The following is a 60948-nucleotide window of genomic DNA, read 5'->3' as shown; positions in this document are numbered from 1 at the left end:
GTAAAATTTTAAAAATAAGAGAGGAAGAGCAGAGGGTAAAAGTGCCTCTTACTCCAGGAAGCCCTCCCTGATCACCTTCAAAGGGACCAGGGCTCACCTACTTCTGTTAGAGTCCCGAGCACTTAATTTTTAAATATATTTTATTCTAAAGGCAGTCCATGCCTGTTGTAACTAACCACAAGAATCAGAAACAAACTGAATGTTTGTGTACCTGCTGGTGCAGCTGTATTTTCTTCTTGATGACACACAGTGCCTCTTTTGGGCCCTGAGCACCTGTCCACTGGGGGACCTCTCCTCAGGGACTGTGAGCACGGGGCCCACCCCCTTCGAGCACAGGAACCCCTGCAATTGCTGTGAGTAGGCTTCCAGCCAGCCCCTCCCAGAAGCAGCTGTGTCCCCCTTGGCCCTTCCTGTCTGGGCCACGGGCTATTTTTAGCACTGAAGCCGGAACCCACACAGCAGCAGCTGCTTGTGGCCGGAGCGCAAGAACAACAAACCATCCAGGTGGGTTGTGTCAGGCTGCAGAGGGAGCGGCCTGGGCCTGGCCCTCTGAACCTGGTAGCAGAATCTGGACTTTCCAGGAATAAGCTGGTCTCTGGGTGGGATGGGGAGGGAGGAAGCAGAATGGGGCAGAGGATGGGTTGCACTAACCAGGCCAGGATAGGGGAAGGGCCTGTGCAAAGGCCCTGAGATAGCTGGGGGAGAGGAAGAGAGCAGAGGAGAGAAGGTGAAGGAGGCAATGAAGAAGAGTTGCTTGTGATGGGAGGGAGGAGCGGGGCCAGGCCAGGCAGAGGTGTGTCGCCTGTGGTTTCTGTCCTAATCAGATGAGCAGGGGAGGAGAGTAGTGGCCTGCAGTGGCTCGCATTAACAGCGAGGGAGCGGGAGGGTCAGGATGGCTGAAGCCACAGGCCTCAGTGAATGCTCAGTAGTGGGGGTGAAGGTAGGAGGGCTCCTGGCCTGCCCCGCGTGGGGGACAGTGAGCCCCCACCGGGCGGAGACACGGGTGAATGGCCAGTAAGGGAGGGAGACCACTCATTGAATTGGGCAGGTGAACTTGGGGTGCTGTGGGGTGAAGCCTTCCCTGTCCTCCACCCCGTCCTCCCAGCTCCTTCCCCTCCGTGGCCCTGGTCATTCCTGCTTCACGCAGAGGGGCTTCTGTTGTCCACATAACAGCCCTTCTACCCCTGGTTTCTGCTGTGGAGCTGGCACAGGCAGGGCCTTGGTAAACAGGGAACCCTGTGAAGACAGACCTGGACTCCAGGGCTGGAGCTGCAGCCTCGGGGCTGGCATTGTGGCCTGGCCACTCCCTTCCCTCTCTGGTTCTCAGTGTCCCTGTCTGTGAGGTGGGGGTCAGAAGGGTCCACGTGTAGAGTCTCTTTCAGCTCCGAGGTTGTACTCTGATCTAGAATGAGGCTATCAGAGATTTCTGGGAGGAAGCCCCTTCCTGTAACAAACACAGCTGGCCTCCGCATCCAAGGCCCATCTCTGCTATGAATGAGTGAATGCGTGTGAGCAAGAATGCACCAACAGAGGAAGCTGGAGGGCCCCGCCAGTCCTCTCTGCCTGATCTGTTCCTCGCTGTCTCCTCTCAGCCAGGAGCTCTCATGGGCCTATGGTCAGGAACAGCCACAGAAGCCTGCAGGGCTGGGGAGGGAGTCGCTGTGGGTACCTGCAGGAGCTCAGCTTCTGGCCGGGGGAGGAGACACTGAATCCCATACCAGGCAGGGAGTGGAAACACACTGGTGAGTGGTCAAGGGCAGCCGTGGGGCAGGAGAGCTCCTGAAGAGGACAGTAGGAGGAGGGGATGTGCTAGGCAGGGAGAAAGGCTTGAGCAAAAGTGGGGAGGCAGGAATGGGCCCGTGTGCTGCTCATGGACTAGGCAAGGACCCGTGAAGGGCAGGAGATCATAGCCTCTCAGTGATCTATAGCCAGACTACACCATGGCTTTTACTAAGCTCACTGAGGCCTCATCACCACCTGATGAAGTAGGTTACTATTCCAGATGAGAAAATAGGCTCAGAGAGGTTAAGTAACCTGCCTGAGGACACACAACTAAAGAGGCACAAAATCAGCAGTCCTGGCCTTGACACCATGACGGGTGATGGAAGGGATCCATGCGGAGGAAGTGAGTTATCCCTGACCCCATTGCTGGGGCACAGGGGCGTGGGGGTGTCACCAACCAGCTAACACTGTGCAGTCTCAGACCCTTTTCCAGCTCTGGTTTGGAGGTGAGACCTTCTTGCAGCCTCTGGGCTCCCAGGGAGTATCTCCACTCATGAGTTGCTTCCCTGCTGTCTGGGCCTCGTTTTACTGTCTCTGACCCTTCATGGCTGATGAAACCGTCCCCATTCAGCCCCCAGCTGCCGGACCTGCCCGAGCCTGTGTCCTGACTGTCATGACCTAGAGCAATTGCCAGGAATTCCCACTTCCTGCTGTGGCCGCTGCCAGAATGTCAAAGCCACCTCCGGCCAAGCACCCCAGAGCTCCAGAGCATCTGGTGGGGGCCTCCCCCACCCCCGCCTCAGCTATTTTCAGGCTCAGCGCTGTGGGCGGTGTTTGGGGAGAAGAAGATTATCTGTTTGGCAGAGTCAGCCATCTGGCAGGGTCAGGGATGTGAGTTTACAGAGATAGAACCTGAGACAGCTCTGTCTTGGACTTCGAAAAAGCTGGGCGGAGTGGCGTGTGGCTGTAGTCCCAGCAGAGGCAAGAGGATTGCTTTAGCCCTGGAGTTCCAGGCCAGCCTGGGCAACAGCGTGACACTCCATCTCTACAAAAGGAAACTAATCTTTAGGGACTGGGGCCACCACTCTGGAAGGCCCTGCCCAGGACTAGTGACTCAGAGCCATGGTCTGGTGGAAGGAGAGGTTCAGAAAGGCCTGGGTTCAGCTGGGCGCGGTGGCTCCCACCTGTAATCCCAGCACTTTGGGAGGTTGAGGCTGACAGATCACCTGAGGTAGGGAGTTCAAGACCAGCCTGACCAACATGGAGAAAACCCGTCTCTACTGAAAATACAAAATTAGCTGGGCGTGGTGGCACATGCCTGTAATCCCAGCTACTTGGGAGGCTGAGGCAGGAGAAGCGCTTGAACCCGGGAGGCAGAGGTTGCGGTGAGCTGAGATTGTGCCACTGCACTCCAGCCTGGGTAAAAAGAGCAAAACTCCATTTCAAAAAGAAAAAAAAAAAAAAAGCAAGGCCTAGGTTCACCACACCTCCCACCTGGCTTGCATCCACTGATAGCCCCAACAAGCATCCAGGCCCTGCTCCCACCAGAGGCATGCCCCCCCATGCCAGGTGATTGTCCAGCCGCTGGGATGGGAGGCTCCTAACAGTGGGCTGAGATGAGAACCCAGGTGACCCATCCTCTCACAGTGACACTACCAGAGCCTCTGCCTCCACGTCCTCCTCCAAACACTCACCCAACCCTCCAATGCCCTTTACCTTCATAAGATTAGGAGGGCCTCTTTAAGAAAATGAATGCTCACACCTGTAATCCCAGCACTTTGGGAGGCCAAGGTGGGCAGATCACCTGAGGTCAGGAGTTCAAGAGCAGCCTGACCAACATGGCGAAACCCTGTCTCTACTAAAAACACCAAAATTAGTCAGGTGTGGTGGTACATGCCTGTAATCCCAGCTACTCGGGAGGCTGAGGCAGGAGAATTGCTTGAACCCAGGAAGCGGAGGTTGCAGTGAACCGAGATCGCACCATTGCATTGCAGCCTGGGCAACAAGAATGAAACTCCGTCTCAAAAAAAGAAAAAAAAAAAAAAAGGAAAGGAAAGAAAAAAAGAATAATGCAAAACAAATACAAGATTAGGTTGCAAAGTGAGTATTTGAAATGCAAACAAATGACAAATTTGGTTGCCCCTTTGGAGAGAAGAGAAAACCGAGGCTGCCACACGGCATGGGGAGGGCTTTCTTGAAGTGGTGAGGGCAGACGCAGGAAGGCACACCTGTTCCACTGCCTGCACATCCCAAACCTGCGGAAGGTGGTCTAGCCACAGCAGACTGGCTGCTTTGGTGTCTCCCCACCCCCTTCCAAGGGGTCCTGCTTAGAGGCCCCCCCCTTTCGCCCCAAGGAATGCAGGCGTCAGTGCTTCAGACTCTGGCCTAACCACCGTCCCCACCTCCCAGGCCCCCACCCTTTCCCTCCAGATGTGGGCACAGCTGTATTTTTAGAACAGCCGACCACGAGGACATTCTTTCCTTCTAATTAAGATGGCTTCAAATCTCTCATCCGCAATCAGCCCCATTGTTCGGTCCTCAAACATCAAAGGGTGACCAGGAGGGGCCGCCTCAGCTGGTTGTGGGGTTAGGGTTTGTTTTCTTTCTTTCTTTGTCTTTGAACTATTAACGCTGGAAATGAGACCCAGAACCGGAGTAGATGCCAGTTCTGAGGAGGAGGATGAAGCAGGGCTTTGGGTAGTTTGCAGGACCTGCCTCTCTGCACCCCTGCACCCCAGTCAACCCCAACATTGACTGGGGTTGTCCAGCTAGGCTGCAGCCCTCCAGCACACTCGTCTGAGGTTAGGGTCTGTCTGGGACAACTAGGGGATCAAAAAAGGCCCTGTGTTGGCTGGGGGTGGCGGCTCTCGCATGTAATCGCAGTGCTTTGGGAGGCCAAGGCAAGCAGATCACCTGAGGTCAGGAGTTCAAGACTAGCCTGGCCAACATGGTGAAACCTCATCTCTACTAAAAATACAAAAATTAGCTGAGCATTGTGGCTCACGCCTGTTAATCCCAGATACTCGGGAGGCTGAGGCAGGAGAATCGCTTGAATCCCGGAGTCAGAGGCTTCAGTGATCATCAGGACTCCTGACCTCTGCCCCCTGCCCCGCAGGAGGCTCCTGGTGTGGGACAGAGATGCCCACCCACGTGGGGGGAATAGGAAAGGCTGCAGGAAGGAATGGCCTCTGGGTAGCCTTGAACTGCGTTGCAGTCCTCCGTGCTACAGCGCTCTCAAGCCCACTGACAGATGAGGAAACCGAGGCTCAGAGAGGCCAACAGGCTGGCCTAGAGCTGCTCAGCCCACTAGTAGTGAGGTGCTCAGGAACGCTAGGTCCCGGCTGTCAGCCATGCCCCGCCCCCCTCACTCACCCCCAGGGATGGACCGGGCCAGCTGCTGCCTGAATCTTGGGTTCAGGTAGGAGGCACCTGTCCCACCCCGCAAGGAGCAGAGACGAGAGCCACGCAGGCGGTCCGACGCCGGCGGGAACTGGCATCGGGTTTCTCAGCTCCCCGGGGTCCTGGCCCACCTGGTCCCGCGCGGCTAGATGTGAGGACAGGGGAAGTGAAATCGCACCGGGGCGGGTGGCGCAGGACCGGAGGCTGCAACCAGGTACAACGGCCAGGACTTGAGCGCCCAAGGGCTGAGGGGCAGGCAGGGCAAGGCAGAAAGAGGAGGCTCCCCAGATGAAGTGCCCCCTACCCAGCGGCGCTTGGGTGCAGGCCTCCGTTTCACCGCCAGCACTGAACCTTCGCGAGTCTTCGGCGATCGCTGGTGCCGGGTTCCTCAGAGCCCGGGCTCTGTCGCCCCCTCGCGGCCGGAGCCGGTCTAGGCGGCATCGGGGAAATCCCGAAAAGCCTGCGGGGAAGAAGCTGAACGCCAGCGGGACCCGGGCGCGGTGAGCCCATTCATTCCCCCACGGCTGGGAAAGTCTCCATCAGGAGGTGGAATCCCTGGGAGGCCCCCAAGCCGGGCCCCGCCTCCCTAGGCCCGGGTAATGGGCATTTTATAAGACACTTCGGGGACACGGAGGCACCCCGCTAGAAGAGCCGGTGGGCTCCAGGGTGGGGTGCGGACCGAGTGGGAGTCAGTATCACCAGCGGGCTGCGCTGGATTGATTGTTTTTGTTTATTTATTTCTTAATATTTATTTATTTATTTTTGAGAGGGAGTTTCGCTCTGTTGCCCACGCTGGAGTTCAGTGGCACCATCTTGGCTCACTGCAATTTCTGCATCCCCTGCTCAAGTGATTCTCCTGCCTCAGCCTCCGGGGTAGCTGAGATTACAGGCACCCACCACACACCCGGCTAGTCTTTGTGTTTTTAGTAGAGATGAGGTTTCACCATATTGGCTAGGCTGGTTTCGAACTCCTGACCTCTGGTGATCCGCCTGCCTCAGCCTCCCGCAGTGCTGCGATAACAGGCATGAGCCACCGCGCCTGGCCTGCGTTGATTGTTTTTAGTTTGAGCTGCACTCCTCCCTGTTTCCTGCTTGTGCCAGGGCAGATCTCTGCTGGCTCTAGGCCTCAGTTTTCCCATCCTTGGAGTAAGAGGCCCTAGCATGTAGGAAGGTGTGTGAGCAGCTGGTGGTTGTGGGCAGTTCACCTCCATCTCCACCTTCTCACCTGGGAAACAGACTCGATGAGAATCAATGCAGAAAGCCAAGGGCTGGAAGAGTCAGGGGGTGTTCTTTTGACCCCTTCCCCAGTGCCTTCCACTCATGAGGTTTGGCCCCCGCTGTTGGGGTGAGGCCAGCGGGGAGCCCCAGCCTGAGGGTCAGCGGGCTGACCCTGGCAATGTGAGGAAGACCAGCTCTGCCAGCCGGGCTGTAGGGCTGGTGTGGGCACAGGCTTGGCCTCGCAGAGCCTCAGGGACTCCCCCTGTAAATGAGGTTGACATCCACATGCAGGTAGTTGCACCTAGCACTGCACAGGGCGGATGTGAGCACCAGGCTGCTACAAATACAGCTATGACTTTCACATGCTCAAGGTTAAACTCCCAGTCAATTTGCTGAGGTGAAACCCAGAGCTTCCTGGCCAAAGGATAATAATGGCTGGGGAGCCCGCACATGGGGACCTGCCTCCAACGAGATGGGGGTGGCTTTAGGGCATCCAAGAGGCATTTCAGGGAGAATCAAGGGACAGCCAGGTATCGTTAATGGTGGCCAGATCAGGGTCCAGTCTGGCAGGGTCTTGGATTCAAGGTTAAACCCAGTTCTAAATTTGGAACTTATCCCCAGGCTCGCCCCCAGGCTTTTACTATGTAGACATGTATTCCCACACACATCAGGTACAGTTTTGTATATTTCCAAACAATATATAGGCATAATAATGTATGCGTCTTTCTTTCTTTTTTTTTTTTTTTTGAGACCAAGTCTCGCTCTGTCGCCCAGGTTGGAGTGTAGTGGTGCCACCTCGGCCCGCTGAAAACTCTGTCTCCCAGGTTCACACCGTTCTTCTGCCTCAGCCTCCTGAGTAGCTGGGACTACAGGCTCCCGCCACGACGCCCGGCTTTTTTTTTTGTATTTTTAGTAGAGACAGGGTTTCACCGTGTTAGCCAGGATGGTCTCGATCTCCTCACCTCGTGATCCGCTCGCCTTGGTCTCCCAAAGTGCTGGGATTACAGGCGTGGGCCACTGTGCCTGGCGCGTATGCGTCTTTCTGCAACTTTGTTCCTGCAGCGTTGTGATTCATACATGTTGATATCGTTCGTCTAGTCTAGTCCACTGATTTTCACTGATGAGTGGTATTCTATCATATTCCACAGCTTATTTCCCCTTTTTTCGGAGGATTGACATTTGGGCTGTTTCCAGTTTTCCTATAGTACAAACGATGCTGCATTTGTGAACAGTTCTTGAACGTGGGATTAAGAGTTTCTCCAAGGTAAACCTAGGAGTGGAATTGCTGGGTGGGAGACGTAGGTGAATCAACTTCCTTGATCTGCCCAAATTGCACTGATTTACATTTTCCCTCCCTCCCTCTCTCTCTCTCTCTCTCTTTTCTTTGTTTTTTTTTGAGATAGTGTCTTATTCTGTCACTCAGGCTGGAGTGCAGTGGTGTGAACATGGCTCACTGCAGCCTTGACCTCCTGGACTCAAGCCATTTTTCCCACCTCAACCTCCTAAGTAACTGGGACCACAGCTGTGTGGTGTGCCACTGTGCCCAGATAATTTTTAAAAATAAATTATAGAGATAGGGTCTCACCACATTGCGCAGGCTGGTCTGAAACTTCAGCCTCAAATGATCCTCCTATTTTGGCCTCCTAAAGTGCTGGGATTACAGGCATGAGCCACCACACCTGGTTCCAACTGACATTTTCATCAATAGTACATGCGTGTTCCAGCTGATCGCCAGCACCACTTGGTATTGCCAGAATTAAGCTGTTACTCTGTTGAGTGGGAACCAGTATGCTGATGTGGATTTAATTTGCATCTCCTGATTACTAATGCAGCTATCTTTTAATTAGTTTTTTGGTCACTTCAGTTTCTCTTCTGTAAATTCCTTGTTCACATCTTTTTTTTTTTTTTTTTTTTGAGACAGAGTCTCACTCTGTAGCCCAGTGGCACAATCTCGGCTCACTGCAACCTCCGCCTCCTGGGCTCAAGTGATCCTCATGCCTCAGCCTCCCGAGTAGTTGGGACTACAGGCTAAGCCACCATGCCAAGCTAATTTTTTGTATTTTTTTGGTAGAGATGGGGCTTAATTTTTTGTATTTTTTGGTAGAGATGGGGTTTAATTTTTTGCATTTTTTGGTAGAGATGGGGTTTAATTTTTTGTATTTTTTGGTAAAGATGGGGTTTAATTTTTTGTATTTTTGGTAGAGACAGGGTTTTACCATGTTGCCCAGGCTGGTCTCGAACTCCTGAGCTCAAGCGATCCGCCCCACCTTGGCCTCCCAAAGTGCTGGGATTATAGGCGTGAGCCACTGCGCCAAGCCTGTTTGCCCATTTTCTTTTCCTTATTGGTATGTGGGTATTCTATATACATTCTGAATACTAATACTTTGTTGGTCATATGTTGTAGATACCTTCTACTTGGTGGCTTTAGGTTTCACCTTTTAAAAAAAATATATATATATTTTATTTATATATTTATATATTTTTAAAAATATATATTTTTAAAATATATTTTTTAAATATATATTTATATATTTAAAATATATATTTATATATTTATATATTTTAAAATATATGTAATTTAAAATATTTATATATTTTAAAATATATATTATTTTAAATTTAGATGTGGTCTCACCACATTGCCAGGGCTGGTCTTGAACTCTTGAACTCAAGTGGTCCTCCCACTTTGGCCTCCCAAAGTGCTAGGACTACAGGCTGGAGCCACCGCACCTGGCCAGGTTTCACCTTTTCATGGCGTCTTTTGTTCATTTGAGACAGGGTCTTGCTCTGTTGCCCCGGTTGGAGTGCAGTGGTGTGATCACCAATTACTGCAGCCTCCCAAAGTACTTGGATTACAGGCATAAACCACTGTGCCCGGTCCATTAATGGTATTTTTTGACACACAGATTTTTAATTTTAATGAAGTTAAATCCTCGTAAGAAATCGGCATGGTTTATCCTTGTTTATCCTGAGGTTATAAAAGTATTATATATTTTCTTTTTTTTTTTTTTTTTGAGATGGAGTTTCACTCTGTCGTCCAGGCTGGAGTGCAGTGCCATGATCTTGGCTCACTGCAACCTCTGTCTCCTGGGTTCAAGTGACTCTCCTGCCTCAGCCTCCTGAGTAGCTGGGACTACAGGCGTGTGCCACCACACCCAGCTAATTTTTGTATTTTTAGTAGAGATGGGGTTTCGTCATGTTGACCAGGCTGGTCTGGAACTCCTGACCTCAGATGATCCACCCACCTTGGCCTCCCAAAGTGCTGGGATTACAGGTATGAGCCACCAGGCCCAGCCTCCTAATTTTTTTTTTTTTTTTAATAGAATCTTGCTCTATCACTCAGACTTGAGGGCAGTGGCACAATAATGGGTCACTGCAACCTCAACCTCCCTCACTGCAATCCTACTACCTCAGCCTCTGAAGTAGCTGTGACCACAGGTGTGCGCTATCACACCCAGCTATTATTATTTTTTTTTGAGATGGAATCTCGCACTGTGGCTGAGCTGCAGTGCAGTGGTGCGATCTTGGCTTACTGCAACCTCCGCCTCTGGGGTTCAAATGGTTCTCCTGCCTCAGTCTCCCAAGTAGCTAGGATTACAGGCGCCCACCACCATGCCCACCTAATTTTTTGTATTTTTAGTAGAGATGGGGTTTTACTGTGTTGGCCAGGCTGGTCTCAAACTCCTGACCTCGTGATCCGCCCGCCTCAGCCTCCCAAAGTGTTGGGATTACAGGCGTGAGCCGCCTCGCCAGGCCTTTACTTTTTTTTTTTTTTTTAATAGAGATGAGGGTCTGCCCGTGTTGCCCAGGCTCATCTTGAACTCATGGGCTCAAGTGATCCACCTACCTCAGCCTCCGACAGTGCTGGGATTACGGGTGGGAGCTACTGCATCCAGCCTAAAATGTTTAAAGTTAGGTTTTTGCATTAGGTTTGTGTGCACCTGGAATGACTTTTGTATATGAAGTGAGACAGAGGTCCAGTTTTCATTTTTCCCCATATAATCAATTGTCCTAGAGCCATTTATTAGCCCGTCACTTCCCGCTTTTTTTTTTTTTTTTTTTTTTTTTTTTTTGAGATGGGGTCTTGCTCTATCGCCCAGGCTGGAGTGCAGTGGCGCCATCTCGGCTCACTGCAAGCTCCGCCTTCTGGGTTCACGCCATTCTGCTGCCTCCGCCTCGTAGCTGGGACTACAGGCGCTTGCCTCCACGCCTGGCTAATTTTTTGTATTTTTAATAGAGATGGGGTTTCACCATATTAGCCAGGATGGTCTCGATCTCCTGACCTCGTGATCCGCCCGCCTTAGCCTCCCAAAGTGCTGGGATTACAGGCGTGGGCCACCGCACCCGGCCACTTCCCACTTATTTTTTAAGGGGGAAAAGACAATGGTTGTTTTGAAAAAAATTAACCTATCTAAATAAAGTATCAGCAGTTGAAACTAACGATGTATATTACAACAGTATTATGACCAAGTTGCCTCTACCCCAAGAATTCAAGAATGGTTTACCATTAGAAAGTTTATTGATGTAACTGATCTCATTAACAGATTTAAAGAATACCCATATGATCATCTTAATAGATGCAGGAAAATCATGCAATAAAATACCTATTTATGATAACTGCTGATATGTTATTTGTGCTTTTCCTTAAAAATGCAGTGTTTTTAGGAATTAAAGTTCAGAGCAGCAAAAGTCAAACAAAAACCAAGTCTGAGCAATAGAGCTACTACAATGCCCATCACAGTCTTTGCTCAGATGACTACCTAAGGTCATGTTCAGCTCTATGTTTCTGTGACCACAAATAGCATCTTTGGCAAATCTGGTTTCAGTTGGTCTTTGTCCAGCTCCTGGATTCCATGCAGGGCCTGAGAAGCCCTCAAGGATAAGAGATTAATCCGGTCCAGTGGACTCCGTGGTTCCTCAACTCCAAGTGCCCCCACCATAGGTGGGACCTGCCTCTCTCGCAAAGGATCCCTGGCGGCAACCCGAGACCGGTTCAGACCGGTTCTCCTACCCGCATTCCGCCGAGTCTCTCGCTCTGCCCAGGACGCACAGATGAGAGCGCTCAGCAGACTGGTGGGTCTGTCTTTCGGTCCTTCCTAATTTCCCCCTCCTCTGGGGAAAGGTCAAGGATACCTGAACCAAAGTGTCTGGCGGGGTGTAGGTGGCGGGGGGGTGCATCTGTGCACAATCAACGGCTTGGCCCTCCCGAGAGCGCCCAGGGGCAGGGGCCTCCTAGGTTCTGGCGGCCGACAGGGGCGACCGGCGCAGGGGGTCGCGCAGGATTGCGGCTGAGGTCCCACCAGCGAGAGACAGAGACCCTCAGACATTTAGTCCAGAGACTGCAGCAAGGAAGGGGGACGAGGGGCCAGGGCCGGAATTTCGGGGGAGGGAGCGCAGCGACCAGAGTCGTTTGCTGGCACCTGTAGGGGCGAATGCAGGGGCTGGGCCGAGATGACCTTGGACCAGAGCTCCCTTCCGGCCTGCAGAGATGAGCTTGGGGTTTAGCTTAGTGAGGAGTGAGCAGCTTTTCAGCCGCAGTGCTGCGGCAGAGGCGGATGGAGGATGGAGGATGAACTGGAGCCGTCCTTACGACCTCGGACGCAGGTGAGCCCCCAGCGGTGGCGACCCCCCACCGCACGGTGGCGACAAACTCCGCGGCGGCAACCCCCTCCCCCCACCGCGGCGGCGACGCCCTCCCCCCACTGCGGCGGCCAGCTCCCCAGCACCGGCAGCAACTCTTAACACGCTGCCGGTCCGCGCTTGCGCCTCAGGCGCCCTCCGCGACAGTCTAACGGCTCTGCCCTCCACTGCGCCTGCGCTTGTCTCAGGCCCCATTCCCGGCCACTGGTTAGCGTTGTGCGAACCTTCAGCTTGTGCGGCCGCTGTGAATACCCACTGCGCTTGCGCCACCGCTTCGTCTCGACTGGTTGGCGCCTCTCAAACGCTTACTGCGCGTGCGCTAGCCCCTCTTTCACAGCTGGGTACCGCGCGCTGACCTTCCCTCCGCGCGCATGCGCCCGGTTAACCGCTTGGTAATGGCAGCTGGGGTCTCCCTGGGACAGCAAGACCTCCGCTCAGGCCCCTCTTCCGAATGCTCCATGCCCTCCTGCGATCTGGAATGGTCTGAATTCTCATACCTGCCCAGACCAGGCATTTCAAATGAGGGATTGAGGACCTAAGTGAACTGCGCATGTGTAGCCACCTTGGAGGCTTAACTAAGTCGTCAAATGTTCAAAAACATCGTGCTTGTATGTACAGTGGCGCTAGGTGCTAGGCTCAGATGTCCATAGGCAGGTGTTTACGTCCAGGGTCGGCCTGTGGGCCAGAGCAAGGTTGCTGGACCCTGGCATCCCAGCCCCCAGAGATGCTAAATCCTCTGCCGATCAGCCCTGACCTCAGAGGCAGTGAGCCCTCCGAGCACGGCAGTCCTGACCGCTCACTCCTTCCCGTGACTGTTTCCCACCCTCGCCTCTTTCCTCCTCATGATGCCCTCAGCTCTGACCTGGCGTCCTGCCTCACAGAGGGAAAGGGCGCAGCCAGAGGAGAGCGCCTGCACTGCCCACCGCTTCTATGGTTTCCTCCCCAATCTGGACTGATTTCTTTATGTATTTGCATGGCACATTTCCTCACCTCCTTTGTCTTCATTTGCACTTGTATTCCTTGACAGCCCTATTTAAAATAGCACCAGCTGAGGTGGGAGGATCGCTGGAGCCCAGGAGTTTGAAGCTGCAGAGATCTAATAGGATCTCACCACTGCACTCCAGCGTGGGCGACCTAGGGAGACCTTGTCTGTAAGAAATAAAAATAAAATAGCACCACCTGGTCCTAACACTTCCTACGCCCCTTCCCTGCTTTAAGTCTCTGTAGCACCAGCTGATGTACTATATATTTTGCTCATTCATTTTGCGATTGCTTGTCTTTCCCTGCTCTGATAGCTCATTGATTTTGTCTGTCGTTCACTGCTGTATCCCAACACCCAAAACAGTAGGATTATTGACCATAATAGGGAGGCAGTAAATCTTTGTTTGCCTAATTAATGGTCCGTATCATAGCTAATGTCTGAATGCTTACCATGACCAGGCACGGTATAGGCAATCTCCATGCATGATCTCATTGAATTAAACAATTTCCTGTAGTCTTGGAGACCTGTCAACATCTGCTACATGAATTCAGCTGCTATCAAGCACTGTGTTCGCTGCTTCCTTCAGATCTGCTGTCTTAAGGGAACTCTCACTTCCATGAAGCCCCCGTGGAGCTGTAATGTGGCCCCATTGGGACCAGACTCCAGGTTTCTCACCTGGCTTCTTCCTAAGGCTTCCAGCCTAAGAGAAAGTTACTTAGGCCTTATGGGAACTATGGGCAGCTAGGGCCCCTGTCACCAACCTGTCTCCAGACCTATGGCAAAGCCTTCAGCAGGATTCTGCCCTCCAGAGTCACTTCCTGTGCTCCCCCACCTTCCAGTGCAGTATCTCACTGAATGGTGAAAGCACAACTGGCTCTTTCCCAGCTATATCTTGCCCCCCCAGCACACTTCCTGGCTGAGATAAACACTCAGTTTTTTTTTTTGTGATACAGTCTCACTCTATTGCCCAGGCAGGAGTGCAGTGGCGCAATCTGGGCTCACTGCAACCTCCGCCTCCCAGATTCAAGCAATTCTCCTGCCTCAGCCTTCCGAGTAGCTGGGATTACAGGTGCCTGCCACCACGCCTGGCTAATTTTTGTATTTTTAGTAGAGACGGGGTTTTACCATGTTGGCCAGGCTGGTCTTGAACTCCTGACCTCAAGTGATCTGCCCACCTCGGCCTCCCAAACTGCTGGGATTACAGGCGTGGGCCATCGCATCTGGCCAACACCCAGTATTTGACTAATGAATGAATAAATAGTCCATAGGTTCTCGAAACTTCAGAAAACCTTAGCCAAACATCCTTCTGTCGTGAAAATTGTATCAAAGTTTTCAAAAATAATACCTTTAATTTTACAGAACAATTTGCCAGAACAAGAAAGGCAGTAATTTTTGGGGGAAGATATCAACGATTCAATTTTTGTAAAGTCAACTACTTTGCAAATATCTTAAAAAATACCTGAGGGAAGGAGTTCATTGTTGTGCCTTTGGAGGAGTGGAGAACTTTCAGTATATACTGAATTTTCAAAAATCTTAACAAACGTGTCATTTTGTAATTAAAAATCACAAAAGAGTAGACCAGGTATGGTGGCTCACGCCTGTAATCCTAACACTTTGGGAGGCCAAGGCGAGTGGACCACTTGAGCTCAGGAGTTTGAAACCAGCCTGGGCAACAAGGTGAAACCCCGTCTCTACCAAAAAATACAAAAAAATTAGCCCAGCGTGATGGTGTATGCCTGTAGTCCCAGCTACTTGGGGGGCTGAGGTGGACGGATCGCTTGAGCCCAGGAGGTTGAGGCTGCAGTGAGCCAAGATCGCGACACTGCACTCCAACCTGGGTGGCAAAATGAGACCCTGTCTCAAAAAAACAAAACAAAAAATCACAAAAGGAGAAAGATAAACAATTTTGTGAATCCCTCAGAAGACCTCAACTATAGGTCAGGTGCAGTGCCTCATGTCTGTAATCTCAGCACTTTGGAGGCCGAGGTGGGCAGATCACTTGAGGTCAGGAGTCTCTACTAAAAATACAAAAATTAGCTGGGCATGATGGTGCATGCCTGCAATCCCAGCTACTCGGGAGGCTGAGGCGGGAGAATCACTTGAACTGGGAGGCCGAGATTGCAGTGAGCCAAGATTGCGCCTGGGCGGCAGAGCAAGACTCCGTCTCTATCTCTTTTTTTTTTTTTTTTTTTTTTTTTGAGACGGAGTCTCGCTTTGTCGCCCAGGTTGGAGTGCAGTGGCCGGATCTCAGCTCACTGCAAGCTCCGCCTCCCGGGTTTACGCCATTCTCCTGCCTCAGCCTCCCGAGTAGCTGGGACTACAGGCGCCCACCACCTCGCCCGGCTAGTTTTTTGTATTTTTAGTAGAGACAGGGTTTCACCATATTAGCCAGGATGGTCTCGATCTCCTGACCTCGTGATCCGCCCATCTCGGCCTCCCAAAGTGCTGGGATTACAGGCTTGAGCCACCGCGCCCGGCCTCCGTCTCTCTTTTTTTCTTTTTTTTTTTTTGAGACGGAGTCTCACTCTGCGCCCATGCTGGAGTGCAGTGGTGTGATCTTGGCTTGCTGCAACCTCCACCTCCCTGGTTCAAGCAGTTCTCTGCCTCAGCCTCCTGAGTAGATGGGATTACAGGTATCTGCCAACAAGCCCGGCTAATTTTTTTTATTTTTTTATTTTTATTTATTTTTTTGAGACGGAGTCTTGCTATGTCGCCCAGGCTGGAGTGCAGTGGCACAATCTCGGCTCACTGTTTGCCTCCCAGGGTCACGCCATTCTCCTGTCTCAGTCTCCCAAGTAGCTGGGACTACAGGTACCCGCCACCAGGCCCAGCTAATTTTTCGTATTTTTAGTAGAGACGGGGTTTCACCGTGTTAGCCAGGGTGGTCTCGATCTCCTGACCTGGTGATCCGCCCACCTCGGCCTCCCAAATTGCGGGGATTACAGGCTTGAGCCACCGCACCTGGGCAATTTCTGTAGTTTTAGTAGAGATGGGGTTTCACTATCTTGGCCAAGCTGGTCTTAAACTTCTGACCTCGCGATCCACCCGCCTCGGCCTCCCAAAGTGCTGGAATTAGAGGTGTGAGCCACTGCGCCTGGCCAAGACTCCTCAAAAAAAAAAAAAAAAAAAGAGAAAATCCCAACTACAAATGATGAGGCATTGGCGATGCCTTTGGGAATTCTCCCTCCATCTCTAAGAGTGTTTCACTGTCCTTTTGTGTACCAAGTGTGCATGACTCATGTGTGCCCAGCCTAGAAGTAGGCTTCATTATCTCCAGGTCCAGGTAAGGAAGTGACTTAGGATGAGGAAGTAAGGGGAGAGCTGGGATAGGGACCAGGCACCTTGGCCATCTATGCTGCCTCTCTGCTTCTCCTATGTCCCCAAGTCCTTGCACCTGCAGGTCCATGTGGCCTCTTTTCTTAGCCTAGTTGCAGAACATGCTGGTGGGAGGTAAGAGAAGGAGGCTCAGCCCAGATTCCTGGAGCCTGGCCACTCTGTTGGAGAACGTTTTCCTGGGGCAAGTCAGGGGCTCCTGTCCTGCTGGAGGCAGAGCTTTACTCTGCTGGGGCCCCAACTCAGGCGACTGTCTTTCCCAAACACAGCAGACATGCTCGGGGCAGCCCAACAAGGAGGGATGGGAACTGCTCTCCAGCTCAGGGAAACTTTGGGGCTATGGGTGGCGTGAGGGTAAAGTGGGGTCCTGGACTCAGAGCAGGAGGCCTGGATTCCTCTGCTACCTGCCAGCCATGTGACCCAGGTAACTCCTCTCTGAGCCTCACTTTCCTCATCTGCAAAGTGGAGACATCACTGCTTGATTCAAATAAATTGCAATGCTGTGATTGGCAGCTCTGGTCCAGGGAGAGGGGTGGTGGCTGTTGTTGGTCACTCTGTGTTCTCCCCTCTCTCCTCAGATTCAGGGCAGGATCCTGCTCCTGACCATCTGTGCTGCTGGCATTGGTGGGACTTTTCAGTTTGGCTATAACCTGTCTATCATCAATGCCCCGACCTCGGTACGTATCCTCTCTGTGTCGACTGCCCCTTTCTGAGTGGGTACTGGCTAACAGCTGCCCACTGAGGGGCTTCAGCCAGGCATCCACTTGGTGGCGCTTTCTGCCACAAGTTTGTCTCCATTGGGTTGGCCCACAGGTTCCTGCAGGTTCAAACTGAGCATACATCTTCCCCAAACCTGCATGTCCTCCTGAGTCCCTAATCTCAGCGGATGACTCCATCTTCCACCTAGTGATGGGGGAGTCAGCGTTGACTTCTTTTCGTCTCTTGGACACCAAGTCCTTCCTAACTATCTCTAGAATCCAGCCACTTCTCCCCATGTCTCCACCACATTCCCAGTTCTGGCCCAGCCTCCTCACTGGCCTCCTTGCCTTCAGCCTCTCCCCATCTTGATCTCTTCAAGTCACTCTCCTGCTCAGAATTGTTTTTTTTTTTTTTTTGAGACGGAGTTTTGCTCTTGTTGCCCAGATTGGTTTGTAGTGGCGTGATCTCAGCTCACTGCAACCTCTGCCTCTCGGGTTCAAGCGATTCTCCTGCCTCAGCCTCCTGAGTAGCTGGGATTACAGGCATGTGCCACCACGTCCAGCTAATTTTGTAGTTTTAGTAGACATGGGATTTCTCCATGTTAGTCAGGCTGGTCTCGAACTCCCAACCTCAGGTAATCTGCCTGCCTCAGCCTCCCAAAGTACTGGGATAACAGGCATGAGCCACTGCTCCTGGTCTCATGAAGGTTATTTATAAAGTAGCCAGTGGAGGTTAAGTTTACATGTTCAGTGGTGAGGCCTGGAGCTACCAGGGCCTCAGCTTCATGGAAAAAGGAAGAAGAAATTTTAAAAAACCAACTGACCAAAAGCAAGCAGGGCAGGCAGATCTGACCAAATGAACCCCTCGGTTTCACTGTCTCACACCTTCGCTCCCCCAACCCTGATACCAAAGCAAGTTAAGTATAGTTCCTCAAATGCCTATGACACAGCCCTTCCTCTAAGCCTCCTTCCATGGAGGGGCCCTCTCTGTTCCACCTGTAGAAGCCCACCCCAGATACCACCACCTTCTTGAAACCTTCTTCCCTCTCCAGCCCGTGGTGCAGGCTGTCCTCACTCAGGCTGTGTGAGGGCTGTTTTGTGTCCATCTCCTTTCTCCTGCTGATTCGCTCTCAGCATCTGAGTCATCTTTGAATCTCCAGCACTTGGTCGTAGCCTGGCCCGAGCCGATGTTCTGTGAGTGTCTGTGGAAAGGATGGGTCTTTCAGCCCCAGTGATAGAAGCCTACCTCTAACTTGCTTAAGTAAGAAGGGCAAGTACCTAGTCACATAACTGGGAGTGATGGGATATGGGGCTTCACACAGCACTGGGGGAGAGCTGCAGGAACCAGGCCCCAGGACAGAACTGTGGCTGCTGTCCTGCCCCTGATTTTCCTCTCTCGGTTTTTTTTTTTTTTTTTTTTTTTTTTTTTTTTAAGACAGAGTCTTGCTCTGTCACCCAGGCTGGAGTACAGTCACGCAATCTCGGCTCACTGCAACCTCCGCTCCGCCCCAAGCTCAGGTGCTCAAGCGATCCTCACACCTCAGCCTCCCAAGTAATTGGGACCACAGGTGTGTACCACAAAGCCCAGCTATTTTATTTGTATTTTTTAGTAGAGACAGGGTCTCATCATGTTGCCCAGGCTGGTCTCGAACTCCTGAGCTCAAGTGGTCCGGCCACCTTGGCCTCTTGAAGTTCTAGGATTACAGGCATGAGCCACCGTGCCTGCCTTGGCCTTGTTTTCATACCCAGTTGGGGAGCTGCTGTCACCAGATTCACTTCCTGCCAGCTGAGAACTCCCCCCACCAACAAAAGTCTTCCAGATTAGCTCATGTAGAAAGGCAGGGAAGAGCCCGAGGGGCTGGTTTGGTTTACGTGTCCACTCCCAGACCAGTAATGTGGTCAGGAGGCTGGGATGCTCGGATTGGCCAGATCTGGGCCAGATGATCACCTTTATGGGGGAACCAAGAGCTGTACTTGACTATGGAGAGAACTTCCTCCAAAGTAATATTTGTTAGCAGAAGATAGAGATGGGGATAGAAAGAATGATAGCAGCCCAGCCTCTTAAAGCAAGGATGAGAATTTAGAAAGGGGGGTCTGAGCTGGCTACATTGGTTTGTTTGTTTGTTTGTTTGTTTATTTATTTATTTATTGAGATGGAGTTTTGCTCTTGTTGAGCAAGCTGGAGTGCAATGGCGTGATCTTGGCTCCCTCTGTCACCCAGGCTGGAGCACGGTGGCGAGATCTCAGGTCACTGCAACCTCTGCCTCCCAGGATCAAGTGATTCTCCTGTCTTAGCCTCCTGAGTAGCTGGGATTATAGGCGCCTGTCACCATGCCTGGCTAATTTTTTTGTATTTGTAGTAGAAGTGGACTTTCCTCATGTTAGCCAGGCTGGTCTCAAACTCCTGACCTCAGGTAATCTGCCTGCCTTGGACTCCCAAAGTACTGGGATTACAGGCATGAGGCATTGGTTTATTTATTCATTCATTCATCAAGCATTTGAGCACCCACTTCAGTGCACACTCAGACTAGAGAGGGGTCCATCCCGGGCTGGGCAGGTCACTCAGACCTTACCTCCCACGGCCATCACCAGCCCTCACAAAGGAGACTTTCCTAGGCTCAGAGGCTTCCCCTACCCTGCTGAATAGTGTTAAGTTCTAATTGTTAAAGAAAAAGTTATTCAGGCTGGACATGGTGGCTCATGCCTATAATCCCAGCACTTTGAGAGGCTGAGGCAGGCGGATCATTTGAGGTCAGGAGTTTGAGACCAGCCTGGCCAACATGATTAAACCCTGTCTCTACTAAAAGTAGAAATATTATCTGGGCATGGTGGTGCATGTCTGTGACCTCAGCTCCTCCAGAGGCTGAGGCAGGAGAATCGCTTGAACCCAGGAAGCGGAGGTTGCAGTGACCTGAGATCTCGCCACCGTGCTCCAGCCTGGGTGACAGAGGGAGACTCCCTCTCAAAAAAAAAAAAAAAAAAAAAGGCTGGGCACAGTGGCTCACGCCTGTAAACCCCAACACTTTGGGAGTCTGAGGCAGGTGGATCACCTGAAGTTGGGAGTTCCAGACCAGCCTGACCAACATGGAAAAACTGCATCTCTACTAAAAATACAAAATTAGCCAGGCATGGTGGCACGTGCCTGTAATCCCAGCTACTTGGGAGGCTGAGGCAGGAGAATTGTTCGAACCCGGGAAGCGGAGGTTGCAGTGAGCCGAGATCGCGCCATTGCACTCCAGCCTGGGCAACAAGAACAAAACTCCATCACAAAAACAAAAACAAAAACTATTCAATGACACTTGTCAAAGCACAGTAATGAAGACTTTATTCAAGAGGTGGCAAGCACTAGTTGGAGGGACCATGGCAATGGGGTCCTGCCCTGAGGCAGAAAGATTGGATTCAACTTCAAATACAGCATGGGCAAGCGAGAACTGATAGCCGAGGAGTAGAGCAGGGTCAGTGGGTGCACAATGACTGAGAGGATCATCAGGCGTTTGTGGGGGATTCTGGTTAAATTGACCCAACAGGATTCTTATTGAGGGCAGGCCAGGGTAACCAGACATCATGGAGGATGGCAGAGGATAAGGAGGCCAATTAGATTTTGAAAGTGATCAGATGTGGAGGATGAGGATTCTAGCTAAATCAACTTAGCAGGACACTTGCTAAAACTGAACAAGGCAGAGATGAACACGGAAGTCCAAAAGTTGAGACCTAGTTGAAAAAGAGCTCAGAATACCAGGCGCAGTGGCTCACCCTTCTAATCTGAACACTTTGAGAGGCTGAGGTGGGAGGATTGCTTGAGCCCCGGAGTTTGAGATCAGCCTAAGCAACACGCAAGATCCAGTATCTACAAAGAAGTAAAAAAATATTCAACAGGGCACAGTGGTATGAGCCTGTATTTGCAGGTACTTGTGAGGCTGAGGTGGGAGGATGGCTTGAGCCCAGGAGTTCGAGGCTGCAGTAAGCTACGATCATGCCACTGCACTCCAGCCTGAACAACAGAGGGAGACCCTATCTTTATTTATTTTTTTTTTTTTTTGAGACGGAGTCTCGCTCTGTCGCCCAGGCTGGAGTGCAGTGGCCGGATCTCAGCTCACTGCAAGCTCCGCCTCCCGGGTTTACGCCATTCTCCTGCCTCAGCCTCCTGAGTAGCTGGGACTACAGGTGCCCGCCACCTCGTCCGGCTAGTTTTTTTGTATTTTTTAGTAGAGATGGGGTTTCACCATGTTAGCCAGGATGGTCTCGATCTCCTGACCTTGTGATCCTCCCGTCTCGGCCTCTCAAAGTGCTGGGAGGGAGACCCTATCTTTAAAAAAAAAAAAAGAGCTTAGAAAACTCTGAGGAGAATCTTTGTCAATGGTCACTCTTGAGGAGTTCCAGCCAATGTCAGGGGAAGCTGGCCCTGGTCCCAGCTCCTGTGGACAGTTCCTCCCCCGAGAGGCAGCTGGTGGTCACTAGGCTGCCAGTCATTGCCCTGAGCTGGGCAGGGGAGAACTGGCCCAGCACCTGAACCCACTGCCCTCTCTTGTGTTCTGTTCTGTCGGGAGACCTGCAAATGACATTTCATCTCTAACCAAGAGAAGGGTGTCCATGTCTTCCCCACTTCTTTCCTAACCATGTGACTTCCCTTCACTCACCTGAGGTTTGGAGTCTGGGGAGTCCAAACTACCTGGTACAACCCTGACCCATGGCTAAAGCTGTGAGCAAGTCACTTCACCTCTCCCAGAGCCTAATCCCCAGTCTTGACAGTGACCAAGCCTGAGCATGGTTGCTCATGTCTGTAATCCCAGTGCTTTGGGAGGCTGCCTCCCAAAAGTAGTGAAACCCCGTCTCTACTAAAAAAATACAAAAAAATTAGCCGGGTGTGGTGGCGGGCGCCTGTAGTCCCAGCTACTCGGGAGGCTGAAGCAAGAGGATTACTTGCCAAGATTGGCACAATCTTGGCTCACTGCAACCTCCACCTCCCGGATTCAAGCAATTCTTCTGCCTCAGCCTCGCAAGTAGCTGGGATTGCAGGTGCCTGCCACCACACCTGGCTAATTTTTTTTTTTTTTGTATTTTTAGTAGAGATGGGGTTCACCATGTTGGCCAGGCTGGTCTTGAACTCTTGACCCCAGGTGATCCACCCGTGTCTGCCTCCCAAAGTGCTCTGATTACAGGTGTGAGCCACCGTGCCTGGCCATGGAATTTCTTGAGTGATAGGAGCATCTTTTGTTATTTGCAATGAGCCCCATTTCATCATACCTGCGTGTATGCTAATGAGGTGACAGGGTAGGGCCATTAGACTGCCTCAGGATGGAGCTGGTCACCAAAAAGACCAAGAGATTAGAGGGTCAGAATGTTCAGCCCCACTCACAGAACTCTGAAAAAGGGAGAGGAGCTGAAGATTAAGGTCTATAAAAGCTCTTGAACAAGATTTGATGAGCTTCCAGGTTTGTGAACACATTGAGGTGCTGGGAAGGTGGTGCTCCTGCAAGGGACATGGAAGCCTCTAGCAACCTACTCCCCCAGGACCATGCCCAGTGCATCTTTCCCATATGGCTGTTCATGAGTTGTATCCTTCATAACAAACCAGTAAATGTAAGTAAAGGGCCTTCCTGAGTTTTGTGAGCCATTGTTGCAAATTTTCAAACCCATGGAAAGGGTCCTAGGAATCCCCAGTTGATGGCCAGTTGGTCAGAAGTGCAGGAAACCTGGTCTTGCAGTTGGCATCTGAAGAGGGGACAGTCTTGTGGAATGGAGCCCTTTGACTTGTGGGATCTGATGCTAACTCCAAGTGGATAGTGTCAGAATGGGATTCCATTGTAGTACTCCAGCTCGTGTCCGGAGAGTTAGAGAATTGCTTGATGTGGAAAAAATCCACACATTAGCTGTCAGAAGTGTTGTGTGAGTAGGGAGAAAAAGTGTTTTTGCAAAGAGGGGAAAATGGGGCATGTCCAATGCTAGGCTCTGAGGGATATTGAGGGATTAGAACCAGCATGGTGCCCTGCACAGGGGAGGTGCTCAGGTGAGTTAGTTCCTGCTCCACGGGGAGCTCAGAAGACACGGTGCCTGTTCTCATTGCCTGTTCTGCAGAAGCATGGAACCCTGTTGGGGAGAAGGCTTGTCTTGTCTAGTGCCCCCACGCCCCCATCCGCAGAAGGCTGACTGGCATTTCTGTCCACAGCACATTCAGGAATTCACCAATGAGACGTGGCAGGCGCGTACTGGAGAGCCACTGCCTGACCACCTAATTCTACTTATGTGGTCCCTCATCGTGTCTCTGTATCCCCTAGGAGGCCTCTTTGGAGCACTGCTTGCAGGTCCCTTGGCCATCACGCTGGGAAGGTAAGTGCTTCCTGCGTACCCCCTGAATGCCCTTTAATGAAGAGTGCTGCAGCCTGCAGGCTGAGGGACATGGAAGCAGGAAGAGGCCCGGCAAGCTCCAGGCCCAGATCAGCTCCTCATCCAGCCTCTTACTCTGCCTGGAGTTTCACCTTGCAAGACACATCTTCCGGGATTTGGTAGAGCAAACAGTCCTGTGCTACGAGAGAGGGAGGACTCCTGGTTTCTAATTTCATATCTACCAACAAGTGCTAACTGACCTAAAACAAGTATTTTCTTCCTGGGCCTCACTTTCCATCTGCATATCTAATGCAGTTCTTGGATTGCAAACAACACAAACTGACTCTGATTAACAGAATCAAAAATGTAATAGCTCAAAGGACATTGGGGCAGCTCATAGCATGAAAGGAAGTTCTTAGAAGCAGGGTGGCTTACCCCTGTAATCCCAGCACTTTGGGAGGAATTACACTAAGGAGGAAAGATTGCATGGGTCCAGGAGTTTGAGACCAGTCTGGGCAATATGGTGAGACCCCATCTCTACAAAAAATTAGCCAGGTATGGGCTGGGCGCAGTGGCTCATGTCCGTAATCTCAGCACTTTGAGAGGCCGAGGCGGGTGGATCCTGAGGGCAGGAGCTTCAGACCAGCCTGACCAACATGACGAAAACTCATCTCTACTAAAAATACAAAAATTAGCAGGGTGTGGTGGCACACTAGTCCCAGCCACTCAGGAGGCTGAGGCAGGAGAATCACTTGACCCCACAAGGCAGAGGCTGCAGTGAGCCAAGATCATGCCACTGCACTCCAGCCTGGGCGACAGAGTAAGACTCCATCTCAAAAAAAAAAAAAAAGAAAAAAAAAATCAACCAGTTATGGTGACACATGCCTGTGGACCTAGCTACTCGGGAGGCTGCAGCAGGAAGATCATCTGAGCCCAGGAGATCGACGCTGCAATGAGTCTTGATTGTGCCACTGTACTCCAGCCTGGATGACACAGTGAGCCCCTGTTTCAAAACAGCTGGCTTACTAGCGATCTTAGTCTATTTTTGTTGCCATAATAAAATAACTGAGACTGGGTGATATATAAAGAACAGAAATTTACTTTCTCACAGTTCTGGAGGCTGTGAAGTCCAAGATCAAGGCACCAGCAGATTCAGTGTATGGTGAGGGCTACTCTTTCTGCTTCTAAGGTGGTTCCTTGTCCCTGTGTCCTCATATGGCAGAAAGGGCGAATGCTGTGTCCTCAGGGAAGACAAAGGGGCAAAAGGCAAAAAGAGCCTGCCTAGTTCCCTCCAGCCCTTTTATAAAGCACTAGTCCCATCAATGAAGGTGGAGTTCTCATGGCCTAATCAATCTCCCAAAGGTCTACCTCTAAATACTGTTGCATTGGAAATTAAATTTCAACCTGAATTTTGGAAGAGACACAAACCATCAAACCATAACACTAGCACAGGATCACCAAGACTGGATTAGACCACTAGGGCTCATATCTGCACCGTGGGGAGTAGGGGAACAATCGCAAACAAAAGTGGGGCTCTTCCCACGAAGATGGAGGTAATAACTATTGTGTGGCTATCTCATGATACCTGGTTCAGCTGGCATAAGCATGAAAGGAAGAAATTAAAAATTCAAATTTAGCACATATGCCTATTCTGATTATGTCAAATGTCTGTTCCCCTCCCCAGGACAGGGGGATGTAGTTCTTCCATTCAGCAGCTGACTGGAGCTCTGAAATGTATTGCCATCTTTGGGTGCTCAGGGTTGGTTGCGTAGGGGAACAGGTGGGTTAGTCATCTCGGTGCCAGGAAGCCCCTATTGTTGAGCCCATGTGCGTTTTCTGTGCTTTCTACCCTATTTGCTTCATCACCCAACTGAGTAAGCACCAGGATGGTCAAAGGCAGTTGAATGCCATCTACAGATAGAAGGTCATATTGTCCATGATTATGCATGATTATGAAGAGCCTCTTTGCAGCAGGAAGGGGATTCTGATAAGCAGAAACATATTTATGTATATTTTCAGGTTCTGGGTTATTTATTTATTTTTTTGAGACAGAATTTTGCTCTTCTTGCCCAGGCTGGAGTGCAATGGCGTGATCTTGGCTCACTGCAACCTCCGCTTCCCGGGTTCAAGTGATTCTCCTGCCTCAGCCTCCCAAGTAGCTGGAATTATAGGCGCCCGCCACCACGCCTGGCTAATTTTGTATTTTTAGTAGAGACGGGATTTTCCATGTTGGTCAGTCTGGTCTCGAACTCCTGACCTCAGGTGATTCACCCACCTCGACCTCCCAAAGTGCTGGGATTACAGGCGTGAGCCATGGTGCCCAGCTATATTTTCAGATTCTGGGCTAATTTTAAAAGATACACCCACTTAGTGTTTCCCTGTACCTCCTTGAAACCAGTCTTCAAATTCTGCTTCATCTAAGACTGTCTGTCCAACCAAACCTTTTGAAAAAGGGACAGGCCGGGTGCGGTAGCTCTCGCCTGTAATCCCAGCACTTTGGGAGACTGAGGCGGGGGGGGGGGTTCACCTGAGGTCAGGAGTTTGAGACCAGCCTGGCCAACATGGTGAAACCCCATTTCTACTAAAACTACAAAAATTAGCCGGGCGTGCTGGCGGACGCCTGTAATCCCAGCTACTCAGGAGGCTGAGGCAGGAGAATCACTTGAACCCGGGAGGCAGAGGTTGCAGTGAGCCGAGATCGTGCCACTGCACTCTAGCCTGGGCAACAAGAGTGAGACTCCATCTCAAAAAAAAAAAAAGAAAAGAAAAGAAAAATAAAAAGAGGCAAAAGAAGTCCATGCTAGGCTGGGCGTGGTGGCTCATGCCTGTAATCCAAGCACTTTGGGAGGCTGAGGCGGGCAGATCATGAGGTTGGGAGATCGAGACCATCCTGGCTAACACGGTAAAACCCTGTCTCTACTAAAAAAATACAAAAAAATTAGCCGGGTGTGGTGGCGGGCGCCTGTAGTCCCAGCTACTGGGGAGCCTGAGGCAGGAGAATGGCATGAACAGCTGAGGCAGGAGAATCACTTGAACCTGGGAGGCAGAGCTTGCAGTGAGCCCAGATTGCGCCACTGCACTCTAGCCTGGGTGACAGAGCGATACTCCGTCTCAAAAAAAGAAAAAAAGTCCATGCTAAAAAATCTATTGGATAGGTTTAAGTCCTTCAATACCTTTTAGGTCCAAACTGATGTGAGTGACCTATTCATGGGAAACTTTGGGGCCCACATTGGGCAATTTTGGTTTATACCACTTCTATTCAGTGACGGAGTAGTACAGGGCACACTCAAGCTTAGTAGGAGGGTGTCAGACAGCACCCAGTTATGATAAGTACATGGCCCTGTGGCATCCCGCAGCCTGGTGTTTATTCCTCACTAGGGCCTAGTGACAAGGCCAGGAGCTCTTTCTCCTTAAGAGGATAGCAGGCTGGGCATGGTGGCTCATGCCTATAATTCCAGCACTTTGAGAGGCCAAGGGAAGAGGACCTCTTGAGCCCAGGAGTTTGAGACCAGCCTGGGCAACATAGCAGAACCCCATCTCTACAAGAAAAAAAGAAAAAATTAGCCAGGCATAGTGACGTACACCTGTGGTCCCAGCTACTCAGGAGTCTGAGGTGGGAGGATCACTTGAGCCTGGGAGGTCGAGGCTTCAGTGAGCTGTTATAGCACCACTGCACTCAAGCCTGGGTGACATAGTGAGACCCCATCTCTAAATAAATAAATATACATATTTATATATCTATGAAAAATATATATTTATATATATGAAAAAAATATACAATATGTATATATAAAAGAGGCTAGTAATTTGCTGAAGGAGAGTAGTTCAACTTAAAAATCTTTGGTTTTGCATTGTGACCTCTTTTTAGAGTATTTTAACTGCCACTTTGAGCACCACAGGCTCTCCTAAAGCTAAAGGGTTGAGTGGCAGAGCTCTTTGAGCTTGGCTTGGGGCCGTGATTGTGTATAGTTGCTAGTGCGATGTGAATTTGGCTTCGACCCACTAGAGAAATACTTCTCTTGGTTAGCACCACTCAAAACTGCCAGATTTTCAAGTCACCTGATAAATGTACCAGGTCACGACACCTGATGTGGTATTCCGCTGCCTCCAAAATGGAAAGAAGCTCTCAGAGGCTTGTCCCTCCTCCTTAGAGGAAGGGGACTATGGTGCAGCAATTTGTCATGCACTTTGGAGAAAATACGCTGCCACCTCTTAGTCCTCTAGACCTCAGGAACTTCGTTGGAGTGGCAGCCCCCTGTCTCGTTTTTAATCTTCTACTCTTTGTCACAGTGTACCTTACCAAGACATCTAGTGCACTTGCTGCTTCCTCTTCTCCAGGTCCTTTCTGTATGAACTCATCAAAATAGTGGGACAGCAGCATGTCCTGTGGGATGCACAGGTCCCTGTGGAATGGACTGTCGCCCACAGATGGACAGCTGCTATATCCTTTTTTTAAATTTATTATTTTTTTTGAGACAGGGTCTCGTTCTGTCACCCAGGCTAGAGTACAGTGGTGCGATCTCAGCTCACTGCAACCTCCGCCTCCCGGTTCAAGCGATTCTCCTGCCTCAGCCTCCTGAGTAGCTGGGATAACAGGCGCATGCCACCAAGCCTGGCTACTTTTTGTATTTTTAGTAGAGATGGGGTTTCACCATGTTGGCCAGGCTGGTCTCAAACTTCTGACCTCATGATCTGCCCACCTCAGCCTCGCAAAATGCTGGGATTATAGGCATGAGCTGCTGCACCCGGCTGCTGCTATATACTTAAGGCAGGTCAGTGGAGGTGTATGACTCTTCCTGCAAGGTGAATGCTAAGTGTTTTTGGCAATGTCTGTGTATTTAAATGGAGCAAAGTGCACTCACCAGATTGAAGTACTTAATTATTATTAATGGATTTATTAATTCCAGTGAGGAAAATGTCTATCATTGTAATTATAATTATTAGTTACAGTTGGAGTTACCACTGGATCAAGTTTGTTATAATCTACTGTCATTTTTGATTCTCTAGACACAAGACACACAGGCTTTGGCTCATATTTTATCACCAATGTGTTGGTCACTTTGAGCAGAACACTGGCCACTTCTGGTCTTCGGTTTCCCTCTCAGTACAGTGAGCTGTATCATCACAGTGAGCTCTCCTGGGTGATCTGTATGACAGCACTTCTGAGCTCAGTATTAGGAGCCAAAGCTAATGCTTCATCATGATGGAACAGGTGACATTTCCAATGGCCCCTCCTTGGATTGGTGTCTGTCCCATTGATCAAGGCATTGAGACATACAGCCATTCTGAGTTGTGAGAAGCGACTCTGTAATACATGGAGGAAAATATAAGGAAACTCCACTTGACTATCTATGCGTCCATTCCTTCACTCTAAAGTCCCTGTTCTTCCTCCCTGGAGTTGTATTGAATCTGATAAATTACATATTAGTACCTTCATTGTTGTTGTTGAGACAGTCTCACTCTCTCACCGAGGCTGGAGTGCAGTGGCGTGATCATGGCTCACTGCAGCCTCGTACTCTTGGGCTCCAGCAATCCTCCCACCTCAGCCTCTTGAGTAGCTGAAATTACAGGCGTGCGCCATCATGCCCAGCTAATATATATATATTTTTTGAAATGGAGTTTCACTCTTGTTGCGCAGGCTGGAGTGCAATGGCGCAACCTCGGCTCACCACAACCTCCACCTCTCAGGTTCAAGCAATTCTCCTGCCTCAGCCTTGAGTAGCTGGGATTATAGGCATGTGCCACCACGCCTGGCTAATTCTGTATTTTTTTTAGTAGAGATGGGGTTTCTCCATGTTGGTCAGGCTGGTCTCGAACTCCTGACCTCGGGTGATCTGCCTGCCTTGACCTCCCAAAGTGCTGGGATGACACACGTGAGCCATCGTGCCCAGCCTAATTTTTTTGTATTTTTTGTAGAGATGGGGTTTCATCACGTTGCCCTGGCTGGTCTCCTGGGATCAGGTGATCTGCCCGCTTTGACATCCCAAAGTGTTGGGATTAAAAGCATGAGCCACCATGCCCAGCCCAATTTTTACATATATTTTAAAAATTATGTGTTCCAACAGACCTATAAGTGTAGGAACTCTCATCTCATTTGACAGCAAGGTTACCAGGACTCAAAGTAGTTAATGGCATACTTGAGGTCATGAACGAATGAATGACAGAGTCAGGATTTAAATTCAGGGTCTTGGCTGGGCGCTGTGGCTCACGCCTGTAATTCCAGCACTCTGGGAGGCCAAGGCAGGTGGGTCACCTGAGGTCAGGAGTTTGAGACCAGCCTGGCCAACAGGGAAAAACCCCATCTCTACTAAAAATACAAAAATTAGCTGGGTGTGGTGGCATGCGCCGGTAATCCCAGCCACTCTGGAGGCTGAGGCACGAGAATAGCTTGAACCTGGGAGATGGAGGTTGCAGTGAGCCAAGATTGCACCACTACATTCTAGCCTGGGTAACACAGCAAGACTTTGTCTCAAAAAAAAACAAAAAACAAAAAAAAAACAAACTCCTGGGCTCAAGCAGTCCTCCCACCTCAGCCTCCCAAGGTGCTAGAATTATAGGCATAAACCACCACCCCTGGCCAGTCCCTTCATTTTCAAAAAGTTTGGGGAGAACAATACTTAATCTGAAGGGGGAAAGCCATACCACATAAATTCTTTTATTTCAAGCTTTGCTGTAGGCAGAAAGGAGAGTAATTGGGGTGCATGGCGGGGGAGGGGAGTGGGAATATTCACCTGAAGGCATACCATAGGTGAGCCTAGGTATAATGGTCATTTCCGTTCATGCAGTTTAGACTCTTTGAAACACAAATACACACACGTGTGTGTGTGTGATCAGGGCTTGTTAGAGTTGCAAAGAGTGGTCCCCAAGGATGGTCCCTCTGGACTGAACCACAGCCTCTCTTTCTGTGTGTTTCGCTTCCCCCAAGGAAGAAGTCCCTCCTGGTGAATAACATCTTTGTGGTGTTGGCAGCGATTCTGTTTGGATTCAGCCGCAAAGCAGGCTCCTTTGAGATGATCATGCTGGGAAGACTGCTTGTGGGAGTCAGTGCAGGTATGGGGTGGGGGCTTCTCGTCCTACCTCTCTATGCCTATTTATTCATAAATTCATTAATTTCTTTTATTTCATTTCTTCCCTCATTTCCTCCCTTTATTTATTTATTTATTTAATTTAATTTTTTTGAGATAGAGTCTCACTCTGTCGCCCAGGCTGGAGTGCAGTGGCGCCATCTCGGCTCACTGCAAGCTCTGCCTCCTGGGTTCACGCCATTCTCCTGCCTCAGCCTCCTGAGTAGCTGGGACTACAGGCTCCCACCACCATGCCTGGCTAATTTTTTGTATTTTTAGTAGAGACGGGGTTTCACTGTGTTAGCCAGGATGGTCTCGATCTCCTGACCTTGTGATCCGCCTGCCTCAGCCTCCCAAAGTGCTGGGATTACAGGCGTGAGCCACCGCACCCAGCCTCATTTATTTATTTTTTGTTTATGCCTACCTTTGTCACAAAAGGATGAAATATAGTTTATCTTAAAAGACTCATATGACTAGATATTTAAAGTAGGTACAGAACAATGGAAAAGTTGTGTAGGGGTGGGGGAATAAACACCTGCAAACTAACACTAACAGAGGTCCCATGTTTGAGTAACACTAAGCCATGAGCTTCCTGGCAGCCAAAGTATAAAAGGATATAGGATGAGTTTTCTGATCTTCCCTCAGAAGCAGAATGGCCTGTTAGGTACTCCTCGGTTTGTGGGGCTTTTCATGTGAGAGAGCAGAATTTTGAGCACATCCACCTGGGCTTTTAAGGGCTCCAACACAGCTTCCTTAGAGCCCTTCACACTCAGGTCCCAGTGATGGGACCTAGGAAGTTCCCACGAACATGTGGGACTGTGGCCAGGGACCAGGATGGGAGCGGATCTGAGAAAGCCCTCTCTCAGAAGTTCTGAGGAGTAGAGTTGGGATCCTGTTGGCCCTTCAGCAGGTGAAGCAGAACCCCTCAGAGTGTGGGGGGTGAGGGATCAGCCCTCAGTGCCAGGATCCAGTTGAGTGGCTGGACAGTGCTGAGTGGGGCAGGGAAGACAGGCTGATGTCGTGGAGGGAAGTCCCAGCTGGTGGCTGATGTGCCTCTGCTGTGCACACGTCCAGGCGTGAGCATGAATATCCAGCCCATGTACCTGGGGGAGAGCGCCCCTAAGGAGCTCCGAGGAGCTGTGGCCATGAGCTCAGCCATCTTTACCGCTCTGGGGATCGTGATGGGACAGGTGGTCGGACTCAGGTAAGCACCCCTCCCCCACATGCATTGAGTATTTCGTAGATACCAGTAAAAACCTTTCTTCACCTAAATGTCTCCCCTACCCACTAGTAGATTAAAGCATTGTTGCTTTGCATGAAGGCATCGAATCCTCTATCCATATCTCTGCTGCCAATTCACAAAATGGGTATCAGTCAACATACTGCAATGTGAATCACCTTATCCTATCCTCTCCAGGTCAGGGAGCAAAGAACAGGTCTTGACAGAGGAGAGGGTAAAGATTTGGGCTTTCAAAGAGAAACCTGTTCCAGTCATTCCAGAAAAAAGAGGAGAATGCAGAGCCTGGACTCTTGGAAAGGGGAGTTGCTAGGGATGAGGTGGGGCAGTGTCCCTGTCCTCTCTTGGTCCCAGCCTGGGTGGGAGGGATCTTGATGTTCAGACCCAGACTTGGATAGGAAGAGGCACGGGGCAATTGCAGACCCTCTGCAGGGAGGTGTGCAGGTGGGCAGGAGAGCAGGGTGGTAGGACTCTGGCAAAGAGGAATCTGGCCTGACCTCTCCTCTGCCTCCTTAGGGAGCTTCTAGGTGACCCTCAGGCCTGGCCTCTGCTGCTGGCCAGCTGCCTGGTGCCCGGGGTACTGCAGCTCGCCTCCCTGCCTCTGGTCCCCGAAAGCCCACGCTACCTCCTCATTGACTGTGGAGACACCGAGGCCTGCCTGGCAGGTAAGTCTCTGTCCTTGGGCTCCCAGACTGCCTTGACCAAGGGGTGCATCTCCTCAGAGTATATGGGTCCCCATTTCATAGGTTTCATTTATCAAGGAAAAGCTATCCCTCTCTTTGTGTCTCAGTTTCATGATCTGCCCATACCTGCCTTCAGTCAGAACTCTTATCAAGTGGCTGTCCAAACTGCCAGGCAGCAAAATGGATCAGACATAGCCACTGTTATTCAAGAACTCCAGAGTGGTGTGGAGAAACACACACACACACACACACACACACACACACACGGTCAAACACCTGTGCAAGACCTCACCTACCCAATGCCAACTGGGTGATGGTCATCTTATCAGTCAACTATGGCTACAATAAGAATGCCTAAGGAACAACTGCCACGTTTCTGGTTTAAAGCAACAATTATTTACTGCATCTTTTACTCATTTGCTTGCCTGGCTGGCTGCGCAGCTCTGCTGATCTCAGCTGGGCTACCTCACAGCATGGGGCGGGGGACGGGGGCAGCGGTGAGGTTCAGCTGCGGCTTGGCCGGTCTGGGCTAGTCTGGACTGGAGTCATTCAGCTTTGCTGCACTTTCTGTCCTCTCACTTTTGGTACCAACGGGTTAGCCTAGGAATAGTATGATGATGGCAGAGAAACAAGAAAGCAAATCCAGTTGCATAAGTGCTTTCCAAACCTTTGGTCCCCTCGTGCTATTAACATTCCATTGGCCAAAGGGAGTCAGTCATGCTGCCAAATCCCAAGTCAAGGGATGGGAAAATTGATGGCATATCCTCTCCTATCGCAAGGGGTGTGCATTTAAGGAGGGGTGAAGACCAGAGCCCATTAGTGTACTCTTCTCTGTTACCATGGCCACAATTATTACTTATGTCTCTCCTCTGTGCAAAATGTGTTCAGTCCCATCCCAGGATCCCCCAGAGCCTCATCCAATCATGGCATCAGGCTTGAAGTCCCAGATCTTACACCACATTAGGTCTATATGGGCCTTTTCCTGATCCAGAAACCTAGGATCTAGAAAGATAAGTCTTCCTCCCTTCCCACACTCAGCGTGCAATGGTGAAAAGTAAGATGAGGTAACCGGAATTAAAGCTCTCATTTCAAAAACGAGGAAGCAAGGCAGGCATGGAGCAGTCACTAATCTATAACAATTCTGAAGTGCCCCTAGGAAAATACGGCCATGTCCCCTGCCTTGGGGGTAGGGAGTATTCTTTGTTCAAGTTCCGGCTCTGTCCCCTGCCCCCTAGGAAGGGCACCCCAGGCCATGGTTCTTTTTTTTTCTTTTTTTTTTCTTTAATTTTTAGAGACAGGTTCTCGCTTTTCCAGGCTGGAGTACTGTGGCTATTCATAGGCATGACCCCATTGTTGATCAGCATGGAAGTTTTCTTCATTTTTGTTTTGGTTTTTTGGTTTTGTTTGGAACAGGGTCTTACTCTGTGACCCAGGCTGGAGTGGTGTGATCTCAGCTCACTGCAAGCGCCGCCTCCCAGGCCCAAGCAATTCTCCCACCTCAGCCTCCTGAGTAGCTAGGACTACTGGCCCGTGCCACCATGCTTGGCTAATTTTTTTTTTTTATTGTATTTTTTGTAAAGATGGAGTTTCACCTTTTGCCTGGGCAGGTCTCAAACTCCTGAGCTCAAGTGATCCATCCTCCTTGGCCTCCCAAAGTGCTTGGATTATAGGCATGAGCCATTGTATCCAGCTAGCACAGGAGTTTTGAACTGTCCCGTTTCCAGCCTGGGCCAGTGCATTCCTCCTTAGGCAGCCTGGTGGTCCCTGCTCCTGGGACGTCACTATATTGATGCTGAACTTAGTGTAGACACCTGATCTGCCTAGCGTACCACAACCCAGAGCTCCTGGGCCCAAGCGATCCTCCTGCCTCAGCCTCCTGAGTAGCTGGGACTCTAGGCACACACCACTATGTGTGGCTCTCCATGCTTCTTGCGTCTGCCCTCTGAGATGTTTTTCCTTTTCTATCACCTTCCTTGATTCCTTCTGAAGAGGGCATTGCACAGTGTGCTGCTTTTGATGGTTGAGCAAATTTCTCAGCTTGCTTCCTGTCTACAGAGAGTTGGGGCAGGCTGGGCGCCGTGGCTCATACCTGTAATACCAGGGAGGCCAAGGTGGGCGGATCACGAGGTCAAGAGATCGAGACCAGCCTGGCCAACATGGTGAAACCCCATCTCTACTAAAAATACAAAAATTAGCTGGGCGTAGTGGCATGCGCCTGTAGTCCCAGTTACTAGGGAAGCTGAGGCAGGAGAATCGCTTGAACCTGAGAGGTAGAGGTTGCAGTGAGCCAAGATGGTGCCACTGCACACTGCACTCCAGCCTGGTGACAGAGCAAGACTCCATCTCAAAAAAAAAAAAAAAAAAAAGAAAAGTTGGGGCACAGAAGTCTTTATATTTCAAATTGTCCTGGTCAAAAAGCAGAGCTTTTGCCAATACAACTTTCTCAAAAATAATGTGAGTTTTCTATGTATTTGAGGTTTTTTCATGTGCCAACAAACCACGCTCACAATTACTTTTGAGACAGGCTTCTCTCCCAAGGCCTAATTGCTGTTATTTAGGGTATGTCAGGCTACCCTGAAGCAACGCCCGCAAGCCTCCTAAATGCCCCCTTTTCTAGCTGTGAGGGTCTATGAGGCATTGCTTTAAGCCACACGCTTGATTTGATCTTTACTATGAGTCCATGGCTTCCTGGCAGTGTTCCGGATTTGATCTTTGCTCACAGGCTGTTACTTAATTTGGGATTCTTTTGCTAGCTGGAGAGGATAGAGGTGAGAAAACATTTTTGTTGTTGTTTTCAACTAACCCAGCGTTTCTGAAATATGCTATATTTAATTAAATTTTGTTGCCTCTGAATTCTGTTTGCAAACTGGCCAGTTATTTTCTGAGCTAATTCTTCATGTCTTACAGCGAGCTTAGAATACTCATTTAACAGCAACCAGTTCATGCTTTCAACATTTGGAGTTTTCTTTGCTCAAGTCCATAAGTTCATTGAGCCCATTTTCTTTCTTCCAAGTTACTGCACTATATAACATAGCATTTCATTTCTTCAACCTCATCGCCATCCTCTTCCTGGTCTTGGAATTAATACCATATTTCACAGGTCTTTGTTATGGTAGCACCCACTCCTGGTGCCAATTTATTGATCAGCTTTCTATTGCTGACTAATAGACAATCGTAACATCTCGGTGGTAAGCAAACAAACAAAACAAGCAATTGTTTAGCCTAAGCCTCTAGGTCCTCTGGGCTGGGCTGATCTAGGATGGTTCTGGCTGATGTCTCTGTTGATCTTGGTCATTCCTGCAACTGCAGCTCAGCTGGGCATTGGCTGATCTAGAACAGTCCCAGCGAGGGTGGCTCATCTGGGCCCCTTTGGCTGTCCATGTCTCTTTTTTTTTTTTTTTTTTTTTGAGACGGAGTCTTACTCTGGTCCCCCAGGCTAGAGTGCAATGGCATGATCTTGGCTCACCACAACCTCTGCCTCCTGGGTTCAAGCAATTCTCCTGCCTTAGCCTCCTAAGTAGCTGGGATTACAGGCGCCTGCCACCACGCCTGGCTAATTTTTGTATTTTTAGGAGAGATGGGGTTTCACCATGTTGGCTAGGCTGGTCTTGAACTCCTGACCTCAGGCCCGCCTCTGCCTCCCAAAGTGCTGGGATTACAGGCTTGAGCCACTGCGCCTGGCCAATGGCTGTCCATGTCTCTTGTCATCCTCCTGGCTAGCCTGGAATGTTCTCGTGGTGGCAGGAGAGCAAGTATAAGTGAGCAAGGCCTCTTAAGGCTCAGGCTGGAACATGGCACGCCCTCACTGCAGCCTCATCCTATTGGCCAAGCCCAGAGCCAGGAGCAGGGATGTAGGCGGTACTTGCCCCTTTAGTGGGAGGAACTGCAAAATCACACAGCAAGCAGCATGGGTGCAGGGAGGGGTGAAGAATTGAGTTTGATAATGTGCTGCAATAGTCATGATATGTCTGCAGAACCCCGAGTTTCTTTCTAAAGCCTTTTTTCATCCACGGTAGCAACACCCCAACAGCCCTGAGAAATGTCAGGGCCAGGAAGATCATCTCCATCTGACCAGGGAGGCAAACAGACACAGAGAGATTGAGAGAGACAGAGGCAGAGAGAGACACACACACACAGAGACAGACACAGAGACAGAGAGTGAGCCAAGAAGGAAAGGAATGGTGTGATGGAGGAGAGGGTCCCTGTGGGGGGACCAAAGAGGGGCTTGGGGATGGGGAGCTCAGTACCCTCTTCCCTGGCTCAGCACTACGGCGACTGCGGGGCTCAGGGAACTTGGCAAGGGAGCTGGAGGAGCTGGAGGAGGAGCGCGCTGCCTGCCAGGGCTGCCGTGCCCGGCGCCCATGGGAGCTGTTCCAGCATCGGGCCCTGAGGAGACAGGTGACAAGCCTCGTGGTGCTGGGCAGTGCCATGGAGCTCTGCGGGAATGACTTGGTGAGACCCCTGCCCCGCCCCACGCCCTGGGCCCTGGAGGCTTGGTGTTGCAGGCTGCTGGGAGCCATGGGAGGTGGAAAGGAGCCCAGGCCTGAAAGCCATGCTCTCCCAGATGTACGCCTACGCCTCCTCCGTGTTCCAGAAAGCAGGAGTGCCAGAAGCGAAAGTCCAGTATGCCACCATCGGGACTGGGAGCTGCGAGCTGCTCATGGCGATTGTTAGTGTGAGTCTGGAGGGCGCCCTTCTTCCACCAGCCCTTGGGGGAGGGACCCCCAGGTCCTCTGCATTAAACCAGTTTACACTCCAGCTTATGGTGTTAAAATGCAGTGAGGGGCCGAGTGCAGTGGCTCACGCCTGTAATCCCAGCACTTCAGGCCGAGGCGGGTGGATCACGAGGTCAGGAGTTCGAGACCAGCCTGGCCAACATAGTGAAACCTTGTCTCCACTAAAAAATACAAAAAATTAGCCGGACATTGTGGCGGGCACCTGTAATCCCAGCTATTCGGGAGACTGAGGCAGGAGAATCACATGAACCCGGTAGGTGGAGGTTGCAGTGAGCCGAGGTGGTGACATTGCACTCCACCCCAGGCGATAGTGCTGAGGTGGGATCAGGAGTTCGAGACCAACCTGGGCAATACGGTGAAACCCGTCTCTACAAAAAATACAAAAATTAGCCGGGTGTGGTGGTCTTCGCCTGTAGTGCTAGCTACTGGAGAGGCTGAGGTGAGAGGATCACTTGAGCCTAGCAGGTTGAGACTGCAGTAAACCGAGATTATGCCACTGCACTCCAGCCTGGGCTGGACCAGCGAGACCCTGTCTCAATCAATCAATCAATGCAGTGAGTTAGAGAGCATCTATTGTTTGCGGGTCACTTCCAGCACCATTTTGAGATGCGGAAACTGGCTGAAGTTGGGTGATTGATTGACCAAGTTCCTTTAGGAAATTAATAAAGTCACATTGAAGCAATAAACTACCCCCACCTCCACCACCAGCTTTCTCAGGAGACCCCTTCCCATTGCCTGCCCCACACCTCAGGAACCATGGCTGGGTGCATGGGTCTGTGCTTTCTTCCTTTGAAGTGTGTGGCAGTCGAGAGGATGGGTCGGCGCGTGCTGCTCATCGGTGGGTACAGCCTGATGGCCTGCTGGGGGAGCATCTTCACTGTGGCCCTGTGCCTGCAGGTAGCTGGCGTGGATGAGGGCTGGAGGGTCCAGGCCAGGCTAACTTCCACCTCACCCCTGCCCCGTCCATGGCAGAGCTTGTTCCCCTGGACACTCTACCTGGCCGTGGCCTGCATCTTTGCCTCCATCCTCAGCTTTGGCATTGGCCCTGGTGAGTGGGCCCAAGGGGCTCTGGGCATCCGTCATCACATAGAAGGAGTGATGGGTGGCTGGGTGCATGGTGATGGTGTGAATGCAATGTCCCCTGCGGGCCCTCAGAGACCACCTCGTGCTGGGGTTTCTGGGAGGGAATGGCAGGAGGAGAGCCCTGGGGGTCCCCCATACAGACTGGGCCTGGGCTCCCACTCCCATGTCTGGGCTGGGGTAGGGGAGAGGCAGGCAGGGACCCCTGGCCAGCAGACCCCTGTCCCTGCCCCTCCTTCCAGCCGGGGTGACGGGGATCCTGGCCACAGAGCTGTTTGACCAGATGGCCAGGCCCGCTGCCTGCATGGTCTGCGGGGCGCTCATGTGGATCATGCTCTTCTTGGTCAGCCTGGGATTTCCCTTCATCATGGTAGGCCCGCCCCTCCCGCTGGGGGCCCTGCCTTAGGCTGTGTCCCTGTCATCTCAGCCTCCTGCTGAGAACCCCAGCAGGAGGCTTCCATCCAGGGAGACTGAGACTGAGAGGGAGGGGTCTTAGGGGAGCAAAGAGGGGGGCAAATCCCTCCTCACAACCTGTCATGGGCCTTCCGTTTGGGGTTGATGGAGCCACACCAGGTCTTGGGGTCTCTTTTAATCCGCAGGAGGCCTTGTCCCACTTTCTCTATGTCCCTTTCCTTGGTGTCTGTGTCTGTGGGGCCATCTACACTGGCCTGTTCCTTCCTGAGACCAAAGGCAAGACCCTCCAAGAGATCTCTGAAGAATTACACAGACTCAACTTCCCGAGGCGGGCCCAGGGCCCCACGTGGAGGAGCCCGGAGGTTATCCAGTCGACAGAACTCTAATCCCAAAGGGGTGACCAGGGGCCAAAGCCAGCTGCTGTCCTGTCCTCTGCTTCCTGCCAGGGCCCTGGTCCTCACTCCCTCCTGCATTCCTTTGTTTAAGGAGTGTTTATTGAGCACCCGTTGTGTGCAGACATGGCTCCAGGTGCTTAGCAATCAGTGGTGAGAGTGGTGTTCCAGGCTAAAGGTAATTAACTGACAGAAAATCAGTAACAACATAATTACAGGCTGGTTGTGGCAGCTCATGACTGTAATCCCAGCACTTTGGGAGGCCAAGGTGGGAGGATCAATTGAGGCCAGAGTTTGAAACCAGCCTGGGTAACATAGTGAGACCCTCTATCTCTACAAAAAAATTAAAAAATGAGCTGGGCATGGTGGTATGTGCTAACAGCTCTAGCTACTCAGGAGGCTGAGGCAGCAGGATCACTTGAGTCCAAGAGTTCAAGGTAGCAGTAAACTACGATCACACCACTGCATGCCAGGCTGGGTGACAGAGGGAGACTTCATCTCTTTAAAACGTAATAATTACAGACTCAGGAAATGCAGTGAAAGAAAAATACAGGTTGGCCAGGCGAGGTGGCTGATGCCTATAATCCCAGCACTTTGGGAGGCCAAGGCAGGAGGATCGCTTTGAGACCAGGAGTTTGAGACCAGCCTGGGCCACACAGTAAGATCCTGTTTCTACCAAAAAATAAAAAAATAATAAAATAAGCTGTGTGTGGTGGTATATGCTTGTGGTCCCAGCTACTCAGGAGGCTGAAATGGGAGGATCACTTGAGCCTGGGAGGTCAAGGCTGCAGTGAATCCTAATTGAGCCACTACACTCCAGCCTGGACAACAGAAGGAGACCATGTTTCAAAAAAAATAAATACAGGTTGTAGTGGGTATGGATGTGCGTCCAGGAGGACTGATCTAGTCTGAGAGGGGAGTGATTAGAATTTTCTGAGGAATTGATGTTTTTAATCAACTTTATTGAGGTACGATTTACACATAATCAAATATATCCATTTTAAGTCTATATTTGGTGAGTTTTGAGAAGTGTATACACTTGTGAAACACCACCGCAATCCAGATGGAACGTTTACCCTGCCCCAAGGCACCCTCATGCCCCTTTGCTATCAATAACCCACCCCAGCCCCAGCCCCAGGGAACCACTGACCTGCTTTCTGCCTCAATTAGTCAGATTTACCTTTTTTCAGAATCTGAAGTCATTCCATACTGTATGTACATATTTGTGTCTGGCTTGGCTTCAGATACAGTTTTTGGGATTCATGCATGTTGTTGCATGTATTAGGAGAGACTCCTTTGTATTGCTGAGTAGTATTCCCCTCTGTGGTTAGACCATGATTTATTTATCCATCAACCTGTTAGTGGACATGTTGGCTGTTTCTAATTCTTGGCCATCATGAATAAAACTGCTGTGAATGTTCCTACACAAATCGTTGTCTAAACGTGTGTTTTTATTACTTTTGTGTCTTAGTCTGTCAGCTGCTATAACAAAGAACCATAGCCTGGGTGGCTTATAAACAACAGAAATGTATTTTTCGTGGTTTTGGAGGCTGGGAGGTCCAAGATCAAGGTGACAGTGGATTCAGTGTCTGCTGAGGGCCCATGTCTTGATTCATTGATGGTGGTCTTCTCACTGTGTCCTCCTAGACATGGCAGAAGGGGCAAGGGAACTCTCTGGGGTCTCTTATAAGGACACCAATCCCGTTCATGCAGGCTCTGCCCTCATGACCTAATCACCTCCCAAGAGGCCCAAAGGCCCTACCTCCAAGTACCATCATATGAGGGATTAGGTTTCAATGTATGGGGAGGTTACCTGGGGAGGACATAAACAGTCAGTCTAGCTTTTTGGGTAAATGAATTGCTGGGCTTAATAATAAATGCATATTTAACTGTATACAAATTGTTTTCAAAAGTGATTGATTATACTATTTCACATTCTCGTTAACAATGTGTGAGAGTTCTGGATACTCCAAATCCTCACCAGCACTTGGTATTGTCAGTCTTTTCAATTTAGCCATTCTAGTGAGTGTGTAGTGGTATCTTGTCATTTAATTGTGGTATTTCCCTGATGACCAATAATGTTAGACATCTTTTCATGGCCATTCGTGGGTTTTCTTTTATGAATAATTTGTTCAAATCTTTTGTCTACTTTTTTTTTTTTTTGAGACAGGGTTCTCTCTGTTGCCCAGGCTGGAGGGCAGTGGAATGATCTCAGCTCATTGCAACCTCTGCCTCCTGGACTCAAGCGATCCTCCCACCTCAGCCCCCCAAGTAGGGGGGACCACAGGTGTGAGCCGCCATGCCCTGCTAATTTTTGTATTTTTGGTAGAGATGGTATTTTGCCATGTTGGCCAGGCAAGTTTCAAACTCCTGACCTCAGGTGATCCACCCACCTTGGCTTCCCAAAGTGCTGAGATTACAAGCATGAGCCACCGCACCCAGCCCTTATCTGCTATTTTTAATCAGGTTGGTTGTCATTATTTTTGAAATGTGGACATTTTTTATACATTCTGGAAGCTAGCACTTTGTTAAATATATAGTATCATAAATATTTTCTTGCAGTCTGTAGCTTGCCTTTTTTATTTGCTTAATGCTACCTTTCTAAGAGCAGAATTTATTTATTTATTTATTTTTATTTATTTGTTTGTTTTTTGAGACAGTCTTGCTCTGTCACCCAGGCTGGAGTACAGTGTCGCAATCTCGGCTCACTGCAGCCTCTGCCTCCTGGGTTGAAGCAATTCTCCTGCCTCAGCCTCCTGAGTAGCTGGGACTACAGGCACACGCCATCACACTGCTAATTTTTTTGTACTTTTAGTAGAGACGGGGTTTCACTATGTTGGCCAGGATGGTCTTGATCTCCTGACCTCGTGATCCGCCCGCCTCGGCCTCCCAAAGTGCTGGGATTACAGGCATGAGCCACCTGGCCCAGCCAAGCAGAAATTTTTATTTTGGTAAAGTCTGATTTATCAATTTTTGGTTTTTGTGATTCATGCTTTTTGTGCCATATCTTTGCCTATCCCAGTGTTGCAAAGATTTTCTTCTAAATGTTGGATAGTTTTAGCTTTTACACTTATGTTGCTGATGTTGAATTTCAAGTTAATTTTTGTGTATGGTGTGAGGGGTTGAGGTTCCTTTTTTTTTGGAACAGGGTCTCACTGTGTGTTGCCCAGGAGTGCAAGTAACATGATCTCAGCTCACTGCAACCTCCACCTTCCAGACTCAAGCAATCCTCCCACCTCAGCCTCCTGAGTAGCTGGGACTACAGGTGCATGCCACCATGCCTGGCTAATTTTTGTTTTGTTTTGTTTTATTGTTTGTTTTTGTAGAGACAGAATTTTGCCATGTTGCTCAGACTGGTCCTGAACTCATGGACTCAAGCCGTTTGTTTGCCAAAGTGCTGGGATTACAGGAATGAGTCACAGCGCCTGGCCCTTTTTTCTTTTCTTTTTTTTTTTTTTGAAATGGCTATCTGGTCGTACCAGCACCATTTGCTTAAAAACAGCCATCTTTTCTTCATTATTTTACTTTGGTGCCTAAATTAAAAAATCAATGGACTATTGTTGTATAAGAAATAATTTCGCTTTTGTCAGGAAACAGTGACAAAGAGAAATGGTGGCAGTGGGTTCTCTGGAGAGAGAAATATGTGGGTCAGGGGATCAGTAGGGGTCTCAGGGAGATGGTGACTCTGAGCTGGCTTCCCAAGGATAGGCTCAGCTGGGAGCCTTTTAAAAGCTAGAGCCTTGGTGGCATATGCCTGTAGTGCCGGCTGAGGTGGGAGGATCGCTGGAACCCAGGAGTTGGAGATTACAGTGAGCTATGATTGCACCAGTGCACTCCAGCCTGGGCCACAGAGCAAAACATTGTTTCTACCAAAAAAAGAAAAAAAAAAAAAAAAAAAAGCTGGAGCCACTCGGAGGCAGCAGCGTTGCGGGATGGGAATGAAGCCCCCGTGTCCAGTCACTGTGGAGTCTTCAGTTGGCAGGGGCAGCCCTCCCAGGAGCCCTGTGTGTGGTCACTCTGACCCTCTGTGTCCATCCACCCTGATCCTGCATCTGTTGACCTGCTCCCCAGCTTACCTTTGTGCTCCAAATGGCTTCTCTGGCCGCCCTGGCTGCAGACCTCCAATGTAGAGTCATGAGTAAGAATCCGTTGACAAGCACCCCTGAGATCCTGGGGTACATGCCACAAGCAGAGCAGGCATCAGGTGACACCCAGGTCCCGGCCTACCTCAGACCCACTTGGTGACCTGGTCCCCAGCCGGAGCCCTGCCCTCTCACTCACCACCCACCCAGCCGGAATTGGCTCTGGCCACTCTGGGAGCACAGGGTGGGGGTTGCAAGTCCCTTGTTGCCCAGGGAGCCCCTCAGTTAGGGAGAGGAGACAGGATCTCAGGACAGGACCTTGAAGACAAGGAAGGGCAGCGCAGAGAGGGGCGGGAGAGCCAGACTGGGTTTCTAGGGGGTGGTCCAGGGTGGGAGCTGACCTGTCTCTGCTGAGCCTGCGTTCCAGGTGTGAGCATCGATGTCTAGCTCATGTAGCTGGAGAGGAGCCACAGCCATGCTCCCCAGCTCCAGCCCACCTCCCCAGACCCCAGACCCAGTGTGGCCTCTCCCCACCTCCCAGAGCATGTGATCAAGCCCCTCAACTAGCCCGAATCCCTCCAGGACCTACATGTCCCAGCTTCCCAGGGCCAGGAGACAGGGCCCAGCCCATCTGGCAGGCTCGAGTTGACTGCCTGGCCGCCAGGATCCAGGCGGCGCTCACAAGGATCTGGGCTTGCACAGCCTGCAAAGGGCCGCTGTCCATTCTCTTGTATTTGCTCTCATCCTCTCCTTTCTTGGACCCTCTGAGTCTCTGGTTCCCTCTTGTTGGGACCCAGATCACTCTGTACCTCAGCTGAATCATTTTTCCCTTCAGTTCACACATATCCACCTAGGGTCCACTACATCCAAAGGCTTCCGCCTCAGTCCTTGTCCTCAGGCTGTGCCCAGGCTTATGAGGATGGCAGTCATCCTTACCTTGCAAAAAGTAAAACAGTCTCCCAGTGACAACAATGTTCAGGGATAACATCTATGGAGGGCTTTCTACGTATCAGGACCATTCTGAGTGTCTTCCAAGTGTTAGCTCCTTTAATCCTGGAAAGGACCCCATGAAATTAGTACTTTTATCCCCCCTGTTGTACATATGAGAGACTGAGTAGAAGCCGGTGGCTTGTCTAGGGTCACCCAGCTAACTGGAATGGCCAGGAGTAGACCTGGTGACCATGGACCCCAGACCTTGATCACTGCACACGCTGCGTCTGGGGCCTCACCTGGTATCTGAGGTCCGTGGCACGCTGGTGCTGATCATTCAGAGTGCTCATGGGCAGTGTAGTCTAGAGTCTGTGTGCTTCCTGATTTCCTTGATCTCCATTTTATTGAGGAGGCCTTTAGGCCACCCAAGGGGTCCAGAGTGACCCGGTGGATTAGCAGTGGAGCTGAACTTGAGCCAGTGCTCTTCGAGGCTCGTGTTCTGCCCCCACTCTGGTTCATTCTGCAGGTAGCAGGGAATCATTGAAGATTAGAGAGAATCAAACACCTAGAGAGAGATGACTCTGCCCGGGGAACCCAGGCTCCTGTCTGGGTGCACACTCCAGGGCTAGATGGTGACTTCTCAGCTACTCTAGCTTCATAGGCTCATACGTGCATGTGAGCATGCGTGTGGACACACACACACGTGCACGCATACACACATGGACACACACACACACTGCTGTCTTTAGAATCAGACCATGAAAATGCTTCCTCAGAGGCCTAGGGGTGAGAAAACTGACAGGTGGGTGGTGCCTCCAGCTGGATGTGCTAGGATGGGGTGGGAGATGAGGTGACCACACCTGGGTGGCAGGGGCTCTGGGGCAGTGAATCTTCTAACTAACAGATCTGGGATGCTGCCATGAGGAAGAAGAGGGAGTCAGCAGCCATGCCTGCCAATGCCTCCTGGAGCATTTGCCCATGGTTTGCAGATAATTATTGTGTCCCTATGGGTCCCAGGTTTATTATTTTTATTGCTGTTATAACAAATCAACACAAACTTTTAGCAGCTTCAAACAACACACATTTATTATCTCCCAATTTCTGTGGGTCAGTAGTCCAGCGTAACGTGACTAGGTCTTCTGCGTCAGGACTCCCATGGCCAAAGTCAAGGTATCGGAAGGGACAAGGGAAAAATCCACTTCCAAGTTCAATCTGGTTGTGAGCAAAATTCAGTTCCTTGTGGTTATACCATGAGGTCTCTGGTCCCCTTCATCTTCAAAACCAGTAATGGACATCGAGTGCTTCTCTTGCTTCGAATCTGGTACTCTGGCTGGAGAAAATTATCTGCTTTTTTTTTTTTTTTGAGACGGAGTCTTGCTCTGCCGCCCAGGCTGGGGTGCAGTGGCCGGATCTCAGCTCACTGCAAGCTCCGCCTCCCAGGTTTACGCCATTCTCCTGCCTCAGCCTCCCGAGTAGCTGGGACTACAGGCGCCCGCCACCTCACCCGGCTAGTTTTTTGTATTTTTTAGTAGAGACGGGGTTTCACCGTGTTAGCCAGGATGGTCTCGATCTCCTGACCTCGTGATCCGCCCGTCTCGGCCTCCCAAAGTGCTGGGATTACAGGCTTGAGCCACCGCGCCCGGCAATTATCTGCTTTTAAGAGCTCATGTGGTTAGATTGGGTGTACCCAGATACTCCATGCTAATCTCCCTATTAGGTCCATAATCCTAATTGCATCTGTGAAGTACTTTTTGCCAGGTAACATAGCATACTCATAGGTTCCAGGGATTAGTGCTTGTCCTCCTCCTGCTATTCTTTAGTGGGCAGGGGGTCATCTGCCTACCATGGAGGTAAGGGGTCAGGAGGTAGGCATACAGCAATGCCCAAAAGGAGACTGTCCCCACTGGCACGGAGTTTACCGCCTAGACATGCAGTCTTAACTCAGAAATATGGAGATAGCCTTGAAGGACAGGACAGGTGCTGGGCACATGTGGGAATGGACCAAGCCAGGTGCTCCAGGGGCTTTCCCAAGGACCTGAGGCTGAGTCAAGAACTGGAGGATGAGTTGGAGTCAGACAAGGGAAAATGTGGGCAAGCTGGATTTCAGGACCAACCCCAACCCTGGAGCCAGGAGCCATGGTACTGAAGGACAGTGTGCCATGACTCAGAGAACAAGGGAGGGTTGGGGGAGGCTCACAGGGCCTTGTGACAGTACAATCCCTAGTATCAGAGGAGACTGTTACTGGCATTTAGGCCACTTGGTGCTTATAATACCTCTATGTCAGGTGAACACTATTGTCATCCCCAAATTACAGATGGGGAAACTGAGCCAAATGCCCATGCTAGTAAGAGGCAAATCATATCACTTCTTTGGGTACCCTTCTAGAAAGATGAGGCTGACTGCCACTGGAAACAGCTGGGGAGGGTACAAGGAGATGACAAGTGGCTCAGAGGCTGTCCTGGCTGTAAGAATTAAAGAGGAAAGAAACATGGTGGCTCAACAGTCAACATGGACAGGTTTATTTTAGAAAACAAACTTGAGAGGGGCTTCTGGTCAAGTTAGGTCAGAGCCACACTCTCTTACAAACTAAGGATACTTAAGGGTTTTGGAGGGGGTGCTTATCATAGGTTCCAAATGTTTCTGTGTGAGGGAAAGTTTATTGCAGGGTTGGAATGTCTCTGGTTGGAGGGGAGGCTGTCTCGGGGTTGGCATGTTTCTGGTGAGAGAGGGGTTTATCTTAGGTTTGGAATGTTTCTGGTTATGCTGACATTAGCCATTAGGCTGATGTTTTGGGGCTGGATTTAGGCAGCTTTTAATTAAGGGGGAACTTAGAATGGTGGTGTTTGTTCAAGGTGGCAATGCTCCTGCTCCGTCACTGGCCAGGTAAGGCAACCCTCTGTTATGATAACAACCTGAGATTGGCAGGGGCTCACATCCAGGGGGAGCTCAGGTGCTTGCTGGCGAGGCTGCACCTTGTCATTCAGGTTCACAGGGAACAGGTCAACCAGGCCCTGGCTCTTCAGTCTTCTGCCTGGAGTGACTTATGTAATTCTGTTCAGCTTTCATTGGGCACAGGGAGTCATAGCTAAATCTGCTGCCTGGGGCTGGGAAACAGACTCCTCCCTCGAGAAGCAGCAGTCCACCATAGGGAAGTCACAGTGGTCCAGGCCAAAGGCAATGCAGCTAGTGCAGACTAGGCAGTAGTGCAGGGAATGGAGAGAAGTGGGAATAAAGGGATAGTGAAAGGAGGCACATTTCACTGGCAGGTGATCAGGTGTAGGAGGACAAGTCATATATCTGGACTTTACAGAGCAGTGGACACTCAGTCGGCTGCTGTCAGCGCCTGGGGCTTAGGGGAGTGCCCCTGGCTGGAGACATGGCATGGAGTGCCATCATTTAGGGAGCCCTGGACACAAGTAAGAGAAGGTGCGACAGCAGGAGGGAAAGAGTCTGGGGCCCAGCTGCAGGAACCAACACCCATAGGCTATTTGTATAAATGGGCCATGGGGCCTCCCAACTGGAGGCTGGCTGGTGCCACGAGGGTCCCACAGGCATGGGTGTCCCTACTATATCACATGGCCTTCACCGAGACTGGTATATGGATTGCACCTATCAGAGACCAAGGACAGGACCTCCCTGGAAATCTGAGGACCTGGCCTGTGATCCACTTGCTGCCTTGTCCTCTTCCTGCTATGTCATGGCTTATCTTCTTTCACCCATTCATTCATTCATTCATTCGGCAGTATTAAGTCAATGTCTCTAGTATGCTTGGCACCTGCTAGATGGTCCCCGAGTTTACCATTAGTGGAAAAGACAGTTAAGAAATTCAGCAAGGGCTCTATGAGAGGGCATACACGGTGAACCTGACTAGGGTGTGGCTTCCCTGAGGAGCTGAAGTTGCCCAGAGGCCCAGAGAAGTGGAGCTGCGCACGTTTGAACCACTGAACCTGGTCTCGACCTCACCTCCTTCCCTTCGGTGCCTCCCAGCATCCTATCCTCTTTAAAGAGCAGGGATTCAGGGAAGTTCCCCGGATGGTGATTCGCAGGGGCAGCTCCCCTCTCACCTGCCGCAGTGACTGCCCCTCCCCATTTCAAACACACAAGCTAACGCGTGCAGGGACTGGAGCCCTTGGGGACGCGTGGCCCAAAGACTCAGGAGGTACAGGGGCTCAGTGCGTGCAGTGGAATCAACTCGGCTTCATCTCTGGAAGGGCAAGGGGCCATCTTCCGGGTTCACCACCGCATCCCCACTGCCGGCACAGCGCCTCCTGGCGACTATCATCGGTGACTTAGTGAAAGGACTAAGAAAGACCCGAAGCGAGGCCGGGACAGGCCGATTTCTAGCGGCCAGGTGGAGAACGGTTTGGAACAGTGCGCCGGGCTTAGCGGCGGTTGCTGGAGGAACGGGCAGAGTCGCCCAGGGTCCTGCCCTGCGGGGCGGAGCCGAGGCAGGCGGTGACGTCCCCACTGGAGGCGGAGCCGCAGCCTCGCGGGGTCGGGGCCTGGCGCCGGTGGTGGCGTCACAAAAGGCGGGGCCGCAGTAGTGTCCGAGAAGTCAGGCACGTAGCTCAGCTGCGGCCGCGGCGCGTGAGTTTGTGCTTCTGCGCGGGTGTCCGGGTTCTTCTGCCATCATGCCGATGTTCATCGTAAACACCAACGTGCCCCGCGCCTCCGTGCCGGACGGGTTCCTCTCCGAGCTCACCCAGCAGCTGGCGCAGGCCACCGGCAAGCCCCCCCAGGTTTGCCGGGAGGGGACAGGAAGAGGGGGTGCAGGCCGGACGAGGGGGTCCCGCGCTGGGAGCTGGGGAGGCGACTCCCGAACGGAGCTGGGGGGACGGAGCGGGGGGAGGACGGTGGCTCGGGCCCGAAGTGGACGCTTGGGGCTTGGCGAGGTCGCTGGGGCGGGCTGACCGCGCCCCTTCTTGCAGTACATCGCGGTGCACGTGGTCCCGGACCAGCTCATGGCCTTCGGAGGCTCCAGCGAGCCTTGCGCGCTCTGCAGCCTGCACAGCATCGGCAAGATCGGCGGCGCGCAGAACCGCTCCTACAGCAAGCTGCTGTGCGGCCTGCTGGCCGAGCGCCTGCGCATCAGCCCGGACAGGTACGCGGAGGCGCGGAGGCGCGGGGGAGGGGCGGCGGCGCGCGGCCAGGCCGGTGACTGAGCCGCCCGCTGAGTCCAGCCTCCTCCCCGCGCAGGGTCTACATCAACTATTACGACATGAACGCGGCCAACGTGGGCTGGAACAACTCCACCTTCGCCTAAGAGCCGCCGGGCCCCACGCGGTCCGCGCTGGCTGGACCCGGGAACCCGCCGCACGCAGTGTTCTAGGCTCGCCCACCCCAACCTTCTGGAGAAATAAAACGGTTTAGAGACCAGGAGTGCCTCGCTGTTCCTTGGCTTGCGGGAGGAATTGGTGCAGAGCCGGGACATTGGGGAGCGAGGCCAGGAACGGTGTTGGGGACGGGGGTCAGGGCGGGGTTGCTCCCCTCGGAGCCTGTTCGGGAGCCCTTTTGTCCAGTCTTTCCCTCCTACGCTCCCAACAGAGAAGCCCCAGTGTCTTTCCATTCTGTGGCCTATGAAGGGATGAGGAGAAGTTGGCACCCTGCCCTGGGCTGCAGACTGGGGATCTAAGGCGCTTTGCCCGCCCGAATCTGTTCTACCTAGGGCCACCACGTGGGGTGCTTGAGGTGAGCCCACTACGGAAGTGGGGGAGGAGGAGTTGGAGTTGAGAGTCCCAGGTCTTCTAGGCCTAGACCTTTCTCTCAGCCCCACCTCCCCCAGCCTTCTTGATGGGCAGAGGATAGCCAGAAGACAGAAAGATCCCACCCAGAGCCATTCACTGCCATCTGCTTTGTTAAGTGACTTCAGTAGAGTTTTCAGGCGCGTGGGTGGGGGAGGTGCGGAGTTCTTGGTTATATCGCTCCGTCCACCCCTGAACCCTACGCCTGGGTTCTGCTCCCTTCAGCCACCCAAGCCCCCGCCACAACAGTTCCCTGAGGAAATTGGGCGTGGGGTTTCCACTGAGACCGTTCGTGTTCTGTGGTGCCACAGACATGTCTGTAAAGCCTTCAGTTATGTTTGGGCGCGGTGGCACACGCCTGTGATCCCGGCACTTTGGGAAGTCGAGGTGAGTGGAGTGTGACTCCTCTGCTTCCCTTAGTCTCCAGCCACGTCGCCTCCCCAGTCCCGTGTTCACTCGGTCATCCTGCCCAGCACCGGACAGCAAGATCTCCTTCCAGAAGAGCAGTGGGGCTGGGTGGGGTGAAGATTAGAAAGAGGAAGGAGAATAGAAGCTCCAGGGAGCCTGGAAGGGTGGCACCCATCTTGGGGTGGGGTACCCCCTCCATAAAGGTCTCTAAAGCAAGGCCCTCCTTAGCTTACTTCCTGCCAGCCGAGGTCCCCAGTGTCACTTCAGTCTCGTTAACTCAGTGAGAGGGCGGTGGAACCCCTTGTCTGCCTCCCGGCTGGGGGAGGCATGGGGGGCATGGCATGGCTCCAGCTGTAGCAGAAGGTCCCACTCCTCTCAGCCTGGCTTTCCGGCTGGAGGTTTCCTTCTTGGATCTGAGTACCTGCGGTGTAACAGGCACCCTCCTCGGCCCTGGCCTTTGTCACATCCCCTCAGCTCCTGGGTGCCCCCAGCTCCAGCCTCCCAAGGCCTGAGGCAGAGCTTTGCCCAGGACCCCAGTTCCCCCCACAACAAGCTCTTTCTGCCTCGGGCCCCACACCCCACCAAGCCCTGGCTGGCCCCCGGCCCCCACCCCACCTCAGCAGTCTTCACTCTCAGCTGTGCCACGGATGGGGAGAGCAGGGCCGCAGGGCTCCATGAGCATCTAATTCAACTCCCTCATTTCACAGATGAGGACACTGACCGCAGGATCCAGGGCATGGCCGTACACTCAATGCCATGCCCCCTACAAGGGCCCTGGCACCTGCTGTGTGAGGGCAGGAGGGTTGATGGGAGAGTCGCCCTCCAAAAACAGGTGAGAGTCTGAGGTTCTGTGGCCCCCTGGGGGCATCTACAAGGTCATGGCTCCTTGGACTGCAGGAACAAAGTGAATGTCTATGGGTCGGGGACCTATCCACTCGCCCTGCTGAAAGTGTTCCTAAGTCCCCTGGGACTAACAACCAGCCTGCCTGCTGGGGAGGGCAGCTGCTACATCCTACCTTCAAGCCATACTTGCCCCCGTCGACCCCCATCCCATGGCCAGCTCCATTTCCTCCAAAGCACAGGCTCCACTGCCCGCCAGGTGGTGGGTCTCTTCCTCAAACCCCGGTTTGACTGCCCCAGAACCTGCAGGGTCAGCCTTGGAAATGCATTTCCAAGTAACACCACAAACCTCGAGGTACAGGACAGACAGGTGTGGGGCCATCATGCTGCCTGTTCTCCATCACTCTGGTGGTACCATGTCATCTGCTGAGAAAGACTCCTGGCCTACAGGGTGACCCTCACTTTCCTCAGGGCCACTGTTTGCAACGGACAGACAGCCTGGCAGGCCTTGAACCTCATTTTGTAGGTTCAAGGCCTGTCCCCCATCTGTCCACTATAAGCCTCACACACACCATTCTTCCGGGATACCCTCCCTGAGGCCACCTGGTCAACGCCCACAGGCCCTTTTGCTTCAGCCCAGGTCCTGTTAGCCGAGATTTCCCTTTCTGGGTGTGTCTCCTGCACGTAGCTCCACCCAGTTCTGTCATCCGTTGAGCTTGTGGCCCCAGGGGCCCCCTCGGTACTTGTCCATTCTGGAGAGTCCAGCAATGTAGGCTTTTCCCAAGACTTCCCACCCTGCACGTCTCCCACCTCATCCCCTCCTGGAACAGCTTCGTTGCAGAGACTCCCTCCCCACCACCCCTCACTGCCAGCCTCCATTCAGACCCCACTCCCTTCTGGGAGCTCGATTCCAGCAAGATCAGGATCAAGCCCCCACTCTGCTCCTTCTCCGGGCCTCAGTTTTCCCCATCTGTGAAATGAAGGGATTCATCAGAAGTCCTTCCCACATACTCAATCATGTAGGCATGACAGGGACATCTCACATCCTCAGAGGCACGATTAATCCAAGGAACGCCATGGGAGGGGAGGAGAGAGCAGGTGGCCTGTGCCTGCACTCAGGTCTTGATAAATTGTGAAATCTCTCCCTTACCCCACCCCTTCCTCAGAGGGCACTATTGTTCCTGATGTGCCAGCCTTGATGGCAGTGGATAGGGAGGCAGGGACAGAGACAATGTGGAAGTGTGGTCAGGTATCTACTTAGAAGTCTCCAGATGGAGCCGGGAAGTGCTAGGAGGCCAATGAGGCCAGTCTGTGGAGCAGTATCCTGCTGGGATGCAACTGAAATGCATTCACTGGGAACTGCTCCCCCACCAGCCCCACACTGAAGGGCTGGCTCTACCCCTCACAGGAACTGGCAGGGCAGGCAGTGAGACAACCCTACAGCCTCTAACGCAGTAGATAAGATTAATGCAGGGCCAACCCTCATATCAGAGTGGTTTTTCAGTTACCTGGACAAGTACTGAGGGAGGGGCCCCTGGGGCCACCAGCCCAAAGACCACAGAATTAGGTGGAGCTCTCTCTATGCAGGAGACACACACAGAGATCAGCTGATCCCTGGAACTTGGGATATTTCCAGGATTTTTGGGCCACTGACACTATGTTTCTATAAAGCCCTCTTTGGCCATCTCAGTTCCTTTCCAGGCTGAGCAGTGAAAGCCAAGTCTTAGCTCTCCAGGCCTGGGCCTCCCTGAGTAATTTCCAGGACAATGTGGGGGACAGTGTCAACCCACCAGCCAACTGCCCAGATTTCCCCTCCTGGTGAGTGAGGCCAAGCCACTTCATTTCTGTGTTTGAAGCCCATGTAAAAGAGACAGAGATTGTCCGTTTCAGAAACTGACTCTGTCCCTTCAGTCCTGGAACCTCAGGCGTCATCTGGTGACCATGGGGTCTCAACTCAACAGTTTAGCTCTCAAAACAGCCAGATAGAGCACTGAATTGAAAGGCTACAAATGAGAAGCTTCGTCCCCCATGTCATCCCCCCCGCCCCAGTGACTTGGCTTCTTGGGTACCTAGCTCTCTTCTCAGTTTAATAGGTAATAGATTTACATAGGTCAAATTCAAAGCATGGCAAGGGGCTCCAGAGAGAAGGCTCCCTCCTGTTGCCTTCCTCCACAGGGTAATCCTTTCTCAAATTCACCAGATCACTGCATCCAGACAAGGAGACACTGGATCTCTTGGTTATCATGGTTGCTTTCTTACCCCTCTCTAATTCCTTCCCAAACATAGCTACATCCCTTCCACTGTTACATAATCCTCCAATTTTAGTTGGTCAGGGAGATGGATTCAAGACTTATCTCCCATTCTCCTTGAGTGCAGCACCCGAATAAAGCCCTTCTTCCCGGCAGTGATTGGCTGTGCAGCAAGCAATGGGACCTAGATGAAACCCCTGGTGTTTCGGTAACACATTCAGACTGCGGAACAGATTAACCCCGGCTCTCTAGAATTTGTTTTCTGAAGAAGAAACAAACACAGCAATAATGTCTTATAAAAAGGCATGAGTAACCCTAAGCCTGTAAACCCCATCCATCTGTAAGGCACCCCATCTCACAGCAAAGCATGAGTGACAGCTATGTGCTGAGAAGAATCTGAAAAGTAGCCATGCTTCCAAGAATGTCTCCCTCATAACATGATGGGATGAGTCCTTAGTGAATTGCCAAACAAAACAAAAAACACAGTTGCTAAAAAAGAAGGTTCCTTCTTTAGAATCCTTGTACTATCATATCAAAATATTGAGAAGGAGCATCTCTTAATTGACAGTAAGGACGTTGATGACTATTAGTGAATAAAAAGCCAGAAGAAGACATGAAGGACAAGAACTTATACACATTTAACATTTCGGCCAGGTCAAGTAACTACAATAACCTATATACAAGACAAACAAGACAAAGTATATTTAGAATACATGCGATGAGTATTAATGCAGAAATGGACATTTCTCAGAATAAGATATGACTTTACAGATTACATACAGAGAATATGATTTCATGCAGATGGAGAAGATGTGGGAGTTGTAGGGGAGCAATAGAAAATAAATTTCCTGGCTGGGTGCAGTAGCTCACGTCTGTAATCCCAGCACTTTGGGACGCCAAGGCCAGGAGTTCAAAGACCAGCCTGAGCAACATAGTGAGACCCTGGTCTATATAAAATATTTTTTAAAAAGTTTCCTGTACCTAGAAACAAATCCAAGATGTACTCTACAGAGAACCTCTACAGAGAAAAGTAACACCCTAAAGGTTATTGGGGAACTAAATAAATGAGACTGACCATGTCTCTGCGTTGGGAACAGGCCCCCCAAAATCTGGCCATAAACTGGCCCCAAAACTGGCCATAAACAAAATCTCTGCAGCACACTGTGACATGTTCATGATGGTCATAATGCCCATGCTGGAAGGTTATGGGTTTACCGGAATGAGGGCAAGGAACACCTGGCCCACCCAGGGCAGAAAACTGCTTAAAGGCGTTCTTAAACCACAAACAATAGCATGCGCGATCTGTGCCTTAAGGACATGCTCCTGCTGCAGATAACTGGCCCAACCCATCCCTTTATTTCGGCCCATCCCTTCATTTCCCATAAGGGATACTTTTAGTTAATCCAATATCTATAGAAACAATGCTAATTAATGACTGGCTTGCTGTTAATAAATATGTGGGTAAATCTCTGTTCGGGGCTCTCAGCTCTGAAGGCTGTGAGACCCCTGATTTCCCACTTCACACCTCTGTTTCTCTGTGTGTGTGTCTTTAATTCCTGTAGCGGCCACTGGATTAGGGTCTCCCCTACCGACCGAGGTGGTCTTGGCATCTCTGTACTGGAGGCAATATTGTGCTGGTAACAGTTCTGTCTGGTTGATGATTCAGCACAGTCCCAATCGAAATTCCAACAGGTTTTTCTGTGGAAATTGACAACCTAATTCTAACATTTATATGAGACTCTAAATGACCAGGAAGAGTCAAAACATTTTCTTGAAGGAGGCAAGATGTGAGGACTTGCTTTCTCAATATCAAGACACATTATCAAGTTACACAATTAAGGCAAAGTGGAATCAGAACATAGCAGACAACAGACCAATGGAAAAAAGAGTAATCCAGAAACAGACCTCTCCACACACATGGACACAATATCATACTGGGGGAGCATTGAAATTCACGTGAAAAGAAGAACTCATTCAGCTAGGGGTGCTGGGCAGCTGGCTACCATGTAAGAAGAAAGATCAAACTGGACTCCTATTTAACTCCCACACAAAAGTCAATTCTACATAGATTAGAGCCATAAAGAAAAGGCCACAAAGATCTTTTTTTTTTTTTTTTTTTTGAGACGGAGTCTTGCTCTGTCACCCAGGCTGGAGTGCAGTGGCCGGATCTCAGCTCACTGCAAGCTCCACCTCCCGGGTTTACGCCATTCTCCTGCCTCAGCCTCCCGAGTAGCTGGGACTACAGGTGCCCGCCACCTCACCCGGCTAGTTTTTTTGTATTTTTTAGTAGAGACGGGGTTTCACCGTGTTAGCTGGGATCGTCTCTCGATCTCCTGACCTCGTGATCCACCCGTCTCGGCCTCCCAAAGTGCTGGGATTACAGGCTTGAGCCACCGCGCCCGGCCCACAAAGATCTTAAAAGATGATGTAGAAGAATATCATCTTTATGATTTAAGTAAGATAAAATGAGTACATACAATAAGGAAAGATTGACACACTGATGTTAGTAAGACACCGTAAGAATAAAAGACATGGTACAGTTTCTGCAACTGGTCTTAATGCAAGTGAGCCCCCCAACTGGGGCTCAGCCTGAGAGCGTTCTTGGCTTTGCACAGGAAATAATTTGTGACCCAACAGAAAAAAGTGAAAGCAAAGCAGGTTTATTAGAGCACCAGAGTACAGAAAAGTGGGTTTCACAGAGCATCCATACAGATGGATGGGGTTTAGAGGGCTACCCCACAGGCAGAGCAGCATTCCTGGACTACCAGCTCTCTATATGTATAGCTACTTCTTAATTATATGTTAAATAAGGGGCAGGTTTTTCATGAATTTTCTAGAAAAGGGATCCGGAGTTCCTGGACCTGAGGGTTCCTCCCCCTTTTAAACCACATAAGATAACTTTTGGGTATTGCCATGGCATGTGTAAACTGTCATGCTGCTGGTGGGAATGTCTTTTAGCATGCATTATCACTAGCATATAATGAGCAGTGAGGGCAACCAGAGGTCACTTTTGTCGCCATCTTGGTTTCAGCTGATTTCTTCATTGCATCCTGTTCTGACCAGATTCTGTTTTGATCAGCGGGGTCATGACCAAGGTCTTGACCAGTGCTTGGAAAACAAGTTCTGCTGATCTCCTACCTCAACATTACATTATTAGGAAACCCTATTAAACAATATAAGCAAAGGACTTTAGAAGCCACTTCACAAAACAGAATATCCAATGGAAAACTTGTTCATCCTCAGTAGAAATCAGGGAAATAAGAACCACTATGACACACCACTACCAACCCCATCGGCTGTAACTAACATGCCCACAATCCCACTCCTCGGTATATCTATCCTGGAGAAACTTGTATCTGGAAGCAACCCAATGTCCATCAAGCATTGAATAGATAAATTTTGCTTGTTCATTCACGGAATTATTCAACAGCAGTGAAATGAACAAGCTATAGGTACGAATATCACCACAGACAAATCTCAAACACATTGAACAAAAGCCACAAGATGCATATAATGCAGTTCCATTTATATGAAGTTTGAAAACAAGAAGCCCCAAATTGTATTGTTCAGAGGATGATGTGTAGGTCGGAAAATTGTGAAGAAAGCCAGGAAAATGGTTTCTATCACGGTCAGGACAGCAGTCCCATCGACCAGGGGCATTTGGGAGGTGACGGGGTGCTGCAGTATTTTTCTGTTCTTACAAGTGTCTGTGTATATTTATTAAACCTTATGCATTTTTCCATATCTCATATTCCCTGATACAAAAGTTAACATGCACAGTAGAAGGGAGTGAAGAGGAAGTGAAGAGCACCACCACCAGGTCGACGGTTGGGTACTGTGCCATGCAGAGGCACTGCCCAACTGCCCCATCCTTCTAAGACCTTGCCAGTCACTGGCCCATATGGAGGGCTGTTCCCACTTTGTTGGCCTCTTCCCCAGCCCACCTCCAGCCTCCCTGAGCTTCCCACCACTGTTTCTCCTGGGATTGGGGGCCTCATCCTCCTCACATCCTTGTTTCCCCATGAGGTGCTTATGTCCCTAAACAAGCACCCCCTTAGCGCCCCCTGTCTAGCTCAGCCTTTCGGGGCCCTGCTTTGCCGTGTGCTCCCTGCCTTCTGGCAAGTGCTGTGACCCTCACAACTGTGGTGGAGGCCCCAGGATTGGAATGGGAAGAAAGGCGTGTTCTATTTAAGCCCCCTTAAATCCAGCAGAGGCTTTGAGCTTTGAGTCCTCAAGTAACCACATAAAAGTCTGAGGCTTTGGGATGCCTGGTGTGTGCACCGGGGCTTCACGGGGACCATGCTGGCTTCTGGCCTTGGCAGTTCCCCACAGTGCTTTGGAGCCATGAGCTGATCCTTATGGTCTTAGGGTTGGCTTTTAACTAGTGGCCCAGGCCGGAGGTCCCACCTTGCTGATATAAATAAGGTCCATGTGGGGGTATGACCTTGGCAACTCAGGACAGTGCTCTGGGGACGGTCACGGCTCAGAGCCATGTTCTCTGCCTACCGCACAGGCCTCCTATTAATCCAAACAGAGATGGTGCAGAGGAGGCTACAGAACCTCTGAGGCATGAATGGAGGAGGGCAGGCCCAGGCTTGCTGCCTTTCCTGTGCTCTCAGCCAGGTCTGAGGTCACCAATTCCAACTGCGAAGGCAGCAAGGGGCCGGTGCACCCTGGTATGACTCTTGTACCACCCACAGTGGAGTTGTGCCAGATGAGCTGCCCCCGAAGCCTCCTGCCAGAACAGGGACTGGGGAGGGTCCCTCCTGAACCCACAAAGCACATCCCTAGGCCTGCTGAGTTCGTCCCCTTGTGCGGCTCAGCTTTGCTGTGGATTTGTGCCTTATGTACATTTTGTTTTTATTTGTTTTTTCTTTTTGGAGACAGGGTCTCACTCTGTTGCCCATGCTACAATGCAGTGGTGCAATCAAGCTCACAGTAACCTTGAACTCCTGGGCTTAAGTCATCTTCCTGCCTCAGCTTCTTGAGTGACTGAGACTACAGTTTTGTACCACCATGCCCAGCTAATTATATTTTTATTTTTGTAGAGACGGGATCTCACTAGGTTCCCCAGGCTGGCCTCAAGTGATCCTCCCGCCTTGGCACCCCAGAATATTACAGGGATCACAGGTATGAGCCACCGTGCCCAGCTATTACATACATTTTGACCCAGGAGTTGGGAGAGTCATGGCTTTGCCCATAGAAAGGCAAGAGTTTGTTAATGGACAACAGCATTAAAGGGAATCAGAGCCCTTCAGAGAATATGCTGTTTTCTTGGGTTGAGATAGAGAAACAATGAAATCAATACACATCTAAAGTTAGCAAGGGCCATCCAAATGGCTTTTGTTGAGAACCGCCTGTCCCAGGGAATTGGGTTTACTTAGGAGATCCAGAAGGAACTGGAATAGTTTGAAACACACACCACAGTCTTACCCTTAGAAGGGGAGCAGTGGTGTCAGGAGGCAGGTTGGGCAGAGATGAGGGATCATGGGACCCTGGAGTGGGCCAGACCAACGTAGGGGACAGGAAAGCTCCCTGATGTGAGGGGAGGGCAGATGTTGGGAACAGACAGGGTCACCACCAGGGAACCAGGTGACCCAGAACACTCTTGAGGGGTGGCCATTCAATGCTGCAGACAGTGACTCTGTAAGAACCAGAAGCCATTCCATGAGCCAGGGCAGCCCTCAGAGGCTGTAGGAAATTTGGACAAATTAAAGGACAGAAGATCAGCATCAAACATTGAGAATATTTTGGGTACACTTGGGGAAAGCGCAGTTACTGTGGGTGGGTGCCTGGGGTTGCTCAGGTCCTAAGGGAATGCATTTTTTAAATGTAGGGATTAGGTGGCAAGGAGGGTTCAGTGGAGTCCTCCCTGAGGAGAGCACAGCCAGTCAGGAGAGAGGGGCTGATGGCAGGGAGGCTGATGGCCACGGCCGCCATCTCTTGGGTGCAGCCGTGGGACTGTTTCAACGGCAATTCTTGTGGCAAACCTGGGATTGCCTGGTTTTGCTTTCTGTTGCCAGGGGAGACCCCCAAGTGACAAAATCTAGAGGAATATGTCAGAAAAAGTAAATATATGGGCCGGAAAGCAAGGAGAAAGTAAAAGGAGGGAAGGCACTGGGGTTGAACACAAATGACTAGCCCTCTGTGTGAAGACGGCCAGCAGCCAGCACAACTACCAGGAGCCCAGCTGAGCCGTGCTGGGGATACGAGCCAGCAGTCGCGTGAGGAAGCACAGCTGTGGACATCTGTCCCTAGCTGCTGACAACTGTGCTGCAGAAACTGTGCTGCTTAGTTAGGGCTGGGAACATCCCCAGTGGAGGACAGCTAGTGTCCTGAGAGCCAGTGGGACATAACCACTGCTCCCTGGTGCTCAGCTCAGCAACCTGCCGGGCTGCGCTCCACTGACTGGGGCGGGATCTCTTAGGGCCGGAGACACCCATGCAATGGGCACACAGAGAGAAATGGAAATGATGAGATTTCACACATATGAAAAGGAAGGTGGTGTTATAAATAAGACCCAGGCAGGTGATGACTGCTTGTACACAGACGCTCAGGGAGGAGGACAGCAGAAGTTGCTTCCTGCTGCACCACAGCGGGGTCGCCAGGGCTAATGCTAACCCTCCACCTGGTCAGCTATGCCATGGGGTCTAGGGTTTGTCTTCCCTGTCTACTCTCTTTCCATCAGCTGCCAGGGCATTCCTGCTGGAGTACTAAGGTAGCAGGAAGAGAGGGCTACGTGGGGCTGGGTCCGGGATCCTGGAGACATCTCATGGCCTGCACGCTGCTCTAAGGACTTCCCTGTGGTTGGCGAGCAGGAAGCTGAGGCTATCACCATCCGCTCATTCCTAGTAACCCTGAGTCTTTTAAAACTGGAGCACATGGCAGGCCAGTGAAAATGCTGAGATGTGGAGAGAAGGATCTCACTTTCCAGGAGACACCCAGCCCTCCCGTGCCCACGGGCCACTTTGCTCACTGGGTAAGCACAGAGCCTTGGAGAGGAGGTTAACACCACTGGGCTCTAATGGGCCCCTGGGCTCTCTTTGAATGCTTTGGGCTTGAATCCTTTGACCTTAAGACTTTTTTTTTTTTTTTCCCCCTTTGGACTTTAACCTAAAAGGACAAGGGAACTTAATTTTTTGACTTGAATTTGACGCTAGGAAATTTATGAAAGACATTTCTAAGGTTGACTTTTTATCTAGGTATCTGGCATTTTATATATTTGCAGAACCTCTGACTCCAATTTGAACTTTGAGGTTGGACCTAATTTAGGATGGGAAAGTAGGAAGAGTAGTAAAATAATTTGTAGTCTGGGGTCCAAGCTACCCTTGGAATCAAATAGCATTGAATGATGACTCATTCCAAGTCCTAGGTGGGGGGAATCTATGCTGCCCCAGGTCTCCAGCGGGGAGTGGATAACACAGGGGCAACTGGGCTTAGCAAGTAGCAGCAATATCGCTGACCCCTGAGGTTCAGGAGCAGGGGGCAGTTTCAACTCAGCTCCCCGGGCCTTCCCTTGGGATTTATTTGGCCACTTTGCCATGTGGGTATCCTGTGGTGCCCTCTAACCTGGAGTGAAGCAGAGCAGCCTGCCCAACTTGTGAAGGTCTCTCTCCACCAACCCAGACCCCTAGGAACTCCCAACTGGTTGCTGATATCAGACTTCCTGCCTCCTTCTGGGCCCTAAAGAAGTGGTGTCCTATGTGGTCCCCACCCCACTCTGGGACTCCTCCTTTTAATCCCCAATGCTACAGTCAGCCTCGGTATCACTCCCG

General features: G+C 51.0%; 2 protein-coding genes across 24 annotated transcripts; both read left to right on the top strand.

The window, feature by feature from the left end:
* The first annotated feature begins 450 nt into the window (after positions 1-450).
* LOC105497397 (solute carrier family 2 member 11) lies at positions 451-40352 on the top strand. 23 transcript variants are annotated; one of them, XM_071080154.1, is made up of 12 exons: positions 10707-11943; positions 13007-13130; positions 16873-16971; positions 23268-23319; positions 30210-30366; positions 31455-31584; positions 32134-32282; positions 36565-36752; positions 36865-36975; positions 37832-38084; positions 38359-38486; positions 38716-39058. In XM_071080154.1, exons 3-12 carry the CDS (start codon positions 16958-16960, stop codon positions 38914-38916), a joined length of 1383 nt encoding a protein of 460 aa, XP_070936255.1. In that variant the 5' UTR covers positions 10707-11943; positions 13007-13130; positions 16873-16957; the 3' UTR covers positions 38917-39058. The 23 variants fall into 23 exon arrangements, 22 of the variants coding, with proteins under 22 accessions (XP_011766755.2, XP_070936257.1, XP_070936254.1 ...); XR_003021639.2 differs by lacking the exon at positions 13007-13130 and having other exon boundaries at positions 10710-11943; positions 23159-23319; positions 30242-30366; ... (1 more) ...; positions 38009-38084; positions 38716-38854; XM_011768440.3 differs by lacking the exon at positions 13007-13130 and having other exon boundaries at positions 10714-11412; positions 11766-11943; positions 23159-23319; positions 30242-30366.
* A 4647-nt stretch (positions 40353-44999) lies between these two features.
* On the top strand, positions 45000-49314 carry LOC105497399 (macrophage migration inhibitory factor). Its single transcript, XM_011768455.3, has 3 exons — positions 45000-48674; positions 48864-49036; positions 49132-49314. Exons 1-3 carry the CDS (start codon positions 48567-48569, stop codon positions 49196-49198), a joined length of 348 nt encoding a protein of 115 aa, XP_011766757.1. The 5' UTR covers positions 45000-48566; the 3' UTR covers positions 49199-49314.
* Positions 49315-60948: the final 11634 nt, after the last annotated feature.

Source organism: Macaca nemestrina, chromosome 15, assembly GCF_043159975.1.
Source record: "Macaca nemestrina isolate mMacNem1 chromosome 15, mMacNem.hap1, whole genome shotgun sequence".
Taxonomy (NCBI): domain Eukaryota; kingdom Metazoa; phylum Chordata; class Mammalia; order Primates; family Cercopithecidae; genus Macaca; species Macaca nemestrina.
Note: the sequence above shows the minus strand (reverse complement) of the source record. Positions and strands in the feature narration are given on the sequence as shown.

Excerpts from the sequence above, each read along its gene's own strand:
- LOC105497397 (XM_011768440.3), top strand. The coding sequence starts at position 11,902 with ATGGAGGATGAACTGGAGCCGTCCTTACGACCTCGGACGCAG. Across the intron at positions 23,320-30,241 it reads TTGGCCATCACGCTGGGAAG|GAAGAAGTCCCTCCTGGTGA; the intron begins GTAAGTGCTTCC and ends GCTTCCCCCAAG. Across the intron at positions 32,283-36,564 it reads CACCGAGGCCTGCCTGGCAG|CACTACGGCGACTGCGGGGC; the intron begins GTAAGTCTCTGT and ends TCCCTGGCTCAG.
- LOC105497399 (XM_011768455.3), top strand. The coding sequence starts at position 48,567 with ATGCCGATGTTCATCGTAAACACCAACGTGCCCCGCGCCTCCGTGCCG. Across the intron at positions 48,675-48,863 it reads CCACCGGCAAGCCCCCCCAG|TACATCGCGGTGCACGTGGT; the intron begins GTTTGCCGGGAG and ends CCCTTCTTGCAG. Across the intron at positions 49,037-49,131 it reads CTGCGCATCAGCCCGGACAG|GGTCTACATCAACTATTACG; the intron begins GTACGCGGAGGC and ends CTCCCCGCGCAG.